Source organism: Gavia stellata, chromosome Z, assembly GCF_030936135.1.
Source record: "Gavia stellata isolate bGavSte3 chromosome Z, bGavSte3.hap2, whole genome shotgun sequence".
Taxonomy (NCBI): Eukaryota; Metazoa; Chordata; class Aves; order Gaviiformes; family Gaviidae; genus Gavia; species Gavia stellata.
The window spans coordinates 15,448,697-15,520,785 of record NC_082637.1 but is presented as its reverse complement, the minus strand read 5'-3'; the positions used below and the strand labels follow the sequence as shown (position 1 = coordinate 15,520,785).

Here is a 72,089-nt window from a genome sequence, read left to right as displayed (position 1 = left end):
GGTTAGCCTTTCCTTGATGCAGTGAAGTTATTCTTATTTTAAAAAATCTCGTTAGCAGCTTAATTTTATTCCTGCACTATATCATTGACATGTTTCTATTCAGCCATGACAGCAAATACCATGACGATTCTTCACGATACATACATATTCAGGTATCTTTCCTCTGGTATGGCATAGTAAAAGCTCTTTTAAAAAAATTAACCTAACTTTGTCTCCTGATATATCAGACATGTTGAGTATTCACTCTTCCAGCAGAAGTCAGATACTTAAGTCTTCTGAAAATCACAGTATATGTTTTGATTCATTCTTTGTTAGAATTATTTTCAATTACAGTTGTATTTGAGACACATAGAAATCATGTTCTTGGTGAGCCATGAAAGTACTATTTCACTTAAATTTTCTTCAATATAGATGTTGTAGGTACTATCTTCTATAACTTCCTTAGTATTTTTTCTCCTTTTTTAGAAAACAATAATGGATTCCAAACCAATTCTACAAATTGCAGTTTCTGCTGGCCAGCTAGCTACCCAAGAGCAATGGAATGCCACGATTTAAAAGCACCTGCAGCTTAAATCATCACTAATCAAAACAAAGTAATACACCAATAAACAACTTACAGAGTTGAGCTGAGGCAGTGGGTGTCGTTCATCTTTTATTTGTCTGTGGCCGTCACTAGAGCATGAATTATCTTTGTTAGTCAATGGCATAATAGTGTCCCTTTGTTAATGTTTTTTTCATAGTTCTTTGTGGTATGTTTTCAAACTGATTTTCAAGAATTGCAATTCAGCACGAGAATCAGAATAATGTATATATCAGCTGATTGATGGTATATGGTTAGTAAAGAACCTGGGAGCGTCATTATCTTCAGCAAAATGCTCTTGCGGATTTATTTCCAACCCCACATCTTACATTGAATTCATGCCCTTAATCACCAGTACATTTATGAAGACATGCAGTTTATTACTAGAGTTACTGCTCTTGCTCCTCCCAACGTTGGCTGAGTAGCCTGACATTGTATCTTGTCTGTGTAAACGTGTTAAAGACTTTTGTATTAAATCAGAGCCACATTACAAAATTATTGAAGAGTTGCTATATAACCATCCACATTTTTAGCAAAACTTCCACAGAAAACAAGGCTGAGGCGATTGTACTGTCATTGCACCTACCTGTCAGTCTTCCTCAGTGACTTTTGAACCTAGCAGACAATTACTGGAAAATTTGTCTGGGGTGGGGAGGAAGGATAGTTCCAAAGAAGTTTCATGAAAAAAGGCAGCTAAGTTGAGAAAACAAAAAGAAATTATTGTCCCTGTTGAGGAAAAGGTATTAATGTTAACTTAGCTATTCTACTAGGCACCAGAAGATCTACATGGAAGCAAGATACAAGAAAACAGATTTCTTTTTAAAAGTTAAGAACGAAGGTATATGAGGGGTGAGTGGATTGAAAACACAGGAATGGTAAGCGCCATCAGATCTATGACATCAGTCCCTTGCATACTTGCAGTCCAGGTCTGGAAGAGTTCCCTGGAACCTTCTTTACCTGCCTTCTGCTCACCACAAGTGACCCTGAAGACTTTCAGTACCAAAGACCAAACAAAAGAAAGCAGGAGAGAGAACTGTTTCCCAAGCCTCTATGGTAGGAGAGCATTCAAAAAGTGATGACCAAAGAAAATTAATCACACCCTGTGCTACACAGGCAAACCAAAAAAGGCCTTTCACTGGTTCCTGCCACCATGAACAGTTCCCTTCACACCACAGAAGTGGAAATAGGCTTCCACTAATTAACATTCCCAAGTGTAAACACAGGATTTTCTCAATGGACAGAGCACACATACACCTAGCGTCCCTGCAGTCTTCCTACAGGGACATTTCAGAAAGCTTCAAACCTAACACTTATGTACTTTGCTGCACTGCGCATCTGGAATAAAGCTGCTCTTGCTGGAAGATATGATGTTACTGCCTCACTGTGGGAACAGCAGGAATCTTCATCAAGAGCAGAGCTATCCAGTATCAGGAAATCCCTAGCAGACAGAGCAATTCCTCAAGAGCTGCACATGCAAACATTCTTGGTTAAAAAAATAAAAAGAGGATAGGCCTGGGGAAACCTGCCATAGTCTGAGATTTAACCCTCAGTGTGACCAGACATGCTGACCAAGCATCTTTCCAGTGCAGTTAGTATTCTCCGTCTGACAAACGTATTTTTTTCCTAATGTCAGAATCCTCCCTATTCTGTCATTAAGCCTCTTTCATAAATTGCTCATGTAGCGTATGGGTGCCTCACTGATCTCCTTCCTCCTCTATCCTCTTTGGAAGATCATTATTGAATATGAATTAATATAAATTAATATAAAATTTTGTCTAATTCCCACTTTAAATGTACACACAACCTATTTATACCCATTTGATTTCAATCCTTTATTTTTTAGTATAAATAATCATTCTTCCTTGATACTTACAGACTGTGTCATAGCTTCTTTCATCTCCACTTTCTTAAGTTAGACAAGGCAAACTCCTTTAGTGTCCTTTCAGAAGCCAGGAAGTCCTTCTACTCATCCTAGAAGACTTCGCCTGTACCTGTGTCAGTTTAAATTCATGGTCACTTAACATAGTTGACTAGAACTGCACACAATACCCTAAACGAGCTCTCATTGGTGCTCTGCACAAATTCTTTTCCTGCATCTCCTAAAAGTCATTTGCCTACTGTGCACTCAAATCACATGTGCTTTTCACATGTGCATGTCATGTTAGTGACTCATACTTACTGTCTCCCTGGGTCAAAGCAAAAGTTTTTGTTCTTAGCCCTAAGTATATGACTTTTTTATTATTAAACTTTGGTTTACTTCTATCACTCCAATACGCAAAGTCTTCTCATTCTTCCTGTGTAACGATCTGATTCTCCCCAGTATTAGTAAAACCATTCAGCTTAGTACATCTTCAGATAAGATCGGTATAGGCCCAGCTCTTGAACCAGACTTCTGACCCAAATAATGAGCAGGATCAGTCCCGTAACCTATGCCTGCAGAACACTGCTAGTAATCCCAGTAAAACTCAGGATTCCCCCTTCCACTTCTAAACTTGTGTTGCTTTAGACAGCTCCTTATCTACTGCGCAGTCTTTCTGACAGGTCACATCCTCTCCCAATTCTCACAATTTAAAATTCAACAATGGACATTATATGAAATACTCCACTTAAATGTAGAGAGATCAAGTTAATTGTATTAACTTTGCCTAAAATGTCAGTTAAACTTTGTAAAACAGATATTAGGTTATTCAGATGTAATCCATCTTTAATGAAACCTACCTTAAATGTAGCTACATATACCTAATATTTTCTCTTTCAAATTGTTTTTTCAAATCTGTTCTTAGAGTTGTATAATGTTATGCTCAAGCAAATAAGCCAGTAGCTGCAGTAGTAATTTTCTGCTTTTTAGAAAATAGGTAGTATGTTTGCTAATTGCCACTATAGGTATCTGTAGTAGTATTTGCTATAATCTGTATAATAGTTAATACTAAAATATTGCATTGAAAGTTTAATTGAAAACCAATAACTTGGGACTTACAGCAATGCAGTAATCCTTTCAGAGCTCTAATACTGCTATTATGGGGAAATCCTGATTTCATCACAGAATGCAGTTTATGTCTTGCTTGTGACACTGATACGGTATTTTCTGTTACTTTGCTATCATTATTTGTCCCCCACTACTTCATACAGAGAAGCTTGCTTAATTGAAAACTCAACTGATTTTTTATTTAGTAGTTGGACATCACCCAAAATATATCAGTGGCCCCCCTCCCCTGCATTTAGCATGTAGTTCACTCCTTTTCTTCCTTCCTTCATCTCTTTTCATTAAGGCCTCTGTTTTAGCTTTCTTTGCTAGATCCAGCTCCATGAGGTTTATGGCCATGTGCCCCTTCTTCCTTCAATTTTTGTGCATAGGAAGTCTGCAGCAGTGCAGAACTTTAATATCCTGTCGGACCAGGACAACCCTATTTTTCTGGTAGTATTGGCTATGAAGTGCTGAATAGTCAAAGGTTAATTGACAGAAATATAGTTTAGCTTATTAGAGGAAGAAAATTACTTCAAATTTTAAACATACATGAAAATCTGAGCTGGAAGGAGACGTGCATGGGGTTGGTAGTGAAGCACGAATACACAAAAGTTCAGGAACCCCAAGTATGAAAGACAAAAGCAAAATATATTTTCCTTTCTAATTCAGTCAAAGATTAGTGGAAACATAACTATATAATTTTCTCATCAGCATAGACATGTTTTTCATTATAATCTTGGAGGTCATAAAATGACTGAATGTTCATTCACTGTTATTTGTCCTTCACAGTGCTGCAGTGTATCCCAAACAAATGCTGTTAAAAATTCTGTTAGGTCTCTGATAATACGCAAAACAAGGATTTTGCTGATATCTTTTCCTGTGAAGGCTGGATAGACCACATACACTTTCAAAAAAGGAAGTGCACAGTGAAGGACAAAGAACATTTTTTACTCTCACTAGTACAGTACATACTCTTTAGCAGACTTGTGGAGACAGACAGCCCGAAACTATGGTAAGTACAGAGCTCCATTCATTTATTTTTTATTACATGGGTGCATAAGATTTAGTACTAAAACTGCAGTGGATGTGACTGTAAAAGTTTAAATGTATTTCTAATAGTTTTCAATTCAGTTCCTGCAGCTGACTTCCTGCTTTTGAGGGCATGAAGAAACTTTTTAGTTTTTTTAGCTCCATCATGTGAACTGGTTTGTATGTGTCTTACTGATCCTGACATTCAAAATTAAGGAAGAGAAAACAGCTTCTTTCAAGGTTAAGTGACCAAATTAATTTGTGTATCTGGAGGAATTCCACAGTCAAGTGTCAATGTGACACCAAGCAAGAAATGGGAATGGGTCAAGCTTTTTAATTAGATTTCCAGAAAGCAATTGCACTATCTTATTTTGATTCAGAAGTACTTTGTGACTAAAGCTGTAGAATTTGTTTCCTTAAAAAAAGTTTCTTTGAAATTCCAAACTCTACATATGCATCTGTTTTTGTAAGCATTCTACTAATAAACCAAATCAATAATTGCAAGAGAAGTAATTTTACAGATAAATGTTGAAGAATGTGACATCTGAATAGCTTTCCAGGCCATCTTTGCTCTGGGAAATAGTTTAGAACTCCTGGAGTAGCTTGTATACTTTTATCATGGTATATATGCCCAAATAAAGCAATCTTTCCCTGAAGGTAGTATTACTGAAGAGGCATTCTTTACTTGAAGCTGTCAATCTTGTTTCAAGAGAAAAAAAAAGGTATCTCATGAAACTTAGTGGGGAACCCAAAGCTATAGAATTCAGTGTCTTCATGGGGAAAAAGGTATAACTTTGCCCATTGCAAGTAGCACTTGAAAAATGGCAATGTGAAATAGGATTGAATGCAGAATACAGTTCACATTTAACAATGCTTCACAAAGTTCAGAGGGTTTTGCTTGAGTTTGTCTCTGTTTTGCATAATGATCGAATTCTTCCTGAATCTGAAGCAATAGCCTCAAAGTGTTTGCATAAGTAGTATTTTTGATATTTAAAATATAAAACAGATATTTCTTATTGTATTTATTTCTGTTGTAATGAATTCCACTGTGTAGAATCAAGTACTAAAGGGCAAAATACTACTTTTGTTTACGCCAATAATTCAAGTCACTTGACTTACTCTGGATTTACATATGGATAAATGGGATCTGAATAGGGCCAACGGTTCTACGAAACTAGCATTTCAATGTGCTGTTGCCTGCTGATTTCTGCTTGCCACAGAGATTCTTTAACTTGAGCTAGTTATTCAGGAGCCCAAATATACATGGAGCCTTTAAATTTGCCAAACCCTACATTAAATTTTGCAAGGCAAATACACAGTTACTCTCCTGGAATAATTCAAATATCTAGCTGCCTTCGTAAAAAGGTTTGTTTAGAAACAGTATGTAAATATGCAAATATGTTGAGCCCAGGACTTCTGCTGTTGCCAAATGCAGTTTGAAAATGAGCAACAATTAACAGTTTCGCTTTTTTGTTTAAATCTTTTCAAAGCTTCAGGTTGTTTTCTCTGAATCCAGATATGAATGACAATTCAAAGTAATGCAAACCATTAATTCATATCCTTACTGTATTTTCTTGACAAAGTTATATAGCACTGTTGGGAAAGGAATGCTTTCATCTTTGGAACACAGGCAACTCAGAAGCCTCACCAAGGAAGCAAATCACATTCTTTGGTCTTTGCTTTGATGCTGCACAAGTGGAAATTAATATTATAGCAATATGAGAAGACAGGAAAAAAATTTAGGAGGGGAGCAAAACAAGTAACTGAAGAAGGTGGAGTAAGGAGTAATATAGGGAAGTTTGTTTTTTGGCAGTTTTACAGAAGACAGAAGTTGCAGTGGTTGGGAAGACAAACTTCTTCCTATAAAAAAGGCAATAATGAACCTTTTGAACATGAGATTGGGCATAATCTGGCTGAGGCTGGCTCTCCTTTTAGTGCATATAGGAAGAGGTGGAAGAAGCAGAGCTAGGTCTGCAGAACACCAAGATCTAAATGAGGACCAAAACACAGAATTGATTATTTCATTTCTGACCATCATAACAGAGCCAAGTTTAAACCAAAACACTTAGACATAATATCAGATGAAAAAAATACAACTACAATAATAGGTGCTGGTAAGTGGGGCTTCATGTAAGATTGAAGCTGATGAACACAAAGAAAAAAGGTTGCATTTTCCTTTGACTTCAAGACAAGACAAGCTGTGTTTCTGACCTAGAGAAATAGCCCTTAAAATGCCTGTCTTCTTGTAGTGACACTGGTAATTCTCAGATTTACTACACGAAGCAAAAGAACTTTTGAGACATAAGAATTCAGATAAATCTTCTGGTGCAGATATGACCCATCAAGGAATTTGGTTGGTATATTTGGAGCTACCATTTGAAGAAAAGAAAGAAAAAAAAGAAAAGAAAAAAAAGGAAAAAAAAAGAAAGGAAAAGAGAAAAGAGGGAAGGGAAGGGAAGGGAAGGGAAGGGAAGGGAAGGGAAGGGAAGGGAAGGGAAGGGAAGGGAAGGGAAGGGAAGGGAAGGGAAGGGAAGGGAAGGGAAGGGAAGGGAAGGGAAGGGAAGGGAAGGGAAGGGAAGGGAAGGGAAGGGAAGGGAAGGGAAGGGAAGGGAAGGGAAGGGAAGGGAGAGAAAAGAGAAGAGAAGAGAAGAGAAGAGAAGAGAAGAGAAGAGAAGAGAAGAGAAGAGAAGAGAAGAGAAGAGAAGAGAAGAGAAGAGAAGAGAAGAGAAGAGAAGAGAACTTAAAGATAATCCAGAAAAGCAGAGTGAACTGCTGGGATGTGTTTAGTCATAACATCCAGATAGAGCTAGAACAGCAGTTAAAAAAGTAAGGTGCGGCACATTTTCAAGATATCTCAGTTTGGAAGGCATTCATGTTGCCTCATCAGTGTTACTAACTTCACATTTAAATTGTGGCAGACAGTCATTCACCTTGTAGGACTATAGACAGAAAGTCTCCACACAAGCAGTTCCTGGAGAACAGCTATTGTACCATAACTTGATCTGAAATAACTCCGTCAGGGCTCAGTGCTGTAGTTCTGTAGCATTCATCTTGGAAAGGGTTTTGTCTTCTTCCAGGATAGTCAAAACACATTAGACCTTTGGGGCCAAATTTTTGTCACACAAAAACTATGGCTATTTAGTGAAGTGGTCTGCTTTAATGGACCACAAGCCTTATGAGGAGCGGTTGAGAGAGCTGGGGTTGTTTAGCCTGGAGAAGAGGAGGCTCAGGGGAGACCTTATTGCTCTCTACAACTACCTGAAAGGGCGTTGCAGAGAGGTGGGTGCTGGTCTCTTCTCCCAAGTGACAAGTGATAGGACAAAGGGAAATGGCCTCAAGTTGTGCCAGGGGAGGTTTAGATTGGGTATTAGGAAAAACTTATTCACTGAAAGGGTTATCAGGCATTGGAACAGGCTGCCCAGGGAGGTGGTTGAGTCACCATCCCTGGAGGTATTTAAAAGACGTGTGGATGAGGCGCTTAGGGATGTGGTTTAGTGGTGGACACAGCAGAGTTAGGTTTACGGTTGGACTTGATGATCTTGAAAGTCTTTTCCAACCTAAATCATTCTGTGATTCTATGATTCTAATGGCTGGTCAGAAAAAGCTTCTTCCTCTTCACAAGTGGTTACATTGTACATTGTACATTGTACAGCAATTCTGGGAGCTGACACTGAAACACATACTCCTAACTGCTAGGAAGGGACTCACACCCCTCTCTATCTGTTCTTTAATGAAGGAAGTGCGCCCTTGGGTTATTCTTTTGAAAGAGAGGGCCTAAGTATGCACAGCCAGAAGTAGAATAAGGTACTTATCCTTAGGATTCAAGCATATGAAGGGACAGAGAGGAGTGAGAAACATATTAAGGGTTATACCAGAGCTAGGGATGTTTGTTTCTTGACATGCTTGCTAAGATTCTCTACTGTGCTATTTCTGTGTACAATTTAACTATTAGCATTTTGCATGTTTCCCTTATCAACCAAGTCTGTGAATCTAATCCTGAAAGGTGCCTCCTTCAGCACCTGTGCCATTTAGGCATCTGGGTCCACCATTTAGGAAGAATTTTCAAAGTTGATATTCATCTGCACCTAACTCTGCATGCCTTAAGGGAATGTCCACACTGCACAATGCAAAGCTATTCAGAGGTACCCAAGGAGTTACACCAGATCAAAATCTCCATAAACTGGAGATACAACATTGACCAGGTCTTGGGCCAACATCTTAATGAAACATGAGGAATGGAGAAATTCCTCTAAAGAGGAGAGGTTTCTACATGTAGCACAGTGTGGAAGAGCATATCAGCCTTCAGCCAGTTGAACTTGCTTTTTCTTACAAACTTTGCCAGTGCTAACTCACTCGCCCAAGTTAGGTGGTCCAGCTGAGATGCTGGTTTCTAAGAATCTCTCCTTGTCTTTCCCCTTGTATTGTAGGGAAGGCCTGACTGAAAAAAAATCCATTATAAGATAGACAGCCAAGGGGCTGGATACCTCCATGAGAAGCAGCGTAAAGCTTTGTGTGTTTAAGAATGCAGTCTACTGCAGCCCATGTGGTGTAACAATCCTAATTAGATTTTTAAATTATAGCCTTCCATCAGTATGCCATCACCCATTTAAGAGGGCTTCTGCTTCATTCCAGCAGGTTCACGAACAAGGTAATCTTTTCCGTCTCATCAGATTTAGCAGGTCCATTTGGAAAGGACTGCTACATCACCTTCATACCAATGGTTCAGTGGTTCAGTGACCAAAGCAGACATGTTGGAAAGAGATACCTCTGGTCATGTCATAAAAAAATCTAAACAGTGTTTAAAGCAGCACATGGAAACTAGGTCTACCCAATTCTAAGCGAGTGCTGTAATTACTAGGCTAGAGAGACACTTTACCCTTCTCTGAATTGAAGAATCCTCACATCTTTCACACAAAGCAAATCACCACCAAAGCAGAGATGGAAAGTTCTACCATCAGCCATTAATAACCTTTGGCCTGGTGTTTAGGGTACTCTCAGGAGAGCTGTGGATTTCACACACCTTGGGCTGTGTTTTCTGAACTCTACGTGCAAGTAAATGAAAGTAAAGAGCAGCTGACCATTTTTAAAAAGAAAGGACTCAATTTTTCCAAGCACGGGGATGCCTCTATTTCTCCTCCAGCATGGGCAAAACTAGGCATATAAGGGATATAAGGCCATCACAATACATCTTAAGATCATTAGTTTCACCAGGCAAAAAAAAATATTCAGTGCAATATTTTACAGCCAACTTTTGTGTCTCAATGGAGTCCTACTGATTCTGCACAGGAACACATGATAGTTGATTATATGATAGGCTGAAGGTCTAACCACACTCAGAAGGACCAGTCTCATAAGGAACCCTCTGTGAAGGGACCTCTACCTTCCTGCAAAGACCACTGAGGCCACTGGACTTCAGATAGCCACAGAAGACCAGCAGGTCCAGGTGTCTTGCATAACTGGGAACACAGCAGATTTTGAAATTGATTTGTGCAAAACAACTTGCAGGGCTAATAATAATAAAATATTGAGGATACTGTTGTCTTTGTGAGCCAGGCACAATTTTCTGTCTGTCAAGCATAAGTGGAGCATAAGAAATAGAGAAACACTGAAAGAGAGAAATTTTTTCCTGATCTAAAGATTTTAGGCTACTTTCAAAAATGTTATAAATGAACATCTGTCCCAATGAAATGATGTCCCAATGAAAAAATGCTTTTCTGCTCACTGTATACGACACCAGAGAAAACACTGTAATGGCAAAGCTAGTCAAGCAGTGGAACAGTAGTGGATTGTCTACAGCACTCAATGACAGCTATGCTCTATGCATACATAATGCCCAGTGATTCCTCTAGATTGGCACAGAGGGCCAAACTGCACTCAGAACATCCCAAACTGGCATCCCAGTTACCGTACAGTGTCTTGCTGCCAACTTGAGAGACCTACTATATTCTTGCAAAGCATTAATGAGAGCCCCATGACATTATTAAGGAAAACTATTGCAAAGCCAGGACTTGCTACATCCAGCCGTATCTGTGCTCAGCTCATTCACGCTGAAATAAGGTAGTATCTAGGCCTATTTAAGAGGAGTGGAATGAACTCCAACCTTCTGCACCCCTGTACTTTGCAACGTGGACAAAACACAGACTTGCAGAGACCCCTAAAATTCAGAACAACAATACCTTTGCTGAACTTTCATACAACCTTTATCCCTTAGGGTTTTTCCTATTCCTGAAGGGGGAAAAAAAAAGGCTGAGATGATAGGAAAATGTGTTAGATATGTAAATTAGACAAAGAAATCAAATTCATGAATAAATGTAAATGTGATGCTGATACATAATATAACATATTTATTCATTTCACTCTAAGATACAAAACTACCCCGATCTTTCCCTTTGCCACCTGAACTATAACATGAAAAATGTTGGATTTTATGTGTCAGCTTCTCCTACTCTAACAAGAAGTAAGTTACACAAGTTAATGCAGGGCTCCCAGCTCCCCTTCTCCAGTACTGCCAAGCTATCTGCTTTTTCAAAAGCATCAAAGGTGTTTGAAGGAATTGAAAACAAAACAAAACAAAAAACACAAACAGTTTGCTTTCAAGAAAAAGCTTCCACAACTTGATTCCTCTCCTTGAAACTGTGTTTGGTCAGCGTTTATTAAAGCTGCTGCCTTCTTCTATAGTCACACTCAAAGGTGGGAATTAGAAATATTTGCCCTAATATCCTTTTTCTTTTGATAACACACTCTCATTTCAATATTTATATTGATATGAGACCTTTGTGTAGTCATTTATTCCAGACCTGTCTCATGTAAATACATTGTGAATGTCTCCTAATATTTAAGATAGATAACACAAGGATATCTAAAGGCACACTTTTTTATTTTTTGTTGTAAGTTGTAAGTGCAAAGTTTTAATATTTATCAATAAGTCATCTATACTTCAATTGATAGTCTGGGATTAAGAACCTGATGGGATTTGTGGGTTCATTTCAATAAAAAGTAATCTTTTTTAGCTATTTTTTCTTACTACGAGAACATTCATACTGTTTTGTATTCTAATTAAGCATATCCAACAAACTAAAAAAGAGTAAAAATAATTCTCCATCAGAGTTCAGGACTCTTAACAGGAAAAATCTGAAATTAACAAAAATAACAGCTGCCTTCAGCAGCATCCCTCAGTGCAAAAGTTGGAGTACATAGAAAATTAAGACTAGAAAAATTACACAGAAATGTACAAAAAGAAAGCCTCACTCCTGTTCTTGCACTGAAGTTGTGAACAACGGGCCCCAACTTGTAATGTCATCGCTGAAAGGTGTGGAAAAATCATGAGAACAATTTATTAAACATGCTTAAAAATGGGGCATGTAAGGAATTTGCCAAATTCAATCCATAAATATTGGCAAAATATTTTTTTAACCATTTTGGGGGTCTTACATTTTCACAGAATGAAATGGGGATTACAGGATCTTGTGGAACTTGGATTTGCAGCTATGGCTGGGTGTTCCTTTCACTTCTGCTGACACATCTCTAACAGCTTTTCTTCCCATTAGTCACTTGTGTAACAAAATGTTGGGGAAGTTCCACAACCTTTACAATACCGTGACCCTTCTCTAAACCTCTGAGGACATCTGCATTTTGATTCTGAAGATGAGTCACAGGGAGACTGGTTTTCATATTCTCCCTGGAGAAGAAAAGCATTTGGAAAACATGTCCCCAGGCTCTCACTTACTTCTCCTGTACAAAGCCTCTCAAAACAATTTAGCCACAACCATTGATCTGCTCCATCTCTTAGTAATTTTTGTAACTATTTTCCAGATCTTTTTTACAATCCCTTTTATCTCTCCAAGTGTTAACAGGCCCTGTAGTTTACCCCGCAATGGCCCTGTCTGTACAACTGGTCCCACCCTATCCCTTTTTGTACCTCAGTCTTTAATTCATTCATTATTCTGTCACGAGGTTTCCATTGGTTTGAATGTTTTCTTTACATGACATGCGCTTTCAAGCAAATCTCTTTTCCTCAGCCTCTAAGAGCAGTTGCTAGGGCTCAAATTTATGCAGTAGCCTACAAGAATGAACAGTCAATATATGGACCTCCCTTAACCCACTGATGCCTTTCTGCTTCCTGGTGCTCTTCTCCCCACCACAGTCAGTAGCCATCCTATCCTCCACAATAAAAGTATCCTGTGCAATTGATGATCCACCCAATGGACCATCCTTTAACGGATGCTCAGCAGACTGGCCTTATCTTTCAGTCTAGCCAGTGCTCAGCAACAAATTTGGCAGTGTGATCCTGCACAGCAAAATGGAAAATTTTATTTTCCCCATACACTTTAGCCCTTGGAGCAGAAAGGCTGGTACATGCTGCCTTCCTATGTGTCATGGCCTGTAGCCTCTGTGAGGAGGCAGCAAATCTGAAAGAGGCCCTGCTGAATTTCCCCTTCTCATTCGCACATACCCTGTAACCAGCAGATTCAAGTGCCTGCAAATAATAGACTTGGTAAGCAACTAAATTTGCACAATTGAAGTTAAGAAGGCAGCCATAACTTCTCTGCCTCTGAGGCAAGGCAGCAGGCAGGCACTGAGCAGATGTTACAGCAACATTGTGCTCACAGTAGGTGATCAGGGAACCAGGACACAACAGACAAGAAGCTGAGAGAACTGGGCCTGTTCAGCCTGGAGATAAGAAGGCAAAGCAGAGACTTTATTGCTGTCTTCAAATATCTAATGGGAGGGTGTCATACCTATCTCAGAGTCACACAGAGACAGAATGAGAGATTAGGGTTTTTTTTTTTCTTTTGGTTTTTTTTTTTAACAGTGAGGGAAATCTAACAGTGGGACAGCCTAGCAGGGCTGCAGATTCTCGATCCTTCTAGGTAGTCAAAACCCAGCTGAAGAATGCTCTGAGCAACCTGGGGACGTTAGACCTACTCTGAGCAGACAGTTGCACAAGATGACTTCCAGAGGTCACTGCCTACCTAAATAAAGCTGTGAGGCTATGATTTGTAACGGGAGTGGCTCCTCCATCAGAGGTCACTATTGTGCAAGCACCCGGGAACGACACCACAAAAAAAATATGCACACAATAATTGTACAGAGAAAGTGCTGCATGAATTAGGGTTCCCTTCCACTCAATAGCTGAAAGGTGAGATCCACCTGGCTGCAGGGCAAGTGTGTGATGGAAGAGAGGACACATGGCCCACTTATCTCTCAAGTATCTCCATTAGCACATTTTAAGTATGGGATAAAAAGGGGGAAAGTGAGGTTAGCAGAAGAGAGGGGAGAAGACAGGAGAGTAGGGCAGGAAGGAAGAAGTATTCCTTTTGAAAGAAGAAACTGTGAATGTACCAGCAAGGCTTCAGAATATGGGGGTTGTGTACACTCTCTGCCTAAGTTGATTTTACCAAAAGGACTCTCAGCAGATGCAGATCCTGTTTTTCAGCTATAATTGTCAAAGGCACAGATGAATGCATTCTTATTTAACCTAACTTTCCATTTCTTTTATTTATGAGTTTATACCACAGGTTAACCAGTCACTTTAAAGCTAGCAGGCTTTGTGAGCAAGCTGCTATCACCTGCTAAGGATCAGGGATCAGAATTCACTGATACTCAAAATAAACTTTTTTAAAAGCCCAAAGGATCAGGATAGAAAGGATGTTAGGCATTACGCAAATCCTGGGCAGAAGGGCTTAGGAAAATTTTTGTTGAAACATTCTTTTTAAAGATGTTTGGATTAAACTGTGTTTTCATTTTTAAGCTTTATTGTCATTGATTAAAATTCCAGTGGGAATATTTCTGAAGTTATTTTGTGTTCTGACATGTTTACATTGTGGGAGCATGCTCTTTGTTGTTGTTATTTAGGCCATATCGTTGTCTTTGTTACTGATGTCAGGAATTGTACTAAACTAAGAAATCATATAAAGGGCTGCATTTATTTTTAATTAAACTTTAATATTCTGGATTGATTTTTCCAGATGCCTGATTTCATGTCTGACAATCCTTGAAAACGTGTTGCTCACATGAGAGAATTCACACTAGAGAATGTGAGATTGCTTACATGAAAGCAGTTCTGAGGTTTGACCAGTTCTGCGACTGGTCAGATGGTCCAGGAACAAAAGTATAAAAAAGAACAAAAGGCTTATATGGGAGACCTTGCAGTACGGCACTGGCTGGGAGATGGGAACAAGAAAGATTCTGACCATGTGTAGCACAGAAATTACTCTGTGTTTGTATTTTGCTTGTTCCTCTCTAACCAACCAAGCTGTCCTGAAGCTATGTTTGAAGGGTGTGTTCCTACCTTCCTTCTCCTCCACTGCAACAGTAGTTTAGGGACTCCTCACCCAATCACTCCTCTCATGCAGTTACTCTAATCCTGTTTTTCTTGGTATGGCTGGTACAAATGCTGTGTCCTGTAACCTCAACTGGTGGAATAATCTGGAAAGAAAAGTACCTCTCCTCCCATGCCCCAGTCCCTTTTCTTTTCTCCCATTTTCTTTCCTTTGCTTGAATATTTTTAATCTGTATTTCTTCAGTGACATGTGATACAGAACAGTCTTCAACTTCTATAGCAGCAAACCTGAGAGGAGATGGGTGAGGCACCTTTACAAACTGCAGTGAAATATAGTAGAAGTCATTACACAGGCTTCTAGCTTTGTGGGGAAACAGTTTAAAACTGTAATTGTTAGGTGTCCCATGCCCCACATCAACACTGAGAACGTGTTACTTTCTCAGAAGGTACAACTAGTCAAGGTGACTGAACACCATCACAGCATAGGTTCTTTTTTTCTATTGTGAATTTTCCACTGATGTGGTTAAACTGTTGATTTACAGGAGGAGTCGCAGAAACGGTGCATAGGATGTGTGGCAAACGGATGAACAATGATTTATAAATAAGTAGAATGGGTCTACAGCAAGAAAGAATGCATGCCAGGCCTACGCAGGGGATCTTAAACTTTGTTTGCATAGTGGCAGTAGCTGGGCATAAAATGTCTTCTTATCTTCCTTCTCCACTCTTCTATCATACATCTTCCCTTCCACAACCCAGACCCTTATTTTACATCTTCATCCTCCTACCTGATACTACACGCAAACTGGGATCCCAGTGTGTTCCCTACCTCTTTACTACGCAGCTTTAGCTCCTGAAAAAAGAACCCTAACTGCATTCTGTCACAGAGTCCTGTTTCACAGCGCCCAGAGTCTGTGCGCTGACTGAACTCATAGAACAGACTGGGAAACAGGGAGCTGGTGGTCCAGCTGCAGAGTCCAGCAAGTTGTAGCTCATCAGCTGATGGGTAGTATCTGCCAGTGTGAAGGCTCTCTTCAGCCACGTGACAAGCACACTACTTACTTGCACGGAGGCACTTTATCCTGCAGTTCAGGTGGGAAGGAGGTAGTGTTTCAACAGAACCAACTGCAAGCAAAACTGAGAGTCACTGCTATTACAGAATCATAGAACAGCCCAGGTTGGAAGGGATCTCGAAAGATCATTTGGTCCAATCCTTAGTGCTACATCTCATTTTGAAGTAGTTCACAAACTGCTAATACTACACATCACTTTTCATCAGCTGCTCTGTATGGGTTTGCACTGCGTATGAACTCGGAGAGGAAAGAATCTATAGATGTCATTAAATGCTGCTGAAGGACAAAATACATGAAAGTGCTTAGCACCTTTCCCTTTCTGGCCTTTGCAAATCAGCTGGATCTACTAGAATCAGCAATATTTTTCAGAAAATTTCTCAATGCAAAGAACAAGAAACTGAAAAAACTTCATAAGGGATAGATAAAAATGGCTGATGCTGGATTAACTGTACTTGAAATTGTGAAGCCTTGCTAAAATCAGTTCCTGTTGTGTGCATTTCTCATATGTTGACAAGTTAAAAGATGAAGGACGTAATAGAGATGTTTGTAAATACTCCCCAGTGCAAAGGTTTCACTGATCAGAGATCAGTATTACATGGTGTCTCACCCAGGTGAACATGGCGTTTGGTGAGCTCTACAGTGTAGCTCCTTTTTGTACACTTCTTGTGTTATTGCTGGCACAAGAGCAGAAGGAGTTCCAGACTGAAAAGAAGAGAGTTTTCCTTCCTTACCCAGCTCTTCAGTGAGTCAACAGGACTTGCACAAGAAAGGAACCATCTATTTTCTGAAACCTGTTGATTATACACAGACAAAAACACACACTCTTTAGCTGGGTGACTGCCTGGGAAAACTGACTTGACAAAATAAGCCAGGAAGGTTTCACTGCAATATAGATAAAATTTCTACTATATAAATCAGGTTAAACTGTAAAGAACTGATTTTTTTTTTTAACTTGGCCTTTCCCTCTTCATGCTTTAGAATATAAAAATACTTGCAATACAGCATATAGGGTAACTAAAAGCTAAAATCTGAGACTGTGAGAAAAGACTCTAAATTTATTAGCTGCAGTTATACTAAATAAAACTAATTGTCACAGAAGCACCATGAAAGGGTGCAAGGGCAGAATCGTGAAAGATTCACAGCAACTGAGAATTTAACTTGAGCCTTTAACATCTCTGTTTCAGATATTTTTAAATTTGGCCCTACTTGTGACAGCTACTTTCTTGAGAGCACATAAAGTAAAGAAAGACATCAACTGTATTTCATTAAGATGTATTTTTCACTTAACTTTATCAGGGATTGCTTGACTTACCAAAATTGACCACGAAAATCTGTTTTGGAATTATTATTTTTTTTAAGCTAATATCTTTTTAAAGCAAAAGCAGCCTGACCACCTCTGGTATGCTTTGGGCAATAGCTACCAAATGTAGGTCTGATCTTTCACTTTTTAAAAGACTGAAGAGCTGTTGATAAGAAATCATATTACTTTAAGAGAGTATAAATTGCTGTCATGTGAAACCTTTTCTTCAGAGGTTTAAGGAGAAGATTTTGAAAGGTAAAGGCCCCTTGCTACCCACTTCCCAGAGAAAGCTCAGGATCACTGAGCTAGGTGATACTGGAAGAGGCACAGGTATCAGCTGTGAGTCTTTTGTGCCCCCATAAGCTACTGCAGAAGGGCGAACAGTGAGAGCAGGACCTTGCCTGGAGCTGGGATGCTTTTTAGGAAACATGGGTTTCTGTTTTGCTTCTCTGCACTAAAAGCAAGAGCTGGTGGGGCTTTAACATACGAAAGGGCAGTAAAGGAGGGTGTTAAGTTTGAGTGCGAAAGCATTTGGTGTCCAGAGAGATCCCTCTCTCCCTCCCACAGGGTTTGCACAATGCCTGGTGAGGTATTTGCATGTTCTTGCACATTTGTTTGCCTCCCAGGAGGAGGTAGGGAAGGACATGTTGAGGAGAAAGGGAAGTCAGCTAAAGCTGTTTGTTCCTCTTGCTTTTCCACTTCCTCTTCCTCATGGTATCAGCAGCTGGGGGGAGTGCCGAGGGGGAAGCCAGGCCACTGGATAATCCCCCACCCAACCATTGACACGATGGTATACAAGAGAGGAAACTGAACCGACTTCTTCCTTGACAAAGTTGTTTCCTCCCTCTCTTCCCACCCAATCTCCCCTTCTCCCAGTGCAGACTCCCTCTCTTCTCCTCTCCCTGGGTGCCAGGATGCTGCTGACAGCAGCTGCTAAGATGGCTGCACCCCACACTCTCAGGCTTTCACTGGCTTCAGCCAGCTCTGAGTCCCTCCATGACAGGCTGAGCCCCAGCAGGGAGGCACAGAGCGATAGTGGGGGAAGGCAGGGCACAGACATGGCCACTGCTGAGGGGCACAAGGGAGAGGGACTGAGGGAGCACAATGTCACGAGAGCAGGCAAAAGGCTGCCCACCCTCCCCAGCTGCCAGGGCTCCTTTCCCCATACAAACTGCTCGTGCCCAGCTCCCGTTAGCCCTGCCACGCTCTTCTATCCTTCCTCTCACCCCAGTCGCTACTGATTTCCCCTCATACACAGCTTCTAGCAACTTCCCAGCCAGCCAGCCAGCCTGCTTGCTTGCCTTACCAAGATGGCCGCCAGGCCAGCCAGCAGGTCCTCTCCACAGCCCCCTTGCCTCTGGTCAGGAGCTGGTTGCTGCAAACTCAGCCATCACAGCTACATGCACATCATCTGCAATTTAGCTCATTAAATCATCTAACCAAGCTACCAGTGGTGACCAGCTATGGCCCTCAATGAGGCACGAGCTGTGGGATGTGAGGGGTGTTGGTCCTGTGGCACAGTCTGTGAGTCCTCCAAGTCCTCCTTCACAGGGCTGTTTCTGTATGCATCAGGGCTCTTGATCACCATGGTGAACTCTGCGCTTTCACAAGTGTTTTCGGGTGTCTGTGGAGGGTTTAGTGAAGGCCTGGTGTTCCCATTTGTTCTGTCTGGAGCGTTTTATGCTGCTGCACTGCTTTCAATTCCCTCTGAACTCCTGCTGCTGAACCCAGGCAGACAGAACACAGAAGCACCATCTGCAAAAACCGCACAGCTTGCAGGGCAAAAAAGCCTAATTCAAAAGCTGCTTAATCTGAGCCCCCTGCATGAGTAAGCATTGCAGCAAAAAGGGCAGGGAAGAGCCTGTGATGTGGCAGGGGACACTGAGGGACAGCCCAGGGGCAGAGCACAGAAGGGGGAGTGCAGGGCAGTGAAGATGAGTAATTTGGTGGAACATGACAGTCAATACCTGCGTACAAGCTTTGTATTCAAAGACAAATTGCTTAAGATTTGAGCCAGCAGAGCTCTTCTAAGGGCAAGTCACAAAAAAGAGAGACTTTTGGCTTTTTGCGTGCAAGATTGTTTTGTACGGCAGGTGCTTTGCATCAGCTGTAGATGTCCATGGGAAGGACTGTGCTCTGGAAGGAATGATTTGTTACAGTGCGTACACCCAAGCAGAAAACCAGGAGCTTAACATGCACCTGACTGTGAGTGCTGGAGTGCTGTGCTCTGGAGTATGGTGGGCTTTCCTTCATGACAGAAATATGTCCTTCACAAAGCACAGTCAGGGTAAGGAGACTCTGCCAGCATCATTTGACTTCTTTCTTGAATTTGCCAATTGTACCTATCTCTAGTATAGAAAAATACAAATAGTGGAAAGAGATTTCTGCACTCCTTGTTTAGACAAATATAAATATAGTAATAATAGTCAACGGTTATAAGATTATAGGAATTGAATTATGACAATTTAAAAGAGCCACAGAATTGACTTGAGGAGCTTTCAGGGAATCCTGTGTGTCAGCTGTCCACAAACAGTATCTGGACAGCCCAATTGTTCCCGTAGGCATGACAGTGCATGTAGACCCGAAAGAATGCTGCTAATTCGCTCATGACCACATCAAACTTCTGTCAGAAATGCTAAAACCACCTTCAAACGGCAACCCGGTGGAAATGCAACAGCACAGTTTTCAGGAAGTCTAGCCCTGTCTGCAGACACAAAGATAATATGGACTGACACTACAAGAAACATTCGTTCTCATAGTGTACTGTGGCAATTGTAGGCAGAAGCTCCTGCCAGTGTTCAGGAATATCAAGCTTTTACCGAAAATCAGGTACTTTCCAAAGTGATGCTGTAACAGGATCATCGCTGCAATGGGGTGTCTCTTTTCCCCAGAACTCCTGACTCCAGGGAGTGGCGCAGCATTGCTAAGCAGCACTGCTAACTGTTTGCCTTGCCCTCTGACGAGGTTCACATACATGAAATTTTATCCCCCAGGAGCAGCACGAAACCAGGGAGACTGCAACTCTCTCAGTACAAGTATGTACAAAGAGATTATCAACAGGGAAAGATGTCATTTCTGCTGCTGCTCCTAGTCTGCCTCTAGGAGGCAAAAGCCCCATGAGAATGAGGAGGAGGCAGGAAGAGAAGTTTCAGTGGAAAAACTGTGCTAACATTGACTTTCTCTTGCTGAACAGTCCATATATTTGCATGTGTTGTATATTACAGAGATACAGAGCAACACTATTCTGACTTACAATGGAGATTGTCAAACTTGCTTTAATGATATTAATGCACCTCTCCAAAGGTGCTCTCCCACGTACTTTTTTCCCCTATATATTCATGGTTTAAGGATTACCTGCCCCAGCCAATCATTTCTGTCTTTTTCTTCTCCCACCCTCACTCACCACTAATTCTGTTATGCTGTCTCGCCTGTTTTGGGATCATGTAATAGACTAAGATCAGTGAAATGAAGCAGGTTAAAAACAACATGGAAAGAAAAAATGGTATTTTTATTTTGCATTGTATCACTGCAGTTTACACTACTTCCAAAAACAGTACTGATACAGCTGGGGAGGTAACAAGATCCTGATTATGATATTCATTGTGATCATTGAATTGGAAAGCCAGAGGTTTTCAGATGGGAGTGCCCAACCTTTCAAACCGTTTCAGAGCACAGGACAACATTAGTAGATGAAAGATACCTTTAAAAGATGGACTAGCACTTAACAGCAGAGAAACTCAGGGAGGCTCTTTTTCGCCCCTTTTTTCTTTCCTCTGTTTTTGACAAATTTGTTTCCTAAGCAGCCACTTTTCCTGAAAGTACATGGGAACAGAAAATTGAATAAATACTCTGGTAAAAAAAAAGTACTTAAGGCTGCAGTCATAAAAGTTGCACATCAGAACAGTAAAACACCATTGCTATGCTGGTATTTAGATGCTGGTTTTGGTCTACACAGAGTCTGGAATGGCATACTTATACGTGAGAAGGCGTTATCATTTTTTATATTCTTGTCTTGCTTGAATATAATCTTGTGATTTCATTGCTGCTGCTATTGATTTTGTGAAAAATAAAATAGGCAAAATATCTATAAGCTGCTTTCAGGCTTGCAAGTCCTGTTCCTTAAAATATTAACTCCTTCAGATTCTTTCTTCACCTAAAAATAGCTAATTCCCCCAAATCACTCACAAACATCCTTCGCAGAAATAAGTGGGAAAAACAGACAGGATCGAGGTAGCTGTTGCAGCTGCAAGTGTAAAATGAAGCATATGGTAAACATTGCAGATGGGCAATTTGACAGCATTTTCACAGCATAAACAGTTATTTTCATTGTGTTGGTTGCAATTTATACTCTCAGCAGTGTTCTATCAGTTAGGGATATATTTATTTGTGTGTATTGGATGAAAGAGAAAACAGGAACTGTCTAGCATTCAGACTCACAAAGATGAGCTCGTTCTTTGATCGTTGCATGATTTGTCTAGTGCTAATACTGTGCGCAAACCCTTGCAGAGGTGTTTACCCATGCAAAATGACTATTTTGCTACAGTTAGCACCTTAAAACAGTCATGAAGACTGCCAGATGGAATAGCAAAAGTCACAATGTCTAATCTGACTTAATATTAATAATAAATCCTTCATCTTCAGTGATGATTGTTTATTTTCACAAATAAATATGATTTTATAAATAAAATACAGTGTTTAGCAGAATAAATAGCATAAAGAACTGCATTTCTCCCACTAAGGAAAAAACATTGCATTATGTAAAAAAAAAATAGTTATCATTGGCAAGTGGCAAATATAAAGCATGAGGCAGTGTTTTTAACTCAAATAAGCTCCATCCAGCACTCTAATAAGCTTCTGAACTAGCTAAGATAGAAGCGTTTGTAAAATTAAGCTGGAAATATCAAGCACTTCCAATGCTTTATTTTGACACCCAGAAATGTTTCAAAAAATACTAAGAAATTTGTGCAGAAGGTGAATTGATAGACTATGAGGAAGACTCAAACAACCTTTTATGAAGCTCAGAGATGCATAATTTTTCTTCTGCAATCTGATCCTTGTGCAGAGCTTCAGCAATTTCACAGAGCTGTATTTAGTAGAGGGCTCCGCCTTCATGGTTTGGATTTACCTTCAGCACAAACACAGGTTTAGAATTTCTTGTGAAGCTTATTTCCTCAATATTGGTTTTCCTATCCTGTATCATCCTTCAAAGTCTTTGATTTGTGTAATGAACTCACAGGCAGAAGGGCAGAAGAAATGTATGATCATAGTTTTTAAAAAAAAGATCTCCTCATAGAAAAAGCTTTAAAAATCTGGCCAGCAGAATCACTTAAGAACCTACTGGCAAAGGTAGGAGCAAGCAAACATGTTAGCTGCCACCTGATGAGTGGGAATGAGTGATTCTCGATGGTAGCAGGGGACTAGACTTGATGACTCAAGAGGTTGGTCCACTCTTGACTTTACGCTTGTAATTACCACACACATTTCATTAGCCATTATTCTGTAAAGACTCAAGCTTGTATGCACCAATACAGCTTCACAGAACTCCGCAATATGGGGTAAATGCAGTACTTTTAGATATCACATGGGGAATACTGCTGATGGCAGCAGCCGAACAGTCTGAACATATTTTAGTTCCCTTTTCCCCACCACTTCTTGCCTAATATCCTGAGTAGAGCAGTTTACTGATCATGATAACGAAACCCACAAGCAGGATTCTTATGCAAACCCTCGCTGAGAAGCAGAACTCCTTTTAGCAAACAGACCAGGCTGTTAAGGTGATACACTCGTGGATTGTCTCATTGAGGGAGCCAGTTTTTCTGCCTGTATCAAAATATTGGAAAGCTTTGGGGAATCCAGGTAAATTGTTGAACATGTTTGTCTTAGAAATAAATGTGCAGATTTCTAGGAGAAATAGAATCAGTAGAAGGCAGTACATATAACCTCATGTAACTGGAAATTGTAGTTGTAGATTTTACTTACAATTAGTTGTGGAGCTGAAAAGATGCCAAGCTGATGAAATGGACTTTTCTCTCTCAAAGTTTTGTGTTTGGTTCCCTGAAATTTTACAAAGAGCAGTCCTAATTTAAGTCACTTTTGCAATTTAAATAATAACAGAAATGGTATCACTTAAAGTCAATTATTTTTTAGTAATTGCTTTTGTGTTATTTGTGGCTGGTTGGTTTGTGAGTGGGGTAGTTTTTAATATACCATACTCTGGATTGAGATATCAGTGTATGTATTTTGTTTGTAGTGGGTCATGGGAAGTATTTTTCTTTCCAGCAGTGAGTCAGAATGGTAGTCAATGTCTTAAAACTGCACAAAATTTCCTTTCAAATCTTATGGGATCTTGAAATTCTAGAAATAAGTGTAGGGACTTCTCAGTGGCAGGGACTCAAGATTTTCTTCCTTGAGACTTGGAGCTGTTACATTAACTTTAGTGGAATAACCAGATCAAATCGAAGACGTTCATAAGGCAGTCACTGTATACACTATATACAGTGTTCTGAGTGAAGAGGGATCTGTCTCCTTCATTTCTGGGCAGACTCGCTAAAAAATTTACATTATTCTGAACCCTGTTGATTAGCATATAAGAAACATAATTTTCAAAGCCCAAATTATTAAGTATCATGAAACTCTGTGCTTTATATAAAACCACATTAAAAAAAAAATGGTAATCCTTTTTCAGAAAGGGATATAAGTTAGTCTGTTTTTATTGGATAGAAGATCTTGGTGAAAAACTGAAGCTGCCAGGCTTCTGTTGTTGAAGACTGCGTTGCCAATGGTTGATAGTTTTGACACAGACAGGTACCAAAAAGAAGCAAGAAAATAAAAGTAAAACTTCATGTTGAACTTTTCAGGACATAGGATGAAGAGATGAGCATGCATGGATGGATGGTTTGTCCTGGTGCATAGGCTATGACAGCAATAGTTTGGGACTAAGCTGAGATGTTATATGGCTGTTCTGGTCAAGCCCTATGCCTTCACTAGTCCTGGTCTCAAACTCACCTGGAGTGGATGAACTATATTGTCCTCTCATATTACTGCAATATGATGTAGTTGGTCTTATGATTAGGTGAAAGATGAGAAAAAGTGACAAAAGAGGGACAACAAAGGTGTAGAGGAATTCACAAGATACAGAATACAGTGTGATCAGGCTGGAACACTGGCTTGTCTAATTTTGACAACTGCATGTCCTCATGAGTGTGCTGGTTTTGTCTTGCTGGTGATAGAAGGATGCTTGAAACTATGCTCTCAGGGTAACATAGAGACTGCCAGCCTCCCACCAGGGAATCCCTTAGATTTCTGTCTATCCTCTCCATCCTAAAGGTCTGCCTTTCAAAAAAATTCCAGAGAGCAGAATAGCCTGCCTCTTCATTATTTAGTATCTGATGAGGGCTCATTTCTCTTGTATACCAACCACTGTATTAGCAAGTCTTTTTGTTTGGGCAGATGCAGTTTTTCTGCCTTCTTTTCATACTTCCGCTACATACATTTCATAGGTACAGAGTACTGCAACATCTTAACTCCACTTTCCAAATGCTGCACTCACTATTAGAGGGAGTCTTCTTTAACTAGTAATTATAACTAAACTCAAGGGGAGGAAAAGAAACTTGGAAATTATTTATCTCTTCTGGAAACTTCAAAGTTGCATAATGATAATTCTGAAGTCTCTCTATCTGGAAAAGGAAATACTCAAGCAAAAATTTATCACGAATTCAGAATGGCAGTAGCATCTTGTGCAAGCAGCTAAACTCCCTCAAATCCATTAACTTCAGTAAAATTTAAATCAGGCCTTTATAAAGGTGCCAAATAATTTTCAGACCTGTATTTTTCTATAAATTTCATATGTCATTTTCCTTGCCTTTCTTGTCCAGTTCCTTATTCCTTATATCCTCTCCATGGGTTAGAGCTCAATTCCCTTAGTGGTTATCAGCTTCTCTGGTTATTTTAGTGTCACAGAATTAATGAGTATACGCACTTTTCTTCTTAAAGGGATAGTTTTATAACTTTTATTTCATTACTTTCTAGCAAACTCATCAAGATATGATTCTGTTAAAAGATTACAAGTTTTTAAAAGGCCTGTTTAGACACTATAACTTGGGAATAGAAAGGAAAAAGTTACAGTTGAGAAGTGAAAAAATGGGGGGGGGTTCCTTTATAAATCAGATCTGCATGTGTTTTGAAGAATTGCACAACTCTTTGTACAGTTAACAGTTACATATATTTCATTTGCTTAATTAAGGATTGTATGCACATATATCTGCTATTCCTTTCATTGATCCTGTGTTACTGTTTGAAGAAAGAGCAACCACAAGGGGAAGTTGAAGTTAAATGATCTTTTGGCCTCACCAAGACAGGAAAGTAAATAATGAGAGCATATTTGTGTCAAAACAAAACAAATGTTTTTTGATCAGGCTGCTAGTTGAGACTGGAATATTCACAGTAAACTCAGGAAGAATACAGCTGGAACATTTATATTTCTTGTGTTCTCATTACACAGTACTTCTGTACAGAAATGTGCAGTTATTTTGTAAATAATGGAGAATTGCATTTGTTTACACTGAGGTGTTATGAAGATCTAGCTGTGGAAGAATTCTGTACAAATGTGTCTTGGTATCTGTGTGAGACTCTGTTGAAGGCAGTGGGAGGCTGGGAAAGCACTGCGTATACCAATCTCCTTGATGAATCTATGGCATGGGAACTAAAACCTGGGTATTGTTCTAGATTTGAGAAAACACATTTGAATAATGCAACCATCTCATATCAAAGCAAATGTTACCGTGCACCTTATGTGCTGCTTCCAGTTCAGATCAGAAGCTGAAAAGCCAAAATATGTCGCACTGAGTTTCCCAATAGCGTGCAAAGAGAAAGTTCAGAAAATAACCCAAGTACTTCTTGCATGAGAGTCCTCTGTCCCACACACACTTTGCACTTTAGAGGGGAATGGTAGGGTGAATTTAATCTCACTTCAGAATCTTTTCAAGTTCCTATTTCATGTTTTACAACCTATTATATATGCTAATGGGATAGGTAACTGCTGTAGCTTATGGGAATGGAAATACAGAAACTGTGGGGATTACTCCATGAGCAGGGCCACAAATAAAAGATTCTCTCTTTTTCCCATTTCCCCATCTGTCCACCTGGCTAGTCAGGCTGTGCATTAGAATCCACAATACGGCTTCTAGTATAACATAGCTTATGAAAGCAGGAACTGGTGACGTACATCAAAGAGAAGCAGAAAGATTTCATGGAGCTTCTTACTCTCTTCTGATTCTTAGTGTTACCACTGTAAGTAAATGAAAAAGGCTACATTGCTGAGTGTAAACCCTTCCACATGCCCAGGAGTCTTTTACTCTTGAAGAGCTTGTATGCATGATTAGGGCAAGGTTTGTTCACAGTATTGGGAAGTACAAAGTCAAAAGAGATCAGAGACAAAAGGCTTTGTTATTCTCTGGGCATTGCAATTAGCTTAACTTTCTGTTTAAGTGGGTAAAATCAGTGCTTTGTGAGGTATTGTGGGAGAAATCTTGAATAATTAGTGATACATATACATAGCTCTGCATTGTAATTGTGTGTGTGTGTGAGTGTATGTATGTGCGTCAGCCAGCAGCAGATGGCTTAAACCTGATAATCTCCATAGTAAATGTGTACTTCCTCCCTTCCCTATATGTGCAAAAGAGATAACAATATGGTGCTCTGGGGATAAGTTTCATATATGTCTATCGTGTTTTGGCTGCATTTATTGTAAGTAACTTTGTAGTACAATACAAACAGTTTGGAAAGACTGAATTTCTTGGTGATACTGAAAGACCGGGAAAGTTAACTTTAAGTTGCAGAAGTCACAGGTAAAACTATTCCAATGTAAGGAGCAATTTGTGTAATGTGATACAATCAAATGGAAGGCAAAAGGAGTAAAATCTCAATTTAGAAGCTGTTGTTAATGACGTAAAAAAATTACTGAACACCCAGTGAACTGTACTGAGTGAAGACATAGTTCATTCTTCAACCTCCTTTCTAAAATTTTTTTCAGACCCCTATTTATTGTGCTTTGTAGTGATATCCCTTTGTTTCCAAACAAATGATTCAGAGCCCTTCCTAGTTATAACATCCCTGCTTTATATCATTAGTCTTACATTTTAACTTCCACACACAAAACAGATACCTCTTAAACAAGTTGTGAATCAGATATGCCAGCGTATCTGCCATAGCTGCACCCCTGCTCCCACTGTTGGCTGGGAAAGGACTCCCTGCCACAGAGGGCTCCTGGAACTCAAAGGTGGCCCCAGCCCAGCGTAGTGGGACCAGCTCACTCTCCTTTGCCCCCATCCTTCACTGTGTTGTGTTTTGGTTGTACTGAATTAAAATGTATTGAGTTTTCGCTCTCAGCTCGTATTAAAGACCAGTCCTGAAAGTTAATAATAAGGCTGACCAGTCAAAACATTTGAATGAAGCTGGGTTTTATCCACTTGGAATTGTTCAACTTTTTTTTTTTCCAAAGAAATTAAGTATCGTTGATAGTATCTGGGTGTCTTGATTGTCATTTCTTCCTATTTTACTCCACATAGTTTCATTTTCCATCCACACATGCACAGTCTTTTTCAGATACAAAATGGAGAAGAGAAACAAGGACAAAGCAAGGGCAGGGAGAGCATCAGGGAAGAAAATTGCTGAGAAGGGAAAGAAAAACTGACACACATCCCCCAAACCAGAAGAATTTCTGTCTTCACAAAGGAACCTGAAGTTCTCCAAAGTGTTGGCAGGAATAGCACTAGTCTGATACATAATCCAGGTTCTAGTACAGTCTGTGCTTCTCACTGCAGGATACTCATATTTTTAGGGATACATTAATTTTAAGCAGTATGTATTTTCTTATATTTGTTAGGTGTTCAGTTGCCAGTTCCAGAAATAAAGAGTAATTATAGTATGTCCAAAAGGAGCTGCATGACCACTCTCCAAAGGCAGTACCTGCACTGAAAATTTTAAAAGATTGTATAACCACAGCAAAGATATAACAAAATGCTCAGCTTCTCTAACCCTACAGGAAGATGTGCTACAATATCTCCACAGCCAATCAGCAGTACTACAAGCCTCAGACCAGGAAACTCTTTAAAGTACAGTATGTGTGAACATTGCAACAGGGACTTTCTCATTGCTGGTCTTTCTTTTTCTTTTTTTTATGCTTGTAGGATGGCAAGACAGATGTGAAGTCACTCATGGCGAAATTTAATACGGGTAACAGTCCCACAGAGGATGTTTCTGGTAACAGTCGACCCTTCAAAGTCCCAGGACAACTTATCCATACAGGATTGCAGACGAGGAAAGCAGCACTTGAGAAATTTGGAAGTCAAGGAAATGCAACTCTTCCTTCGGGACCCAGTACCTTTCATAAACCTGTTCATCCTAAGCCTCCTCTGGTTGTCAAGCCTTCAACCGATGATAAAACAGAGAAGGATCCAAAGCCCCCATATTTGAAACCAGTGGCACAAAGATTTGGGGTTCAGCTTCAGGCAACTAACAGAGAAAATGATGGAAAAGCTGCATGCACTAAACCCCCCACCAAAACCAGTGACGTGGCAAAAGAAGAGCCAAAGCCTCTGTATCCAAAACTTGCTGGGAACAAGTTCCTTAACTCTGCTCCCCATGAGAAAGAAAAAAATCCTCTGGGAACAAAACCAAAATCAAATTTTGCACCACAGGAGTGTGAGGCAAAACCAGCATTTTCAAAAGTAACTGGAGTTAAGGAAAAGTACATGTCTGCAACACGAGAAAATGAGCCCAAACCTCCTTTCTCTAAACCACCTCTTGCACAGAAACCTTCTCTAAACCATGAGATCTCCCACAACGAAGACACTTCTAATAAAAATGTTTTTCTGCAAAAAGGACTATCAGGCCCTAGACCAAATATGCACTCATTTAAAGCAGCAAAGGAAATGGATGAAAATAGTAACTGTGGTGCAGAAGCTGCAGGCAGTCATTTTTCTAACATGGTTCTGAAGCCTACTGGCCACTGGTCCAGCTCATCTCAAGGCACCCTCAAAAATGTGGAGGAGAAGACTGAAGAAAAGGGAATGAGTGCTGCCAAGAACATCTTTGTCAACAAAATCACTCAGGAAGAATCAGGTTCTTCTTCTAAACTCCATAAGACAAACACAGCGCTTGCTTCAGGAAGGCCAACAGGTGGATCACAAGAAAAAGAGGATGAGGACAGGAGCTCAGGAACCCCAAGGCGGAAAGCCTTGCCCCCGCTGTTCAAGCTGGGCCAGCCCCCGCAGAAGCCCAGCCGACCCCCCATCGTGGACTTGGAAAGGTTCCAGAAAAGCAGCCCAAAAGACAGTGAGTCCCCTCTGTTCTTGCTTTCACGGGTATTGGCTTTTTCATGCGTTTACTACCCGATTCATTTCAGGTGGAAATCCCTCTTCTGTTCAGAAATAACATGAGATTTGTGCATCAGACAATCCCTTAAAGCTTTAACCTGTGCTTGCGTGTCTTTCATACAGGACAGAAATTAAAATTATATTCTCCCTCCCGCAGCGATAAAGTGTAGGATGAATGCTTTCTGTATTGGGTTTATTTGTTTTTCAAAACTACTTAGATGTAGCTATAACTTGTGTCAGTGAGTTTAAGTATTTTTCTCAACAGACATTTAAGTCCTGCCTTCCTATAAATGAGATGTTGATGTTGTGTGTCCTGTTCTCAACAGTAACTTCCTGGGCACAGCTTGAGGGCCACCAAAATTATGTACTACAACCTGTAGTAACCACACTTTTTTTTTTTTCTTTTTTGCCTTTCACAATGACTAATCACACCATGACCCTATAAGTTGCTGTATTTTAAAGATTTTTTAGAAAGTTGAACACTTCGAACACTATGCAAAATTACAGAATTACAAAATTAAGTTCCTACATGGAGCTGCATCAATTTTATACCCAGATCTGAATGCAGGCTCCAAAAACATCTCCTGGAATTAGTGTTTTCTGTTAGGTTTGCATGACTTCAGTAGTGTGGCAGTTAGTAGGACCTGAGGCTCTGCCTCGCTCTTTTTGTAAAGAACCAAGCCTCTGAAGTTTCTGATGGTGGTAATCCAGGCATGAATATTAAGGTTTGTCACTAGGTTTCTGTAAAATCTGAGATGGTCTTGTGTGTGATGAGAGCTTCTGTAAATACATTTGAAATATCTGGGAGGACACAAATCCCTGTGAAAAAAGGAAATTGCTGTGACTCCACTCCTGCAAAGAGTTCTGCCTCAACAGTTTCCTTTCACAGCATGAAACAAGTTCCAGCAACACTATAAGCTGTTTCTGAGGGACTCAGAATATGCCCTTGAAAATCTCATGTAAAAATGTAGTTTCATGAAGTTAGACCCACATATCCACTGTCACCTCCTTGAAAGAGAGATCAGTTTTGCAGAGATTCTGAATGTCTCCCTTAAATCACCTGTATTTCAAACTTTTGGGTTAAAGTTTTCCCCCAAAGCCTTTAGCCAGTATTTCACAATTCTGAAAAGTTAAAATTAACCACTCCAGTTGGAATGGGTGATGCCAATTGACACATTTCTATCAGAAGTTTTACAGTAGCTGAAGGAGGCTTTCTCTTTTTTCTTATAGCACCAGGTGCTAGGAACTATGACTGCATAAGAAATTCTGATCATATTTTAAAATCAAAGTTTTAAGTTGTATGGGTCCAGAGGAAAGCTGTTCTTGATCTCAGTGCATGAGAGAAACAAGGACAAAAATAAAAATTTATTATTGTGTTAAATTTTTTTTTCCTTTTTTTTTTTCTTAATGTACTGCTGTCTGCATTGACTTCAGGAAGCAAAGAATGTATTCAATCCTTACATACATTTTTTTATCTCAAGTAATTTTAACCAGTTATGTCCTGCAACTAACTGCGTCAGGTGATACACACAGCTAAGTAATTTCTGATAATGAGGGGCATTTCACCTACGTTAGTGGGCCTTAACCATCTCTCTTAGATTTAATTAAACAGATCAAATTTAAACCTTTACATTTTCAGTGTAGTCAGTGAGAAGGGGAGATGCCCAGCGGTGAGATTCAGAGTGTTAAAGTTAGATGCCTAATGTAGCTGACGATAAATGCCCTGAATAACTCCACACTGTGCATGTGCAGTACATCAGGTACATTCATGTAATTTAATTCATACAAAATTTGTCCTTGTGCCTTCTATATTTAGAATACAATATGGCTTGCACTTCAGCAATTTTGAATGCACATGAGACTGACCTTCCTGAGACAGAAGACATTCATAGGGGTTATGACCGTTGAAGGGGAAAAGCTCAGAGCTGACTTTCTCTAAAGAAAGCCACACTGAAAACACAGAGTGTACATGCAACTACATATTCTGTTATTACTAATTCCACTCAAAAATTAGGAGTGTATCAGTAACATAATATGTACTTTCTTGACAGCTGCTACATTCTGATTTTCCTGTGTCAACCTACAGTTGTGGAAATGTTCTCACAAATCCATGATCAGGGCCAGATCCTCAACTGGTGTAAATTTGTGTATCTCTTTAAAACAAATATGCCAATATCCAACACTCTGAGCAGCTGCCCCTTCTTCATAAAGCACTGTTCAGCATGACTGGCTTTACTCAAGTGACCAGATCAGTCTCAAAATGGAAAGGCAGCATTTTCAGCAAATGACACCAGCAAATGTTTTGATTAAACAAAAGCAATAAGAGCTTTGCTAACGAGAACTTTGAGAAGTCCTGACAAAGGCTGGAAACACTCAAAACTGCAATTAATTTTTTAAAACTACATTTTTTAGTTTATTTTTAAGTAATTAATGGAGGAATTATTTTACTATTTTTTTGTTTTTTATTCAATTTTTTTTTTCCTGGCTCCCATGCATTTAGAGACACAAAGTATTTTTTCATCCTTTTTTTAAAACTGAGGATTTGAAATATTTGTCCTATACATTTAAAATGAATACTGTGAACAGGGCCATAAGGATAATACCAGAACTTTTGCTAGAAGGAGAATCTCCAGTTGTCACTAATCAGCACTAGTGCAGCCACCAGCCTGGATGAGTTGCATTGGGAACATGAGCTAAGGATGGAGCTGCTGTGCTGGTACAGGCTGTTCTCCAAACATGTTGCAAAATACACACCCAGCTAAGTAGAAATGAAGGGTCAGACATGGTCTTCTCTACTTCACAGTCTTTGGGTCAGGGCAAGACTGAAAGATTTAAAAACCACATCAATACGAAGCTGTTCATAGTGGCCGTGAACATCAGCCTTCCCCTGTAGAGCTGGCATGTAGACCTTGATGTTCTCCTTGGCTTTAATTAATGCAGCTCATTTCTTTGTGGCCAAAACTGTCCATAGAACAGTTCTGGTGGAATGACCAAGTGTTCTAGAGTGAACCCTGAACAAACTCGTTTTCAGCTCGACAAAGTTAATTCATCGCTGCTGGGTCTCTTGGTACATTAAACTCGAATGACAAAACCTACCTGCTTTGGAAAGGCAGTTTAACTGAATTGTTTTCTTTTTTTTTTTTAAACTGTCATTTCAAGAATCAAAGTCATGTCAGGAAGATGCCACCCCCACAGCACAAATTCTTCCTGCTCATTACTTTGTCCTGATAAACAGCATCTTGCCATAGTTGCTTAATTTGCTGCTGTGATTCAGGTGCTGAGTAAAAAGAAGACTAAGCAAATGGAAATGGTTTTCCCATCCAACAAAGCTTTCCGAGATCTAACCTTTGGGGGTTTTGATCTGTATTAGGGCAAGAGTTAGGATTTGTGTTGTCCTTTGAGAAGAGAAAACTCCACACATGGCGGTTGTTATACTTGTGTTAGGGGCATGTGCCTGATTTACAGATTACAAGAAAATTCTGATTTACAGAATAAAAGAAAACCTTGTATTGCCTGATTTAAAGCAGGAGTTTGAACTTCGCTTTCTCAGAAGTATCAGTTCGACCCTTTTTCTTTGGTTGTTATCCTTTCCCATGAAAGCTGCTTTACGGTTTTTTCATGATCAAGTATTCACTGGCCATGAAATAACTTTAAACGTTAGAGGCTGAAGGGCTTACCTTAGTTGCAACAGTCTTAGTCACCTGTGGAAGAAGGATTTAAACTGTCCACCATGCCTGTATGAATACTAAGGGATGCTGATTTGGTGTTGGCCTTGCTTTAGATTGGAAATTTTCACCTGGTCCTGAAAAACTTTTCTTGATAAAACTTCTGTAGATACAAGTGTCTTGCTGAGGGAGGTTTGACTATTGATGCATTACTGTTTTCCAGTGAAGGCAGGCTTTAAGAAATTCCTGTCTGGGCCTGTGAATACATGGCAGTCTGGTAAATTCCTGTGTTATGTCCTATTACAGCAATTTTCCCTGAGAGTAGATCGTATTTACGTCAGCTCAGAATCAATGAGATGCATGTGCTTTCTAGATTCAGAAAGTAATACTAATGATACTGTTTTATAATAAATACCCAAAGTGCAAACAGGACTTTGTTAGAAAAAAGAAGAGAGGCAAAGTAATTTTGCTGACAGCTTTCCATGTGAGGCCACAACTGTACTGCTGCTTTCAGAGGAGAGCTGCACCTGGGCTGACCTCAGTGGGATTGTGCATGTACAGATGGCCACCCACATAAAGTCAGTTGAAGGCTCAAAGTCCCTAGGGCTCTAAACACCTCTGAACACCTTATGAATGATCAACACTGGGGCTTCAGCTAGGGAGAGTATTTTGAACAGTATTGGGGGAAACAAAAGGAAACTGTACAGAATCTAGGAGAAAAGAAGACATGTAAGAAAATTCTCATGATTTATAATTTGGGTTATCATTATGTCTACAGCCCTTGTTGAGGTTCTGTTCTGTGATGGTTTGTGTACCCGCACAGTGCCACAGCTATTTGAGTTGGGTAAGTCAACCAGAGGAACAGGAGGAATTAAAATTTGACGTGCATTGTCAAAGTTATCACAACACCCTTTCAGCAAAGTAGCTAAAAATCAAGCACCACTCCCGAGAACAGTAAGTGTCTTAACTGTCTTTGCAAAGACCCTTAGAACCAGAAAGTTGTTGCTCTTACTTGATGGCAAGATGAAACAGCACCTTCCAAAGTTATAAAGAATAGGGGATTTTTTTGTCACAGGATGTCACAGCTGTTTACTGCAGAATCTGGACTTAAAAGGTCAATGTAGGTTTTCTTTTCTTACCTCAGTGCTAGACTGGATAAAGTTATGCAACAGCTCAGTATTAAGGTGTAAGGGGATAAAAAGAATTGTAACTGGAGCCAAATCATCTGTTTCTAAGACAGATGAAACTAAAAGTAGGTGATGTTATCAAACAATACTGTTCAGGGTGGGGTGGGGTAGCTGTGTGTAATTATGTGACGCCTCTGTTTGCACAAGTGAACTATAGCACACCATAAAACCCTGTACAGCTCAAGAAAACGTCAAAATTATCATTTCAGAAGAGCACAATAATTATGTGCAAAATAATGCCTGAACTTTGCTATACATAGCTAAAATGTTGACTTTCAAGTGATATAAAAATGTGCTGAAGTGAGACTATTTGTGGGAATTTGAAGAACCTTCAAGACTTTTTACTAGTCTTTTATTAGATTTCATAATGTTGATATCTATTATTACTGGTCCCCCATACATTTAACTGAAAACTATGGAAGTGAAGTTGAAATTATGATTACACAGTTCTGTCAAGAACTTAACTTTGCAGGATCTGCTTGAAAGCAACTACAAAATCTGGATGAGTAGTTGTATGTAGTTTTTAGTGGAAATGAATGTAAAAGCTTTTCAGCTTTCCTCTAGGGTCATTCCTCTCTCTCCGTCTCTGAAAGTGAGAGAACCTAAATGATTCTTCTTTCAGCAGCATTATACTGAAATATTTTACACCTCTGAGAAACAGGAGAATGAATTTTTGAAGTCCTTGAGGAAGAATAAGGTCAGTTTCAAAAAAGAGGTTTGAATTCCTTTCTAATTTCAATTTTTTTTTTTTTTTTGCCATCTTTCAATAGTTCAACCTGTAAGTTCCAAAAGACGAGTTGAATTAAATTTCCCTTAGTCTTTTTGCTTACATCTTCATTCTCCAGCTATAATTACATGCACCTTAGTTACAGGATATGCATGTAACACTAAATTTTTCAATAAGCAAAGAGTGGACACATGCTTTCAGTCTGCTTCAGTCAGAGAGAAAATTTTTCAGATTTTTTAAGAGCCTCCACAGCAAAGAATATTAATGCTATGGAGGAAACTCTGCCACACTGAAGGTTTTGGAGCATTACCTTTAATTGGTCAAAGATTCACCATATAATTCTGCTAAAATGTGTGGATAAGACTACAAATTAAACTGCTAGTATGGCTAACAGCACTGAAAAAGATAAATCACTGCAATTTAAAAATGAATGCAACCATACTGATAGAAATATGAATGAGACAAGTTATTTATCTGCCTAAGGAAATAGATAAATCTAATCCAAGCTATAGATAAAATAAGTCTTGAGAGAAACCAACATTTTGTATTTCCCTGCAAAAGATTGTTCTGGGTACAACTTGCTGTTGCTGTGCATTAGGAAGCAAAAGTACACAAAAAGTATTGCAAATTAGTATTTAAACTCATTGCCCTTGATTATTTCCTGAGCCACAATAGTCTGCAATATCTTCCAAATAACTTAATGTATGTTACTAGTTAAAAAGGAATAAAATTTATCCATCAACAAACCACCAGAGGACAGTTCTCAGTTGTGAATTGTCATAGCTTCCGCAATTGGCACATTCATAGATCTTCCCCTAAATATCTCCATTTTTGTTTGCTAGGCCTTACGTGGCACACTTATTCCCTTCCAGATGATCTGATTCTAGTAAAATTAACAGTAAGATATAGGTTGTTTATATCATAGCATGGAGGCACAGAAATATGTTTTTCTCATGTATACACTTCTTATAGTCTACATATGAATTCTAGAGTCATTCCTGCAGTTGACTATGCTAAATCCTACTGAGTCAGCTATAATCATTCCTGAGCGGAGACTTCCAAATCTAAGATGCAGAATTTAGGACTCAAGATAAACCATGCAAATACACCTGTTAATCCTGTTGAGTAAGCCTAAACAAACACTTACTACCAATTCCAAATACACATTGACGTGCAGTTTGAATTGTTTTGAGGTGACTTCTGTTTTGAATGAAAGTGTATGCCTAACATATTCTCTCAGTAACATCCTCTCAATAGGTCTGGACTTCTGCAAAGGGCTGAATGAAACACATGATGTGTTATGCTATGTTAGAAACCAGTGTCCACCCTCCAGTAGGGTCAGTGCTGGATGGGTTTAACACAATGATTTGGGATTACACCACATACAAAAGGAGTCTTTGTGAAGGAGTATTGAGAACACCAGTTAGAAAGGAGAATTTATAAGGAGGAAAAAACCAGACAGTTACTGCTTTATCATGGAAGGGGACAGAAAGGAAATTGCTAGAGAAAAAAATGGTAAAACTGATGGAACTGAGTAATTCTCTCTGCTTAATTATGTTTCCTTGTTTTAGACTTTGAAATCTTGTTATTTCCTACACCTATTTTGATTCACATGAAGAAACACTTTTGATGAACCTTCATCATCTGGTTGCATCACATGAGTCACAGTACACAAGTAGCTCTGCTGTACCAAAGCTGCGAGTATTCTGAAACCTGTCCATATCCCAGAAAATAATGTGAATACAAATTCAGAAATAGTGTGGCCAGCAGGAGTAGGGAAGTGATCGTGCCCCTGTACTCAGCACTGGTGAGGCCGCACCTCGAATCCTGTGTTCAGTTTTGGGCCCCTCAGTACAAGAAGGACATTAGCCAACCCCAAAAAAATGCTTTGTAGTCTGTTTACTCATAATTGCAAGAACATTTGGCATATACTTCTCATATATTTGAAGTTTGATATGTACTGAAATTTCTCTGTGAGCTGGGAAGTCTTAATTTCTCTGTACTGTTTCAATAATACGTCCTTAGTGGCCCACAGATGTAAAACCTATGCAGCATGCATAAGGTTCGAATTTGAGACAATAAATACAATACTGGAGCAAGTATTTCCATCTTTTTATTTCCTAGACCTACTTTGGTTCAGAGGAAGAAACACTTTTAATGAAATCTTTGACATTTGGTTGCATTACATGGGTAACAACGCACAAGTTAATAAGTTGACTAATTAAGTTAGTCATCCAAACAGTTCATTATAGGAAACAGCCAGTCATTCCTGAAAGCTTTGATCTTAATTATTAAATACTAAAGTAAATATTCAATACTAATAGAAACAAACAAAATACTAAGCATTTCATAATAAAGATGTTAGAATGCTTTTGAAACAGTATACTACCAATTAATTTTATCCTAAAATGTTCATTTTATTAATGAACATTTCTGAGGTCATTGGTTTCCACTTGAAACTGAACCCTCTTAAAATGTGTGTATTTGGAACAATGATGTTTGTTTTTCACAGATCGTGAAGAGAAAATGTGCAAAACCCCACTATTTAAATGCAAGACTGTTGCATGGCAATTTTTTAGGCAACTGTTGTTTTACATATCAGTGTTTATACTCCTATGATTAATTTTTAACTAGAATTGCATATACATTGCATGTATAATGTAATTATTTTTCAGATTGAATAATAGGATTTTGATATTATCAACCCCTTCATGAATTTGATGGTTTGGGAAATAAATAGTTGCATTTTAAATAAATTTCTTCCAGTACGTTTTCTTTTGCTTGCCTTTGCATCATTGTACACATTTTCTTTTGCCTTTTCTTTCAAATACAAATGATTTACCAAAGATTTATTTTAAACTATTGCTATCTTACATGTCCTCCATCTCTGAATGCTTCCAATTACCGTTCTTTTTTCTTGCCTATGAAATGATACCATACAATATAAAATTAATTGGCTCAGGTTTATAATTTTTTCTTATTAAAAAAGAAGTAATAATTAAGGGGTTTTATCAGACAATGGAAAAGTTCACCTATAGTTCAACTGGGGATTAATTTTTTGTTCCCCTTTAGATAAGGATAGGCTTCTGTGTATGATCACGCATCTGTAGTTTGAAATCACTTTCCTTATGCCAGTCAGCACTGCCCAGATGAAGCCTTCTGAATATCTAACCTCATATTTAGTCACGATAAGGCTCAGTCCTGCAAGCTTTTACATACCAAAGTACTTCGGATCAAATCTGTGGGTTTTCTTTTGGGAGTAAGATTACGTGCATGCTTAACATATTTCAGCTGTCAGCCTTAAATGTACATTTAGATGCTCACTTTTGGGTGTTGTTTATCTGTTTCTCTCTACATTCTCACATAGAATGGGAAAAACTCTCTGCCAGATATGTGATCTGGGATTTAATACATCACCTCTATGTCATTTTGAGAATATAAGGCATTAAATAGGTGTTAAGTGTTATGTGAAATACCCTTGAGGTAGTCTGTGCATCTTCTCTGGAAACAGTATTTCCCAGCTGAGATCAGTGAGAAGTTCTGCTTAAAAAAGGACAAATTCTCCATCTGCTCTGATCATGTTTTTCATGATGTATGAGCAACTACCAGCAAAGTAGTCTTAAAATGGATGGAGACCTGTACTAGGTCTCTATTTTCCCCTTTTCCCTTCCTCCAAAGTTCCCCCTTTTTTTGGAGGTGATTTCCTTTGTACAAAGCTGAAAAAGCAGCTTTACCATCTAACTGGGAGTAGAATCAGGATTGATGAGGAGAATAAAAGTAAAGAAAATGAAGAAAGATTGTACCCGGGCATTTCTTATAGTGGGGTCTGGACTTAAGGAGGGCAATAACCAAAAACTTTCTGTGGTCTTTGTGAGCAGTGTCTCAAATAATCTTTGTGTCTCTGTTGTTACAGTATGTCTGACAACAGCGTAATGAAAAGCACTGAGGTTCAGTAATGCTGCAAGTGTACCTGCTTGCTTTGTGCAGCTCCAGAGCAGCATAATTGTGAAACCTGAAACCATGGCTTGTATCTGTATGAATATGCAGGTTAGGGAAGCAGAGCAGAGAACAGATCTCTGCACATCGTGAATAAAGTAGGAAGTGGGTGATCAGCTGCTGCAGAGGTTGTTGCAGGTTCTTAGCAAACCCTCTGTAAAACCCAGAAAGCTTCAAAGATCTTGCATGTAGAAATGGTGAAATGTTTTGCAGTAAAACTGAAAACCGATGTTGCATTTGCAGAGTAGCTCAAAAGCATTTTGTTTTATATAAAAGGATGCTTCTTTCAAAATACAAAACTTTTGACAGTGTAAGTGCTTGAAAAATCCTGGAGCCTTTTTTTATAAAAACTAAATAAATTCATTAAGAAATTTAAAATTCCAGGCATTTTTGTCCTGTGGAATGTTTGGAGTCACCTTGCAGTAACTGTTCTTTGTCAGGTTTTCTTTACATTAATAAAAGCAGAATGGGTCAACACCTCATCAGTAGCTCACTTCATCAGGGGTCAAAGGGAATAAGGTCTTGCCAAAGGCCATACTCTAGGCCAAAGAAAGAGGGGGATGGTCTGCTTTTTAGGATACAAAGTGAAGAAACAGTTTTTCCACTCTATGTGCAAGAGACTGCCTTGTTACAGAAGGGTTTTTCTTATATATGTCTTTTGCTATATATTTATGGTGAAGTAGATGTGATCAGAGTGAACTTGAAATGGAAGGTAGTGTGATATGCATTGATGTTCAGTTCCAGTCTTGTTTAGTATGCAATCTTGGACTAGAAATTTCTGAATCTAGGCAATGGAAGGCTTAGATGCTACAGCCTGATAACTTAAACATAATTAAGAGTTAAGTCTTTGCAGTTAAGTCTGGACTGTGTAAAGACTGGAGGCCAGGCTAATGCATTTGCAAAAGAGTGTGTTGCTAATAACATGCAATACAGCTGTTCTGAGCTAACTGGAATTTTTTAAGCGCTATTGACTTTGAGAGCATGTATACATTATTACTGCAGTCCAGCCAAAGTGTGAGAAAAATATGAGTAGCTGAAGCCAGACCACCCTCTGCCAGGACGGGGTAGTTTCCTACTTCAAGGGAGATTATCAAAATTATTATTATTTGTTGTTGCCAGTTAAAAGCTTTTTGCCAAGTAATCGCATTCTATTGCAATACAGGTTGAACTGATCGTCAAGGTTTGTATCTTCAGCCAATGGATGTTAAGCTGCAGGTGTGAGGGCTAAAAATGTTTTTTTTCTTTGACTGATTCTGTTCTGCTCAGGCTGATAATTAGATACTGTTCTTCACCTCTGTGCCAACCTCTTATCCAAGCAGTGAGATACCATGGTATTTAGGGAGGGGATAAATAGGGACATGTCACTTCAGCTTTGTGAGTACTGGAGCCCATATCACCCTTGCACATGGGTCCAATTTATTTTGCAATTTTGAAAATGACTGGGGAGAACTGGCCCTGGCCAAAGTACTGGTTCCCATAAGATTCCTATCCCACCAAATACTGCTTGTTGCATGTGTTACTCCAGTAAGGACTCCAGGCACTGCTGGGATTTCCCTTCAGTTTGCCACATATTTCTGGTATTAGCATCTCAGGACAGCACTGAAGATTTTAGCAAGGTGAGAATGGGTATCTTTTTCTTGTCCTTCCCTGAAACTTGCTTTTGACTACATAGAGTACATGGGTTCCATATAGCTGGACTTATTTTGGGTTTTTTACTAGTTTCCCTTTGAGTTCATACAGGAGGGGCACGGAAATTATAGAGTACTGTTATACACAGGTTGTTTTCTCCTGAGATTGTTGAACACAGAATATCTGGACATGAAGGGAAGATGGGATCTTTCTCTAGATGTTATATTAGCTACCAAAGACGTATCAGTATTTCCCTTTCATAAGTCACAAATGGCAAGGGTCAAAGCCACAAGTTTTACATCAAGACAACTTCAGTGTCCTGAACTTCCTGATAAATAAACATTCTCCAAGAATGTAGGTGACCTTTTGTTCACTGCACGTATGGAAGTTGTTTGAGAAGGCTCCCCAAGAATACAAGAGAAGTGTTTGCAGTATTCTGTGTGCAGTTCTGCTGTAAGTGCTGAAGCTCTGGGCATGAATAAAGAAGTTTAATACCACAAGCAGCAGTGTAATGGGATATTTGGTACTTTCTATGGACAGTTCCTATGGCAAGTTTCTGTTAGCCGCTATACAGCTGCACAGGTTTTGAGGAACTCATTTCTTTTCATCTGTTCTTTCATTTCTTTGTGAAGAGCTTCAGTTTCTGCATATGTTTCTTCAGTACGGCACAGCATGTGAAAAAGCTGAGAGTCCCAAGAAGTGAGAAGAGGCTATTTGGAAACTGAGGTGTTAGTGGTCAAAGCTACCACGCAGTGATTGTCCTTAACACTGTTTCCTGTGATGAGAGTGCTTTGGGTGCATGTGAAGCCAGGATGTAGTTTCAATTTGATTTCTTGTTCTGAGTGTCCAGACCTGACCTCAGTTCCACTACCAACACAGAGCCTTTCTATGTCCTCAGAATACTAAGTGTCTCAGAGACACAAAAAGATGGAACCAGAGTCAAAATGAAATGCTCCATTAAAATAGGAACCAAAACACTACTGAAACATTGTGATAGCTTTGGCTCTGCGGGCCTGATTATAACAGCTTTTTCATACTGAATGTCACCTTCCTACCTAACTCATCCTATTATTTTCAGTATTAGAATTAAAGCAGTTTACACCCACATCATTCTCAATCAGTGTAAGTGTAGGTAATTACAACTCTAAAGGCAGGGAAGAGTCAGTTCTAATAGTTAGAAAATAAAGAAGCAGTGTTTCCATTAATATGATGATCATTTAGTTATTGTTAGATTCCAGCAATGTACATAAATTAAAAGGGACAGGTTGTTCAGACCTTATACTTAAAAATAAGCACTTAATCTAAAATGCATGTGGTGTCCTTTCCTGGCTCAGTTTCCTATTGCCTGGATTTGGCTCTCAAGAGACATCAGATGAAAGAAATATTATGCACAGAGACTTGAGCAAAATTTTTACCTTAGTCCTACAAACTAATCGCAATGAAGTAATGCTGTATGATGACATAATGCATGTATGCATGTTGTGCATATGCATGACACTGTAGTAGGACAACATAAATACAACCATGGAAAAACTGATATAGGATTACCTGTTAAAACACAAAAGTTTGAGGGTATAATTAATACCAATTAACATGGCTTTTATCAAAAAAACCTTTCTGGCTTCTTTATTTAGTTAGAATCTGCTTAAAAGAATTCATTTGCAGATACATGCTTAGATTGTCAGTGTTATTTACCAGGGATTTTAGAACAATCAGAGATTATAGCTGACAAAGTCTATGGATGAATAAAGAGTGTGAAGAGTTAAATGCGAACGCACAGTCTTCAGAGACTCAGATACAACAAGAGCACAATCATGTGTAATCTTTGCTCATTTAAACAAAGTTTGTCTTTACTCAAGTGCAAATATATGTGTAGAATAAAGAAATGTGAACCGTAGCATAGAATTAGCTTAATGCCTTGGGAAAAAATCCTGACATCATAAACATGTCTACAGTTGAGTAAGGACAACGATGTGATGGAAAAGTCCAAAGCATAATGGTTGTCAGCCTGTAACATTAAATTCTTGGAGTTTTACCCTTAAGGAATCTTCATATAGTTACAAAGTTTTTGAATAAAAGCTTTTTGCTAATGGGCCTTAGTTTGATAGTGAGGTATCTGCACTTCCAAAACAGAAGGAGGGATGACAATCGGAGAAAATACTGAAACCCCTTGGATGCAACCAGTAGAGATATGGCCAGATGAGGAACGACTTACAATTTTTGTCACTGAATGTGGCAGACAAGTGCATGCTGTGTAGAATTCCAGTGCCAGATTTTTTTCAGTGCTAGAAAGGTTGGAGAGGTTACAGCAATAGCTACAAAAGCTAGATGGAAAAAAAAATGCCTTGAGATGAGATTAAAAAGGTTGTATCTTTAAAGTTAACAATAAGAAAACTCAGATATTGGTTGAGTTCAGTGGTATCAGTACCTTATGGGTAGAAAACAGTGGTTATAAAAAGGTTTTTGATCTAGTAAGCAAAGGTAGAAATAAAAATAATACAGTCTGAAGCCTGATAAACTTAGAAAACAATGAGATGCAGATTTTAACAGTTAGTGAATTTAACCAAACAAACTTTGTAGTGGTACATTCTTTCTCTCATCTTCAAATAAGCGGGACATCCTTCTGGAAGACAAGTTTTAGTCAAAATTATATTTTAGTAGATCTCCAGCTGTTGGGCTCAATATAGGGACAAGTAATTTAAATGTGATGTCTTCTAAAATATAGGACAACAAACAGGATGTCATCATTGAATTGGAAGGGACGTAAAGAAGTTTTTTGGTCCATCCCTATGTATAGGGTAAGAACAACTGTACTAGAACTTATTCATGCCGTAAGTTTATCCTACCTCTTCAATGGACCTCAGGCCATGGAAATTCCACCTTCACTATTAAAAAGTGCCTCCTAAGAAATGTTACTGGCCTTTAAACACATTACTTCTTGCCTTCTCCACCGTGGACATGAAGAAAAAAAAAAAATTAGCCCTTTCTTCTTTGCCAGAGACTTAAGTATTCATTTTGTTCTCCCTCAGTCTTATCATATTTCCCTGAACAACCACTATTTGTTCAATATCTCCAGGAATTCATGTTTTCTCGACCTCTAATAATTCTCACTCCTCTCCTTTGGGCTCTCTCCAGCTGACACACATTAACCCTGCCGTAGCCTCCTCAGTACTAAGTGAAAGGATTCTTTCACTCGACTTTTGGGCTATACTTTTGAATAAAATGATAAAAAGATATGTGAATAAGAATATATGTGATACCATACAACATTAGTGTTGGCATATCTTAAATTGTAAGGGTCTGCTTTTGCAAGATGAATGTTCCTTAACAAAAACACCAAACAATTCACCTGTGTAATCACCAGTGTTAGGACTTCTAGTACTTGCTGTTTAAGTAATTGAGGAACTTAACAGGTTTCAAATGCACTGCTGTTGACAAGTTGCTCCACGCAGCCATGAAGCCAAATTTATCCAGAAATTTTCGAGTTCTTTGTTAGTAAGAACAACTTTCAAGGCTTGGTAATTTCACTTTGATTTCCATGTGATGCATGACAGGTTCTTCAAATAGTTATTGATTCCCCTTCTCCTGTCTATCCCAAGCACTTGCAATAGCTTTTGTAACTTTCAGTCTTCATGTTAAGCACTACTAAATATTTGTCGTGTTCTGTGTTTAAGCCACTTTTTTCCAACCTGGTTGAAAGTTTCTTTTTCTTGACAAGATTTTAATCTCCACTATACAGGTGTGAACTTGAAGAAAATCTCCAGAAGACAAGGGGGTTCTTTTCGATTGTAATTGGTATTAACTGAACTGTGAATTTGCTTTTTCCTTCTGCTCTCCTCTTCCTTAGATTTTATTGGACTTCCCTCCATACAGCTGGGGAAAATTCTTTCTGGGTAACTCTTAATCCACTCATGATACTTAAAATAAAATTCTAGGTTTAACACCATGGCATCCAAATAGTGATTTCATTTGTTTATGTTCACTAACTTTTCTCAATATGAACTCTCAAAGCAATGGTTACTATGGTTTGGCTGTGGCTTGTACATGGAGCATGAATTCAGTGCAGCACACATGCACACCAGCCCACTCATGTAATTATGGCTTCTGTGCCTGGTGCACTCTATCATCTTGTTTTTAAGGCTGCACCTGTTTGTTGAGGGTGTAGCTTCCGTGCAGCTTCTCAAACTGCCTCTTTTCTAGTATGGGCTTGCTAGAAAATTAAGTCTAGCCTTTTACAACTTACATTACAAATGTATTTGAAGATGTACAGAGATCTGCACACCTCTTAAGCAATGCCAAAATATTTTTTCATCACTTATCCCTTCCCTTGAAACTCCTTCTCTGGGCAAGGAAAACTCCAGCAAGACTGCATCAGTGTGAATGTGAAACTCTGCAGCTGGTCTTTTCAAGCAAACTGTAGAATTAAATCATAGTTTAGTTTTAAAGCACAAGAGCTTATATACTGGATGAACTGATGTTTTTGTGTCTTGTTCATGTCTTGCCAAAGACATTTTCAAGGCCTTCTACAGGCAGTACATTCTTCTAGGAAGAGCCTCTCTTCTCTGGTAAGATAAGGCACCAAACATCTAAGAAGCAGGTTCAGCAAAATATATTTGCTCTGGGGTGTGTGCAGTACTGATATTTTATCCTAACACTTCACGTAAACAGTACGGCTACTTCCTCAGCTGTTTGCTTGATAAATTCAGTCTGTTCTGCTTTTTTTCAGACCCTAAAAATGAAGGTTTGAAACAGATAGCACCTGCATCAGCAGCAGTCTCCCCACCTGTACCTCCACCACACTCTGCTACGCAGTTGCCACCTCCTCCACCAGCCTCTCACCCATCCCTGCAGTCTGCAGCAGCTCCCAGCCTGCCTCCCAGAAACATCAAGCCCACCTCTGAAACAATGTAAGTGAACATAAACCCCAAGTTCTTTATTCTCTCACCTTTTTCTGCCTATTACTTGGCTCATGTAGCAGCAGATTAAGGCTGGAGGTGTCCCAGGTTTCTGGGGGAATGAGGTCCCACACCACTTCCCTTGTCCTACCCTGTCCCTGGCTTGTTTGGAATTAGTTTTTATTAGCTTGGACCCTCCATCTATTCAGTTGTTTCCCTAAATTGTCTTACCTATAACAACACTTTTTTCTGCCGTATTGCTAAGGGGAGGGGGGAGGGAACAGACATCCCACTGGGTTTTTTAATCCAGAAGGGTTCAAAGATGTCATACACTGATAGAAAAACAGTTGTATCAATAACTGAAGCTTTCCCCTGCATTTTACTGGGTGAAGAGGGCCAGGAAGGTAAGGTCTGTTGATACCCCGGGAAGCAGCTTTGCAAGCCAGAGGTACTGAGCTTAGCGCTGGTTGTGAAACTGCATCAGAAGTTGCGTCGTGACCTGTTGTGATAACACTGAGAAGACTCTGTCGCACATGGGGCTCCTTTCTTTACCTTTCTTCAAAGAGCTGTGTACAAAACAGGAACCTCCCAGTGACAAAGTGTTAAAAGCACTTTGGTCTAGTTTCAAAACTGACCAGAAACAAGCTGAGCCTAAATAATGAGCTGCTGTCTGGCCAGCAGTTACTGCAGACGGCAGCAAACGGCAGGCAGGGAGAATAAATTGGGCATTAGAGAGCACGTCTGTCAGCACGCATACTGTATTTTGGTACGGATGGTGTGACAACATCCGTCCAGCGGTGCTGCTGCTGTGCTCGGGGCTGCGGGAAACGTCCCCCCCCGCCCGGCCGGGTGACGGCCCCGGGAAACTGCCATCACCGCGCCATCTAGTGGCCGGATCGCCGGGCGCCGGCAGCCGCTCCGCGGCCCCTGCAGAAGCCCTTCTGGATACCCTCTTTGTCAAACCCTTGGGAGCCTAGGGTGTCCTCTTTGCTTTCAAGGACCTGCAAAATTTACCTCCAGATTGCCCTCCTGCTCTCCCGTTCCTGCGTGCCCTCTGGACTCTCCCCTCTGCTGAAAATGCATGCCTGGGTGCTGACACGTTTTCTTTCACCTTGTCTCGCTGCTTTCTCTATCCAGTCAATTTTAATAGGTCACTTTCTGCTTTCAAGTCCTTTCTTTAATTACACCTCTTTGATGATGACTGTCAGCCCTAGTTTTCTTTCAACTATCGTAAGGTATTATAAAGCTGAAAGTCCCTGATGTTATTATTAGTTACATTCTCCATTTCTTGCTTCTCTCAGTTTGACAGCACTTTTAAATCTAACAACATCAGAGACCTTTTACCTGGCCTAACCTTATACCTCTGTTTCTCTTGTCCCTTGTTTAGACTTTAAGATCTACAAGTCAAGGAGCAAGCCTTAGAGCTATATTTAACATTGTGAAAAAGTCTGGCGTTCTGCTTGTGCATTGTGTAAGAAGCCTGCACCTGCGAAGATGGTTAAAAAGCCCAACAGATTCTTTCCATTCAGTCAGCCCATCTGCCTATTATATTTTTCATACCACACTCATCTCCATGGTATCTGAGGGCCTTTGGCTCATTTTCTCCTTTTATACTCAGGATCAAGGTACGCCCATGAGAAAAACTGAGTCGCAGTCAGGAAGAACAATTTAGGGAATCTCGTGGGTACTTAAGTAGCATATAGGGCTCAACAGACTGTCCAGACATTGTATAAAAAAGCTGAAAAAAGCACCAGAACAATGGTGAATGAAACTACAATCATAAAACCATCTTCATAGGTTTCACATGTCCACTTTTTCATATTTACAGAAGTCCAGACAATGAAGAAAATTATGATGATGTTGAATTTGTGTCACAGGGTAAGATGCATACATTTTAATTGACTGCAGCTATATGAAGCTGCAAGAATATTGTATTTATAAGATAAGCAAAAGCATATTGTATTAATGAGTGACTTGTGTAACTAATTATGCTGGTTCTGCAGTTTTATGGGTGAAGATGGTTGTCTCATAACATTAACTGTTCTATAATTAATATGATAGACTCTCAGGAACTGCTTTAAATATCTCCTCTCTCTTCCCCCCCACCCCCCTCCCCACCCCCCCACCCCCCCGATTTGTTTGGTTAGAAATACGCTGGGACACTAAATTACCAGATTTTGAACTCTGAAACAAAATGAACGCTGCTCTTTCAGAGTTGAAGTTGTGTGCTCTGGTGAAGCAGGCATTGTTTAATCTTGATTAAAAAAAAAAATTGTTGACTTGTGCTTTTAATGTTGCTTTGTGGTCTGCCTTCAGTAAGAGGCAGTGAGTTGCTACGTTGTACCAGGAGCAGCCAGAGAAGCAGATTGTGACACAAAGAATTTCAATCTGCCTTCTGATCTCTCCTCAAGAGGACTTGGTCTGTGCCAGGCACGCTATGCATCATACAGTGTGCTAGCCATCCCTGCCATACAGCAATGATGTGGGCTGTGGAGCTAAAATTAAGCCCAAGCTCTTTGCTTATCTACCCACCTGCAAAGTAAGGAGGAAGCAGGAGATTCACAGACTTTCTTCTCCTGCAGCTCAGGGTAGAGACTGGCTTAGCAAAAGAGCCTTTGGCCTCTTTATTCAGCTGTGGGGCTGGTGCAAACAAGTTCTTTGAGGTCTGTTTAGATTTATTAGGTTTTTAACAATGACTTTCTCATATAAATCGGCATTTTTGCAAACAAATAGCATAGCTAAGTTAATTAATGTCACAAAAGAATCTTTAAAACAAATTTTCCACTTTTAAAAATACATGGTGAAATATGCTATTTCGTAGATATTTTTAGTTTACGGTATACTACAAAAACAACCTGGAAAAACTCTGATTTTTGCATTCATACCCTCATTAAAAGCCAGAAGCCTGCACATATTTCTAGTTAATATCACTGGTATATTAGCAGTTTATAAATAGTTAATGCTAGAATGAATTGTTTTCTGTACAGCAAAAAATAAATATTGTGCTTTTATTTTTTGTCATATAGGTCATGGAAATACAGAGGGGGTAAGTGTTATCCTCCATGATTAATCTATCCTTCTTAGCACAAACTTACAAATTTAGTAAAATCCCTTCAATGCATTCGAAAATTAATTGCAGAATGAAGTCAGTATATTGACAGTAAATTATAGAAGCACTTACTTATTGTGAAGGACAGAAATAAAACCGGGTAAGCAGAGCAAACTGGAACTAATTATTAAAGCTGGCTAGACACCAAAAATGGATTTAAAAAAAAGCAAAACCACCCCTTCTATTTCCACTGACATTTCATTTCACTTCACTGAAATTTTCCAGAAACAAGGGCCCTGTTCTATTCTAGTAATAAACCACTTGTTTCAGTTAAGCACAGGTTTATATCATGTCTTTAAATACCTGGCTGTATTAGGGCTAAAACAGTCTCTGGGACCCTAATCTGAGTCCCATTTAGATCCCTCGCCTTCCAGTTTAACTACTGCTAACACTGGCACCTTCATCATACCAGCGCAATCATCAACATAGATAAAGACTTTCCAGGGCTAACAGTGCAATTAAAACATCTACTTCAGATTAAGCAACGTGCTAGTGTGATTGTAACAAGCCAGGACTTCATAGTTGTGGTATCATAAAAACAAAGTCAGAAAAAAAGAATAGCGGGTTTGAATAATGTAGTAACTTGGTTTGGGAAGATTAAATTAATTTGTATTTACATTTTGCTGTCAATGGTTTTATATAGTTTCTATGAATCTTACATAACAGGTCCTTTTTCTTCATGTCTTTCCAAATGTATATAGGCCATTGAAAACTGAATTTTTCTTACAGGGCCAAGAGACTGATGGAGAGATGTATGAAGACATAAATGACATCAGGTAGTAATTTTAAACTCTAACCTATTGTATCTTTATTACTAAAAGCTTGGTAACAAAGATACTTCATATGGCACAAAAGTGGGATTCCACTGCAGTCCCTGACAGGCATTACTGTGTTCAATCATTTCACCTAGAGAAAGTCAGGTTGTTCACAGGTTCTTTCCTGCTTACATCTGCTATGCTCTGGGCTGGAAAAACTCCGGCAATAAAACCATGTGGTTACTGTGATCTAGATAACAGAAGTCTGATTTCTGGTCTAAGGAACATGTCTGAATTACTGTTTGAAATTACAGCCTAGGAGGAAAAATAAGCTCAGCTCCTAGGTACTATGGTAGATCTTCTGTTGTGGTTGTTTTTCTTGCTTTCTAGAATGTACTTAGAACTCCTATGAGAGGCTGGATTTACAGTTTTCATGGCCTGAGTCCCCTAACATAGCTACAGAGCCAGAATATGAGCTCTGGTCATTCTTCTGCCAGTTAGTCCTTTACTTTGAGGAGTCTCTTGCCCTGCTAATATCTAAAAGTATGGGATTCACTGAATGATAATATCCAAAGAAAAGGTCTAATTCCCTTGGAATAAGCAACAGCCTAAAGTTCCTACACAAAAATACCTTGTTTCAGATGTAGAATGACTTTCAGCAAAAATTTATTCCTGAATTCCCTTTGAAAATAGATAATTTTAAAACTATATAACCAAAACAAGTGTTCCTCATTCGGTCTTTTTTTAAATATAATTTGAACATACCAGTTTAGCAAAAGTACCAAAAAAGGAAGAGGAGGGAGCCTCAGTCAATCAGTTCCATAGCATTTGTAAAGCACAGCTCTTCCAGCCAAACTGTTGGCAGCAAACGGCAGAGCTATAGCTATAGACCTAATTACATCCCAGGGCCCAGATCTCAGTACCATCCAGTTCATGAGACACAGCAGGCAATGTACCCTGGCGTGATAGGCACATTTAAGATGCAGTGCAGAAGACTGACTGTCATTTGTGTAGACTGCTGGAATAGGGTGCAATTAGGTTTAAAACCGCAGTCCAGTGGTAGCTCAAGCTTCAGTTCAGGCTGCATCAACCACTGATGGCCTGGGTAAATATTTAACAGCTGCAGCCAGTGACACAACACCTAGACCGCTACTAGTTTCCAAGCTTGCTTGCCAAAATTAGCTCAGAGATGTCTGGACATGCACATGTAGAGCCAGTCTCTTACCTCCAGATAACCTTTTCTAGCATACTGTCCTCTTGAGGACAGCCACTTTAAATTATATATGCAATATAAGAGAAAGGGCTGCTTACTCTATCTGTTGCAGCCACAGTAGGATTTAGAATCCGTAGTTTTGATTTCACTGGGAGAAGTCTTTTTCCATCACATGTCATTCTTTGTTAACCTTGGCTAAGAAAGCTCTAGTGAGATTTGCTTCACTGCTACATTCAGTCCTGGCAATGCACTTTCAGATCAAGGGGAAAAGAGAAGAAGCGGGACAAGGAAGAAAAGAGAAGAGTGGACCAAGAGAAGAAAGAACAAAAGGAAAAAGAAAAGAAAGAGCAGGAGATAAGGAAGAAGTTCAAAGTAAGCTTTTTGTTTTGTAATCTGGCCATGTAAAAAATATTATTTAGCATTGTTGAGTTCAAAATAAACTTTTCAGCTGGCTACAAACCTATTTGTTATGGTAGGTAGTTCAAGCACCTGGATAAATTCTGAATAAAGGTTTAAGCTACCCTTTTATGTTTGGCATATGCTTCACTTCAGCCTCTGTACTGAGGGCAAAGACATTTTTTCAGTGCTTATACAGTTTTTGTTAAAATCCCTTCTCACGTTCTTTTTATGTAAAAAAGCCTTAAAAACATTTCCTTTCACTCCTCTGTTTAAAAAGGATTTACGTCACTAGTATAGCATCAAAAGTCTTTAATAAAAGTGGGAATTGGATCCCACATACTCAGTGTTTTTTGCTTCACTGAAGTCAGGTATAACAGTATCTAGCCCTTAAGAGATTTCAGCATTATATTGCAACACATTGCCCTTGCCCTAGTCTAAAGGGACCTAAAGAGACTTCGAGCCTAAATGGGGAGGAAGGGAATAAGGCACGTGTAGGGGAGCTACAGTCACTGTCAAAGCCTAGGGGCTAAACGATGAGACAGCTCTTTCTGGTTTATATCATTTTTATACAGCTGATGGTCAGCATGCTACCACAGTTTACAAATCTGCCAGCCATTTTCTGTTAACTAATGCCTGTTCACAATGCTCCACTGTGCTTCTTTCAGTGTCATTGTACATAGTGGGCAGCTTTCTTTTTCTTCCTATTATGCTCTGTACACAGTAAAGCCACAGTGATTCTCTCACGTCATGGCCTTGGTCTGCTGTTTAGAGACTGACATGACTTAAGGAGCAAATATTAAAGGAAAATACTAATAGTTAATAATAGTGGGTTAGCTGGCATTTCTCAGGCCCCAAGTCTATTTTTTAGAACACTCCTGTGAAGTGTAGGCATTAGTGCACTGACTGCCTCAGACTGCTGTCTTGCAGCCATTGAAGTATGCTATTATCCTTAAATGCAAACAAATATCTTTTAGTGCATATTTTCTTTCCCATTTCTTCATCACCTATACAGGATACATATTCCTGAACTAGTCTGTAATTGCCAGCAGACACATGCCTCTGCAAGATCACATATATCTTAAAGGCACAGATACTAAAATCCAAAGTGGTTTCTCCATAACATACGCTAAAGATCTCACAAAGAGAATCCTGAATTCCAGTTAACAGTGTGATCATCTTTTGTGAGTACTTGTAGGATCATTTATAGAGTAGAATTGTAAACACATAACATTATGTGGTAGACTTCTTTATGTTAATGAACTCATATAAGTAGTTCTGCTGGAACTACATGGGGCTGCCCACTGGAATTAAATACGTGTTTTGTGAACCTGTGAAAGGCTCCATAGTTAGCCTGTTGGTTTTAGTCTTTGCATTTCTCTGATTTTGCCAGTCACTTCTACTGCTATGCCGTTGCCCTCTCTTTTTGTTCCTGTTTATTAATTTAAACTGGGTGGTTGGGGACAGGAGTGATGCCTTTCTGTTTATTTACCTAGACTATTTTAAATGACAATGAAATGACTAATCATCATTACAGTTACTTTCTCTTTTATCTGAATATTTGGGAAAGAACTCCATTTTTCCACATCTGTGATTTCTTTTGTTTCTTCTTCTCTGCAGTTAACGGGACCCATCCAAGTCCTTCATCAGGCACGAGCTTGTGTTGACCACAAGGGAGGGAAGAATGAGCTGACTGTCAAACAGGGGGATGAGATTGAAATCATTCGCCTCACAGACAACCCAGAAGGAAAGTGGCTGGGCAGGATAAAAGGATGTTGTGAGTTCTGTTTCTTCACTGTACTCCTGAATGTTTTCACTGTATGACAGCAAACATGTAAGCCATTACACCAAGGAGTAGCCTTACCAAAGCTGAGTCACTGGCCACCAAAGTAATTAATTACCACAGCTCACCCTCCTGTCCTTAGCTGGCATGTGAGGCTTAGTTCGTGGTAGGAAGTTATTGTGCAACATAATGTAACACCTACAGGCACTAGAATAAGTTAGGAACAACATGGTGGGATCTTCATGGACCTATTGAGAGGTAATTCCATGTCAGCCTTCAAATAGCATCAGAACTTAGATCCGCGCAAGTAACAAGGATCGCGTTTTTTCATGTCTTTGTATTAAAAATAACATGGGTGTTCCTAAAATAGAAGCAGAGAATACAAGGTCCTGTTTTAAGTGTTTGTCTTGTTCCTATTCCTGTGGGAAGTTTCTAATGGATTTCTAATGGATTATTTTGTCTGAAATAAGAACTTCTCTAATGGAAATTTCTAATGGATTATTTTGTCTGAAATCGAAGCTGTTTCTTTAATTGTATAAATACCATCAGTGGATCTATGAGCACGATAATGGGTTGATGATCTGGCTCCTGCATTATAGCAAAGACATTAGAAGACTGATCCATAAAATCAATGAAAATTATTAAAAGCACTTGCTTGATTTTTGAGGAGACTAAAATGACAGTAAGTTCAGTAAGACAGTTCACACGTGTAGAACTGCACAATACCAGCTGAGCACTTTGTAGTACTGCATGTGAAAGGACATTAAGGAACTAGAGCGTGTCTCATACGAAGAGAGACTGAGAGAGCTGTGACTGTTCAGCCTGGTGAAGGAAAGTCTCAGGGGGGATCTTATAATTGTTCATAAATATCTGATGAGAGGGTGTAAAGAAGATGGAGCCAGGCTCTTTCCAGTGGTGCCCAGCGACAGTGCAAGAGGCAACGGGCACAGACTGAAACACATGAAATTCTGTCTGAACCTCAGGAAACGCTTTTTTACTGTGAGGGTGACCAAGCAAGGGAACAGGTTGTCCAAAGAGGTGGTGGAGCCTCCATCCATGGAGATCTTCAAAACCTGATGGGACGTGGTCCTGGGCAACCTGCTTTAGTGGGTCCTGCTTGGGTAGGGAGATTGGCCAGGATGATCTCAAGAGGTAAGTTCTACTATCAGCTTTTCTGTGATACTTTTAACTTTTGTAAATAGGTCTTTTGCATGGATCATTTTGTATATAGGAAAACAGATCTTGGAGAGGACTGGGAGAAGGGTATTTTCTTGAGCATGTGTGGTCAACTAATTAATTTACCTTTAATTAATTTACTTTTCATAAACTGATTCCTCCCTCAGCAAAACTGCAAGCTGTACAAGGCTTCTCACTGACAAGTATTAACGGTACAGCCCGATTTGCTTCACCAGTGCTTCAGCCTTCAATGTTCACAGGCCAGCAATGGTCTGTGAAGAAGACCAAACAACAGAGGAAAATCCATCCTGATCATTTAAATAAAAGAAAAAAAATCAATGTGTTACAGATTTGGGGGGAAGCACACTAATAACTGGGTTCATTCACAAGCAGCGGAATGGGGGATTTTCCATTTTCAAGAAATGCATGAGCATCTTTCACCTTCGAGAAAATCCATTCATGCTCTCTTCTGAACAAGCAGTATGCCTGTCTAAAATTCCCATCAGCAGAGACAGAGTTCCCAATCTCAGGCCAACTGCTCTACTGTAAATTTCTCATGAGCCATTGCACCCAGGGGTATAACCAGATCTTTTTAGCGAAGACCTATGGACAAGAGGATAGTAATGCAGCTGTAGCGTGTCTACCAACCTGAAGCAAAATCAATGCAAATGAAGTGTCTCTCCCTCCTAATGACCTGTTGGAACCTTTATGTCATGGACTGCCCTAAAATATGCCATGAGACTGCAGTGGTCCCAAGGTTATCTGAGAAAGGGAGCTGGCCCATGGTTCCTGGGGTCTGCACAGAAAATTCTTCTGCTGTAGCTGAGAAGCAAATAAAGGTGATGTTAACTTGACACCAGCTGAGGAGAGTTTGGGGGGAGATCTGAGATAGATCTGAGATTTGTGTTAGTGTAGACGGACACTCAAGCTGAGGCTGCTTGGAATGAGCCCTTTCTTTGAAAGTTTTCAAAGATGGTACAAAACAATTCAATCACTGATTCTGAACCTTCTGTTAAACTCATCCCTTTACCATGAGCTTTAAAACTGTCTCTGCCTGATTACATGATTTCATTCATTTAGATGGATACATTAAAACAACCATGGTGGAGATTGATTACGATTCTTTAAGAAGAAAGCAACAGCCATCTACCAGAACTGCTGTGAAACATCCAGAGAGCGACCAAGAGGTGTATGATGATGTTGGAGAGCAGGACAGTATTAGCAGGTATGTATAAGGAATGCATGAAAAGGAACCAATGATTCACCCCAGTCAGACTAGACAGGGGAAGTTTTACAACAGCAAAGCAGACTCTTGTCACAGAAGAACAGCCATTCATATCAGAAACATGTAACTGAGCTATTCAAACTGAAGTAGTCAGCGGAACAAGAATGGATTCTGTAATCCAGCATCTGTAAGTACTTATAGTCAGGAGGCATCCATACTATTGGAAGAAGACCTACAGCACTGCAGTCTAAAAGAGAACAAAATGCAAAACATGCAGGATTACACATCACCTGCAGGAAGTCCAATTCTCTTCCATCCCTCTGTTTTCTTGTCCTGTCTTTTGAAGTCACATACTGCCTTTTCTAAAAGCAATGGAAACACTCACTCCACTGGGGAACTCCTGATCACCCTCATTGCTCTCAAACTATGCATCTTAGTACCTCTCTCCTTTTGGAGAAGGGATGTCTGGAAGGATGGCCCTTCAGAAGAGGGTGTGGCTAATGTGTTTGTTTAGTCCTGAAAATAAGGCCTATAAAATCCCATGAGATGTGTATGAGCTATACTTTTTTGACTTCATCAGAAGCTTTTCCTCTATGGCACAGTCTCACATGTATTTGCAATGCCGTGCTACATTGCAGACTCTCTACTTCAATGTGTCATATTTTTCACGTCAAATAGATCTGCAGCTAGAGAAGTGCCATCTCCAGCAGCATATCAAATTCACTGGCAGGGAAATATCCTAGTGATCTTGCGACAAAAGTCAAGGTTATCACATGACCCAACATGAGGGTGGTACCTCTGTTACCTGACCTCACATAAAAGTCTGCTTCTGTAATGTGATGCAACCAGCCAGTGCTCATTCTCCATTGCATGTCTTGGTGCGCAGAAACACATACCCCAGGATTCAGATAAGAGATCTGCATATGGGTGTAGAGGATTTCAATGTGTAGGACAATCATCTTGAAACACTCAGCCGTTACACCTGCTTTTACTGCTTCCCACCACCTTAACTTAGAGGCCTGGCTGGAATAAAGGAAACACAGCTGGGGGGCTGCTGGGTGCAGCTGATCTTCAGCTGCTAGAACATCCCCATGAGCTCTAGACACAGCACTTGGCAAGATCTGTCTTCAGGCTGACATTCCTGAAGCAACCAATATAGTTTTGCATCTGATATTTTTCCAGTTTGCTCAATATCAGTTTTCCTCCCTGCACATTGCTCTCATATCAACATAACCTAGCCAGAAGAGTTGCTTCAGTTGTTCTAGGTTTTAGGTAATCTGAGCATTAGGTAGTTCGTTGCAGAACTATCTTTGGCCAATCCTTTTCACTGTGGCAAGCATTACAATTAACCACCTCAATGCAAGGAATTTAGAAAATTTATTGAATTCAAAAGCAAACAAGAATACTTACACTGTTGCACATTAAAACAACAGTGTAAGGAACTTGGAAGGATGAATGAATGGCTCAGATTTGTTAAATCCTTTAAGCTGTATTTTGACATTTTTATCTTCTCTAGTGATTAATAGCATTCTGTTCAGCTCATGAGCATGAATTGTTGGAAGGTCTGACATACATCAACATGTTTTGAAACCACTGTAAGAATGCCATACTAAAAAAAGCCTCTTGACCAAATAGTAGTATCTCATTATCAGTACTATTGTTAATATTCCAAAATTAATAAGTGACTAGGGCTGTTGTATTTCAGTATTTCTTTCAGCTACTGTGAACCTATCAGGTTTTTTTTAATTACTGTTAGAACACTGAGCTAATATGGAATCCTTGAAATGTTAGAAACATGCAGTTGGAGGTTGAAAGCATCATCCAATGAAAGCTAGTTGAGCAATGAATTAATTTGGACACCATTTCATCTCAAGAATATCCCCTCATAAGGGATGAATCTAAAGGGTGTGGATGCACTCTCTAGTGTTCAGTCAGATTATATTTTTATTCCCATCAAGTTTGACTACATGACCTCCTGAGATCCCTTCCAAAACAAATTATCCTATGATCCTAAGTCATATTTTTTACATTAGTTAAGATATCAACAGGAATATAAAGTTTATTCTAAATATAGTAAATCATTATGGCTGTAGACATCAGTTTGCATTTCCTTGAAAATGACACTTTATTGGAAGCTGCTAACAGTTGCTAACAATTACTAACAATTAGGACCGAATGTTCTGCTTGTATGAAAATGTGCATCTTCGTTGGCTTGAAATATCTGGATTGATTTATGCAAACAGAGAATTTACTTCACAGCGTTAGTTACAAAACACTGTCCTTTATGTTTACGTTAACTAAAGATGGTATTGATAACTCTCTCTCCTATAATCCTTTAAATCACTGTGAATGATATTTGTAAATACTCCTTTCTGATTTGTAATGAATTATTTCCAAGGAAAAAAAAGTGGAGTATTTTTTCCTGCTTTACCTGAATCTACTAAAAGTTAATCTCTCCTCATCTAAAAGCTAGTTCACTTACGAATTAGATGACATGTTTTCTTTAGCATTAGTGGGAACACAACTACTATTTGACTGTAAGAAATCGGTGCGAGTGTGGTGAAAACAGAGAAAAAAAGAACTGGCGCATTTAGTTTTTGTCCATATAGAACACACAAACATGTGCCTGAGCTTCTAGTGTAAAATTCATAGCGCTCAGCTGGCAACGTAGATGAGCGCCAAAGCCAAAAGGTTTAGAACTAATAACTACAAAAGTGATGGGTGATCACAGTGTTTTCTTTTTCCAAAGGATGACTGTTTTTCTCTAAAACGCCTCTTGTTTGCTTTTCCAGTCAGAGTGGTGGTCAAAGTGGAGCCGGAAGTAAGTTCTACATATACTTTTCGGGGAGTGTTGTTTCTGTGTAATGCTTACCTTCAAATTCAGACCGCTGAAACTTCCAAATAATGCAGTAATTATCAGAAGCATGCTAAATGTTAGCTAACAGGCAACAAACAAGTAGGTACGGTGGCCAAATTAACTTTCTTTCCACCTACGGGAACTTGGGCGAGAAAGAAATTTTGTCTTCAAATACTGTGAATCAGAAGCATGCCAGAAGATGACAAAACTTATTTTTTTGTGCGAAGGCAAATCATCCCACAAAACAGCACAGATATAATAGGCAAAATATTAACATGACCAAGAGGTTTTGTGCAGGAGAAATCCAGTTCTGAAATAGCCAGTAATAGTACCAATTAAAGCTGCGTTTTGCTGACAGAGTTAAGGGGAACTTCAGTTTCAGCAGTACTCTGGCATCTTAACCAGTGTGACTGCAGCAGTTTCACACTGTCAAGAACACACATTCAATCCCAGTTTCTCCTTTGGTAGCACATATATTTACGTAGCATTCTCTGTTGATCACAAGAGCATAGCTCATCTTCTCAGCTTAGAGTTTAGATACTAGTCATGGCAGAAGCATCCCTTGGCAGTGCTGAATGAAGCTGCTGCCAACTAAGTACAGATTTCAGTGATTACTCTGACCAGTGGCTAGAATTGGACATGGAAACTTAGCTAACGCTGCTCTGAAGGAGGTGGGGCTCAAAGGTCAGAACCGAGACCAAAATGGGGAGCTTATGTTGCACTTGCCTCTGGCTTCTGCGGATGAAAACAAGATGTCATTTGCTGAAAGCGTCAGTCTGACATCTTCAATCATCACTCAAATCACACACAAAAATTTAAAAGTCATCAGTCTTCATAATGACTGGGGCAAAATCAGCCGTTTAGAATTTCATCGAATACAGTGTAAATGCATTTGTTTTCAGTATTCATGCTCTTGTGATTGGCAGTGACACATTTAAATGCTGTGGATGGCGTTCCCAACTGGCATAATTTGAAATCACTGTTTTAATAAATAGGCTGTGCTGGTTTACAGAAAGATTCCATTTGCAAGGAAATTGCACAAACTGCACACAAATCTGACATACTTAAGAGGCCAGTAATGAATGCCCTATTCAGCAGCCTTAAATATAAATGCATTAATTCACTGTCTGATCTGTTAAAGAGATGTTCCCACCTCCTCCTGCTGATCAAGAAATTTATGATGGGATTGATGATGAAGATGCTGTAACTAGGTAAGTTTTTATATTATTTAAATAATTTGCTTTTTTAACAGAGTGTTTTCATTTCAGTTTTTAGTACTTTTGACTTAGGCATAATAATTAGCAAGTATTAGGATGATCAGCAAGTGGATATACATCAGGATGGATTCATGAAGCTAAAAAAAAAAGGCACTTTGGTCTTTTGGAGAAGTTTTGTTCTGTAATTAATTTTGCTATGTCAGCAAAAGCAGCTGCAGTCATGAAAATCCCCAAATCCCCAACTAGACAGAATAGCTCTGAAATGAAATTAACAAACTAAAATGTTAGCTTGCTGAGTAACAATGTGAAAACAGTAAACCACCAGATTAATATCTATACCTACAAATATATCTCAATATCTACAAATGACCTAATCTACTTATTTCTAGTTTAGCATTTTAGTGTTTAGCATTTGGGTAAGTAAGTGTCCTCACCTTGCAGTACATACATTGTTGGCATTAATGAGAATTATGTGCATCAATGGAGAACTTAAACTGGACCTTTTAAAAAGAATGTTACATTTTACACTGTGATAATTGCATACGTACTCCAAAGGTCTGTATCACAGGATGAAGATAAGAATGGTATCTGGTCCTGGGGAATCTTGAAGAGGCTAAAGGTCAAAGATGACAAAAAGAAAAGTATACGAGAAAAAACAACCAAAGTCAATGGGGCAGAAGATAATGGAGCTACGTTGTAAGAGTCTGCCAGGAAATCACAGTGCACGTTAACTAATTCTACTAAAGCATTGATCACATGCCACTAACATGTTCTCACCGCAGCCTAATGAATCATATACCAAATTGCAGCTCAGGATGATACTTTTCTGCAAAAATACTGACCTCCTTTCTTTTCACCTGCATAATATAATTACTCTCTTAAGAAGCTGTATTTGTTGCATAAGTCTGGTAATTAAAATACACCAAAAAATTTTTTTGGTGAAGAGCACCAAAATAATCCATCATCTTTGTGCCACTTTGGTGATGTAAGTTTGCTGTATCCTCAGTTAAAATGTACTTTGCTCATCAGTACAATGTAGCTGAGATAAACTGGTAAATCTAGTCCCATTAATCCAAATTTTAGGAATAAGATGCGAAACAGAAAAATGCACAGCTTGTCTTCTACCCATCTTGCCTAGAGGTTGGATCAGCAACTGCTGTTTTCACCATCATCTTCTCTCATTCAGTTCTGAACTGGTTTACTTTGATTCAGTGTTAAAAATACATTTAGACCATGAGTATTGCTGGTGTCAGCAGAGCTTAAAAATGTCTGGAGATTACTTGGAGCCCTTGTGTTCCAAGTTTTTTAAATGATTTAAATGATGCGAAAGCCTATTAATGTGATATAAATACTTAATGAGCATCTTTTCTTTCCAGCATGTCTCCTTCAACAAAGCAGTTTGGAAAAGGTAATTAATAGCCTATTGTTCAGTCTCCATATTGATTCCTGATCCTTTTTTCTGCATACATTACTCTGTATCATGCTAGTCACAAAAATACATCCAAGGAAGGAAACAGGATTTCCCATTGCTTACCCAGTTCCAGCAAACACATTTCAAATACTGTAACTGATTTGGCTACAATGAGATACAAATACATTGCAAACTCTCTAGAACACAATTTAATGTATTTTTTTAAGAAGTCATGATTTTTCTATGTGAGATTTCCACTAGTTCATTTTATTTGACATTAAGTATATTCTTGGGGTATGAATTCTTTTCACTGCTTTGGCATTGCAAGATGGCCTAAAAACTAACATACAGGTGATTCATATCCACTTCTAAGCAACGTTGCATTGACCAGAGTCCTATAGAAGTGCCTGAGTGTAAGTTAACATCAAACCCCAAAAATACACTTTAATGCAACACAGTAGGAAATGGACTAATTAAAATGAAGACTAAAGGCTACTGCATTAGCCAACATGTGCTAAAACTTGCTTCAGCTTAAGAAGATTAAAATATCAGTGAATACCTATTATTATTAATAAAGAGTCTCATTCTGAAAAGGTTGGCTGGTGTTTGTTTTGCACAGTACATTGTGTAAAACAGAGAACCCACAGCTACTATAGACGATAAACAGCTACAGTAGTTGCCACAATTTCGTGTCAACTTAGCTACACTGCTGTGGATTGTAACACAATGTATTCACTACTCAAGGGTCGCATAATAATTTTCCATTCTTTTAAACACTATTGTTTCAGATTGTGGAGACAATGATGTTTATGATGACGTAGATTCTTCAGACTTCCCTCCTCCACCGCCTGAACTCAAGTATGTGAAAATGGGAATTATTCCCCTGATTAGAAATCTGTAATACACTGTGAAACATTTTCAAAGTATTTACTAGATGCAGATTGCTACTAATGTATGCTTTATTTGGTGGTGTCAGGTTTTGTAGTTCTCCTAACCCTACTGTTGACAATGGCAGTTGAATGCTCCCTGCCTCCACTTCAGGTTGAAATAATAATTAGACTATAGAATAAATAAGCATGTTTTGAATTCCAATAAATTCAGTCCCTGATGGACAAGAGGTAGAAATAAATGCATGGCCTAAAGGTACTTCATTCACATCTGTGAAGATGACTATAACATGTCACATTCTGTTGTCACTAACGCCACTCAGGTGGAGCTACAGAATGCACTACAATAATCTAGTCTGGAGGCATTAAAAAAGAGAGAGCTCTTTGAACTATATATCCAAAGGAAAAGACGTGGTCCTCCTAACCAAATCTAGGTTAGTTCACACACACACATACATTCATCACCAGTGAAACTGTCATCTACAACTCCTACAGAGATCAGGAAGGATCAAAAAGTAGAGTCAGACTTTAAATTCCCAGGTACAGCATCAAGAAGGGCAGTTATGGCATGAAACCTTTCCGCACTCATTGGCACAAGCCAACAGTATCAGGGATGTGGAAAAAACAACAGAACTTGAAATGGGTCATGTAATGCAGATTCCCTGGTGTAGCAAGGTCTTCTATGTGAATAGCACTAACACAGCTGCTGTACGAAAGACTAACATGTTCCAGTTGCCTCCACAGTGGGACGTGTGTTACTCAGTCTATTGCTCAAACATACACAGACTTCACAAAAATTGCTCCTTGCCTAGAGATTCTAAAATAATGGGTATCATTTACCTAAACGATTTTTGGTAGATGTGTTCTCATTACTGTAGCAGCTAGATACTTTGAGTAATTTTCCACATTCACTTATGTGATAGATATATTAACATCAGAACTCATTAAAAGAAAAAAGTAGGAAAGACAACTCCAGCTTTTTATTTCTTTTGAAAACAAATCTGTATTGTATTATCCATATTAGTTTTGTAGAGCAGCAAAAACATACTAACGACACATGAAGGCAAATGCATTTTCACTAAAGCTATCAGAAAGGTTGTCAATACCTTGGATGTGTTCCTAATTTTGTTTTTATCTGTAACCTCTTGGTTTAGTTCATCAAAATCAGCAAGCCTTGGAAAACATAAATCAGATGAAAAAGATGCACAAAAGCTTAAAAAGATGGAAAGAGAAGAGAAAGAGTTCAGAAAAAAGTTCAAAGTAAGTTCTGTTCAAACTAAGTTTTGTTCACATAAAATATAAAGATTAAAATATCTGTATGTTGTCCTCTAATTTGTATCCCCTAGTTTGTAAATGATCCATTATTTTGCCTTTGAAAGGTAAAGTATTACTACTTGTAGAAATACTGATTTGAGCATTTGTAAATCCAAATGGCAAGCATGGGCACGTAGTACATTGCATAAACTTGCCTAATTTTCAAAAATTTATAATAAATGTGAATATATTGGTCTAAAAAATGCATGATCATAAGCTTTACATTGATGGTTTTTAACCAGGATCTCTTTATTTTATTTTTGCAGTTTGAAGGTGAAATTAAAGTTCTATACTCTACGACCACAGTCCAGGATTTGCCCCAGAGGAGATGGGGACCTAAAGACTTACAAGTTAAACCAGGGGAGTCTCTGGAAATTATAGAAAGTACAGATGACACCAAGGTCCTGTGCAGGAATGAAGAAGGAAAATGTAAGTTTTATTAAAAAGCTGTAGTACAAATCAAATTGTCAGAGAATGATTGAGTCAGGACATGTAAAAAACCCTCTTCCCTGTCATATTAAAGCAGAGACTAATACTTCTCTTTTTCGTTGCTTGGTGGTTTGCAAGAGGTAGATTGTTGTTATTTTATTATTGTGTTTTAAGAGCAGCTTGCCTTAAAAAAATTAAAGCTCCAATAGTGAAGACATACCAAATGTGAGAAAAAGGACAATTTAGTTATTTAAATCTTGCTTTGCATCAACTAAGATTAGCAGATGTTTTGTTGCTTCTGTCTCCCTCTATTTGCCAAAAAGAGTATAGCTATGATACGGCACAGAATCTAGTAAAAGTAAAATCCTTGCTGCACCTCTGGGAAGCACTTGCCCATTGATTGCAGCCAAGGGAAAATCAATAACAATATTCCCGCTTTGGATTGCCAGAGATGGTATTTAATCTTTTCAATAGGCTGGCAGGGGAAACTGCTTAGGAGTCTTCCCCCCAGCCCCCTGCTGATCCAAGGCATATGTCCTCCTTGGCATGCCTGCTTTTTCTGGGAGCTGCACAAGACCTTTCAGTGTTTCTTTGAAACCCTTGGCCAGGGTGTTCATTGGCAGAAGTTTTTGCATTTTTGGAGAAGTCTGGACCATCTACTGTTGGTTTTGATTTCTTAATGTGCTTCTCTTAAAATATTTTTCAAAAATCTCCTAATGAAAATTCACTTTGTGTAGGAACAGACTACGTTCAAAGTAGCAGCATCCTTCTGCTCCCCTTTACTTTTTACCTCTGACCTATGTAGAAGACAGTCCATTGCTATAAACCTCTGAAGGGGATTCAGTCACTTTCCTTCTATTTTTTTCCCTTCTGTACTCAACTGTTAACAGTCTGGAGTATAGCCTTCTTCCTGGCAGGCCTGCAGGGTGAGAAAGAATTTCTTGCATAACAACAGATATGTTTTTCAAAATATGTATTGCACTAGTGTAGCTACTTCCCAAAGAACAGCTTTCAATGCTGCATTTTTTGAATCAAGCTAAGAACAAAGTAGAAAGTAGTTCATGTTGGGCTGTTTTCCTCACACAGTCTTCAAAACCTCTCAAATAGTGACAGGAGCTACTGCTTTGCTATGCATAAAAGAGCAAAACAAATAAAAATATCCTCCCTGAAAACCTCTGAATAGGTCTCTGTCAATTTTCACATTAATTAGTGAAGTGTGAATCCTACTTTAGTTAAGTGCCTGACAGTTTGGGTTATTTGCTCTAGTTGCTCTAGTTCGTCATACCTTGAAGCTGTAATTTTACCTTTTGAAGGCCAGCTAGACTGAAAATCAATAATTAAAGATGGTTTTGTTACTTTCTTGCACATGAATTCTTCCATTTGATCATTAACTTATGAAGTACTTCCATAGCTTCATGCCTCTACCAGCAGTTACTAAAATTACAAATTATATTATAATGTCTTCCCACCTTTTTAAGCAAGGGCTGATGATCTTAGGAAGGTATTCTACTATCACTTATTTTAATTGTTATGAAATTATTTGAAATTTCAAAAGTGAAACAAGGAACCTGATTCTCATTTACCTTCTCAAACTCCTTCTTACTGTTGCCTTGGTATGACCCACATACCTTTTGAAATACACAAAAACCTTCACTTCCATAGATTTTGCTTAAACGTTAGGATATAAATGGACTTCAGTGCCTGAAAATGTAAACTGTGTCCTCTCCAAGCTTCCTTGACACTGTCAGAGGGCAGCTGGCCTGACGTGTCATAGCTTTCAGTGGTGCTAAGTAATCAAGATGGAGAGTGCTGAGCTACTGCCTTGTTCCCTATTATGGAAGCCACATGAATATGAATAAACTAGTTAGAAACTGAAACTTTGGATGTGTAATTTTGGATTAGTAAGTTTGAAAGAGTGTGAGATCAGCAGGGGCTGTATGTCCCACATATTTAGGGGCTAGGAACTGTTAGAAGAACCTAGATTATGCTTTGCAGCAGTAGAAGGATTGGCACACGCAGGTCTGGCTTGCAAGCACACTGTGTTTTTACGCCGTGACTGTAAGCAAAGAAATTTTGCTTTCATGTATTTCACGTAGAAAAATTAAAAGAAGAAACAGAGAAGATTAGATTAGCGAAATGATATTAAATGATTCCCAGTGAGATTTCAGGAGTCCTGGAAATTATTGGATGGGCTCTGCTTAAAGAGAATTCTAAAAGATCCCATCTTTAAAAAAAAATTGATTTCCATGCCTTTATCCCAGGCAACAAAACCTGTGGAAAGACAACCAGGCTAAGAATATCCTGAATAGACAGAGCTTTCCCTATGTGTACCGACTTGGAATCAGTCTGAGAGAATATGCAGGTGACTGAAAATCCTCAGCACTGGGTTCTTTGACTAATGAAAATTACCTGCAGTTTAACATTTTTAGTAGGCAAAAGTTATAATAGAATTTATGTAAGTATCAAATCTACATGACCCTGAAGATATAAATACAGACAAATGAAGCAAATCTTACCTTACATAGCTGCAATCAAATACTAAATGCGGAGAACTATTTTTTCATTCATGTAACTGTTAAGTCTTAAACAGAAGGTAAAGCAGATTAGTGTCAAATAAAATATTATCACATGAAATTAATGCCTTTTTAGGCAACCTTCAGCTGTAGTACAAGATAGATGTTTTCTTTAAAAATGCAGTGTTTTTAACGTATTATGGCCTTCACAGAGCAAATCACTAATCTACTTTATATATAGCAATTAATATGGCATATTCTGGGAAAAAAATTATTTACATTTGAGATTTACAGCAATATCTCATATCTACCTTTTTTAAGATGGAAATACGTCAAGTTAAAATGAATTATGCAAAAGTTTATTTATTAAGACAATCTGTATATAAGAATTAGTTACTTATTACTATTTGCAGGACTATTTGGGGTATTAGTCTTGCCAGATAACTCTTCCAATATTCCATGTAGGAATCATAGGGCATTTTTAAATATCAAAACATTGGCCAGTTGAAGACTGAACATTCAGCAGCTTTTGGGAACAGTGCTAGCTCATTGTGACTGATGCCAATTTACAAGAAAAGGTTTCACCTACTAGTAAACTTACAGATCTTGAAAAGGGCAATTTCAGTTAGAATAAAATTAGAGCTTGGATATAAAAAAGGCTTAACACAAAATATGAGATTCTTTAGCTGGACATTATTGTGCATTTAAAAAAAAGAAAAGATACTTTCATGTCTTGTGTATCAGAAAAGAAAAATTCATGTGAAGGAGGAAATAATTCCTTTAGGTAAAACAGTAAGATCTGGGGATTCAGCTAGAATGACCTGAAGGATCGCCACCAGAAATACTAGCAGAAAACTGCTACTTTCTGTACTATATAATGGTTCCTCTAAGTGCATGGAGCAGTAGCAGCTCCAAGAATTTGAGGAACTTTACAAGTCAAGCTAATAAATTTATTCTAAAATCTATGACTTGTGTATGAATTACTAAAAAACTGTCATTTTAGTGTGACCATTTAAGCCTTCTAATGAGTAAAAGAAGGAAACTTCTATAGTAATTTCAGATACAACACAAGATCACATTTCTCCTTTAGAACTGTCCTAATTTTTTACCAACATGCTAATGTTTATCTACAAATATGTAATTATTGTTAAGGCTTTCTCTTTGCTTGTATATGTTATACCAAATGACAAGTATTTCAGTAGGTATCTTTTACCGAAGACAGCAAGCAATTTTTTTCAAGAGATTAAATATATTGAAGGAGAATATGTGTAGTTTTATCTGATTTCATTAGTAATGCAACAAAGTAATAGAATAATCCACTAGTGCATAGCCTTTCTAAGGTATTTCCATTATCTGTAGAAACAGTTCTTATTAATATGATACAGTTAAAAATTTTTAAACAATTACAGTTAATGATAATTAATTGGTGTATACATCTTGAAAGACATTTTTGGCCCCATAGGAAACTATACCTATTTCTGTTATTTATTATTATAAATATTAATATGTGGTCATTAGTATACCATATTTTTGTGCTATAGTTTGTAAACTGTACTATATTTTGTGTTAATACCTGTTGTTTCAAACCTCTCTCATGCAACCAGGAAACTAAAATATAAGATGAAAACCTAATCTTGCATAACCTTTCAGCACTGCTTTTGTACACAACAGAAACTATTGCAACAAAAAAAGAGAAATTACATTTTATGAATATGTAAAGTACCTGGCACAGCAGACATCTAACTGGTCTTGGAGCTACTATAGTATTCTGATTTCCTAGCTAAGGCACCGTGTTACACTATACGAGCAGATAACAATAATTAAAACTAAACCTGGACATATCCATTGTATATTGTTATACATCTATTATGTCTTTCCATCTGAAATATTTAAAAGACAAAAACTGCATTTCATTAGTGCTAGCAACAGAAGAAATAACATGAATATTTAAATATAACTTAAATACATATATATTTCAATTTTGCAGATGGCTATGTTCTGAGAAGCAATTTAGTTGAGAAGTAAGTACAAAGTGGTCTTTTTGAAAAATTTGTTATAACACTCAATTTTGTTCTAAACTGTTTGTTAAATAAAAGTGAAATGTAATTATTTTAGTATGTCATTCCAGCCATGCAAATTGAATTATTTTTATGGAGTTTAGAATTCTCATGAATTAGTCACATACATCCATGCTGGAAATTTTCCAGGGCCCCATTCCTCATTGCTTAGCCAAAAATTCTGGTTTAAAACCATGAAAAATTACATAAATTAAGCATTATTGGCACTAGAATCTATTACTGAACTGCACATTAATTTGATTAAGTCTATTGATGCCAATTTCAAATGTTTAACTAAAATGGACCAATTTTTCTTTAGGTTTATTTTTATTTCAGTCTTACTGGGATTGAGCAGATTTGGCTTAGTGCTGCTCCAAATAATTGCGTGGAGTTTAGCATTTAGGTTCTAATCTAAAACTCCCGTCAGACAAAGCCTTTCCATTTCCTTCAATGGGCTTTATGTTAGACCCTTAAATATCAAATCAGATGTCACTTTTAGAATTGAAGCCAGCAATCACTTATACACACTTTTAACTTATGTATATAAATAGCTTTATTGGCTTCCATGGGCCTGTTTAGGTATCTAAGCGACTTATTTTGAAAATTCCTATGCACGGAGCACATATCATTTATAGACATTACCTAAATCCATTATCTAAAAAGCTGCTCCTCCAAAACCATTATGGCATTGCCAAGTACAGAAACAAATAAGAATTTCAAGGGCATACTGATTTTTTTTTTTACTCATCTTTTTTGGTTTTCATTTAAAAAAATCAGTAAATATTTCATTTTTTATGGGACTATATCTATGAGTTTGTTAAACAGCTACTCACAAACTTAATTAAAAACCCCAACCTTTTAATAAAGCAAGCCTTTCACGATAGAAAGAAATGTATCCAGCTTTACCCTTCACTGAAAATCCTTTGACCTGACCATCTTGCTCAACACTGTTCTGTTACCACAAAGGTTGCACTTTCCTAATTAGCAAATGAATTACTTCACAGCATGTCTGCACCATACTGCTACACTATTTTGTATCTTCATGCAAATAGTAATATATGTTTGATGTGTCAATTTTCAATACATTATTTTTCTTTTTTTAACTTACAGTGATGGAGAGATTTACGATGATATTGGTGACGGTATGTTGAACATTTCAAACAATACAATAATTATATTCCATTACCCCAAATAACTTCGTCCTTGAGTCAAAGTACTACACAACACTAATATTTTTGCATTTTATTTCCATTTCAGATTGCATCTATGATAATGACTGATGCAGAATTCTATGCAAGTAAGAGCTTCATTGAAGACCAAAATCTATTCCGGACTTCCTAATTGTGAAATCAAGAGAAGTCACTAAAGCTGATTACAAGTTTATTGGTTACCCTCTTCTACAACTAACCATTTTTAGGATTTCAAGGTTTTGTCGTCCCTTGCTTCATATGACATTCATATTGCCATTTATCTGAGCAATTAAAATTCAGGGAATATGAGCTAAAGTTAAGGTTATGATTTTCCACTTCCTTTCCACATTTGTAACAGTCCGTGTAAAAACAGTTCTTCAATTAGCTGTACCCAAAGAGGCCAGTTCAGGTCTATGAAGGATACAGAGGACAACGAACCCTGGGAACAGGTTTTACTCTGGCTCTGGTCTATTAAACACCAGAGACTGCCACTCTGGGGAGGACAGTATCCTGAAAAGAAAAGCTTCCTTTGGTGATAACATCCTGTTGTGAAAACAGGAAATCAAAAGTGGGCATCAGAGCAGACAATACATTGCTGACCAGCCATTCCAACTGCAATAGTGTTAGCTACACTGACATGTACAGTCATGTACCATTATTGCTGAAATTTCTTTTTCTACATTGTACTAATGATAGAATACCATTTCCTAAAATTTATTTGACCATTTTGTAAGTACTTTTTGGCTAATATTAATAGCAAAATAGTAACAATGTTATATATGTTACATATAGCACTCTGAGATACAAACCATAGAAGAGTCTACTTTATAGTATAGTGTTGCTCAAAATATATTCAGAACATTTAGGTTAAGATTTAATTTCTGTTTAGTTTGAAGATATGTTGTCATCACTGTAGTAATTTAGGCATTAAAATGGACCTATAAACTTAGGATAAACTGGTTGGAAATAACTTCTAGATTAAATATATACTTATCACACCATTTTGATAGTATCTTTTTCTTCTAAGTACTATATTTTACACTAGACTTGACTAAATGAGAGTATAGAAATCAAACATTTCCATGTTTATCCATGTAGAAGCAACATTTAGTTCTAAAGATCATTAGTGATGCTGTCATCTGAATAAGCAAGTAGCAAATCAAAGTAAAATGAACAGATGAATCATAATAATAAAAATCACTTTGCACTTATATATCAGAACTCACTGGAAATCAAAAGACGTTTACAGTGAACTCCCAATAAAAAGAGTAAGCAAGTGCAGAAAATGGAGCATGTTTTTGTAATGTGTGATGCTTTCGCTGTAGTACAAGATAATAAAAAACCTGTACAACCGAAGTGGCTGGATCAGTGCTAGCAACTCCTCTTGATAATCAAGTCTCCTGTAGAGGGAAGCGAAGTACACTGTGCAAACAAGTGCAATGTAGCAAGCTAGCAAGTTTAGCTTACAAACATAAAAAAATTTTGGTTCTGTTGAAGTCAGTGAGTTTTGGTCTCACCTTCAGTGGAGCTGAGATTTCATCTTACACAAGTGCCTTTTATTGATGGTTCACAATACAGTAAATCTCTAAGGAGGTATAATGCTATGGGGATATGAAACATAAAATTAACTGTAGAGATAATAGCCTATAAGCTATATTATACTATATTTAAAATCACTGATAATACACTGAAAAGCTATATGCAAACTTGAGTTTCCTGTTCTATATTTGCTATTCAGCTAGCATCCAGGCATACAAATATGAATTTTATGTGTAAACATGAGCACCAGCATCCAAATTTAAAACATGATCTTTTATATTAAGTATAGTGAATGTGTCTGGCTATTTGGCTATGTCGCTGCTGGTGGTTTATTTGTTTTTCAGGGGCATTCAAGAGGGTATTTGCATCAAATTAGTGGTATGTCAAAGAACTGAGAGGGAACGCAGACATTCAGAAATACACAACCACTTGTCAGTTAACAATAGGCTAAATAGTTTCATGCTTTACACAGTTAATTATCTCAAAAAGAGTTTGTGTTAAATTCTAACATATATGCCCAGTCTTGTTTTAGTTTTAACTGGCAGTAGAACTTCATGTGTTGCAGCAAGACCAACAAAGGAACTTTCCTTTTGAATACAGTTTATCTTGTATTAAAGGATTTCAGTAGAACACAAACCTGAAAAAAGAAGTGAATTTTATTCTTTGTGAGATTTTTCAGTCATAAATTTTGAATAGCTTTTCCATGTTCTTAGCCTTGATGTGTTGTAGGTACTGTGTTTCTTTACTGATTATACTGACTGAATTGATCTTATGATACAATAAATCATCAAAAGAAATAATCATAAGATAATTTAAGCTAAAAATGTGTGCACTGTTTGCACAGATCAAATATAATGTGATTGTTACAGGGTTTTGAAATGTATTTATACGGTACTACTCACTGAAAAATTATTGGTATTGTGTATTTTTCCTCTTTGTTATTTTACCAATGTTGTTCACTGGATGCATTTTTTTTCCTTTCTTCTGAATAAAATCTACTTTCTGACAAGAAATGTGGGTACATTATCTTCTGCCAAAGTAGAACAAGAGTAGCTGAAAAATAACTTCTGAAAATTATCACTGAGCAGCAGACAGAGTGAAAATCAAATTTATTATTGCTGCAAAGGCAGCACAACTACAATGTGGCATTTGTTTGTCAGTAATTACTACCCAGAAAGTGAAATGTAAGCAGAAAATCTTCTAGACAGGAAAATCTATACTTAAGCAGTTTAATAAAGACTGTATTTTAAGGGTTTCTCACCTGTAATTTATTCTATTGTCTTTTAAAAGTCATAAAGAAAGAAAAGAAAAGCTGTTCT

The 72,089-nt window shown here is 38.5% G+C and overlaps 1 protein-coding gene across 1 annotated transcript; it reads left to right on the top strand.

Moving 5' to 3' along the window:
- Nucleotides 1-28,439: 28,439 nt before the first annotated feature.
- FYB1 (FYN binding protein 1) lies at nucleotides 28,440-71,802 on the top strand. Its single transcript, XM_059833678.1, is given in 18 exon segments — nucleotides 28,440-29,559; nucleotides 45,531-45,711; nucleotides 47,528-47,577; nucleotides 48,726-48,745; nucleotides 49,538-49,587; nucleotides 51,034-51,148; nucleotides 52,793-52,949; nucleotides 55,212-55,356; nucleotides 58,149-58,177; nucleotides 59,355-59,424; nucleotides 59,986-60,126; nucleotides 60,807-60,838; nucleotides 61,630-61,694; nucleotides 62,872-62,988; nucleotides 63,309-63,471; nucleotides 67,972-68,005; nucleotides 69,152-69,183; nucleotides 69,299-71,802. Coding segments are annotated over 18 exon segments (2,544 nt in total). The 3' UTR covers nucleotides 69,322-71,802.
- The last annotated feature ends 287 nt before the right edge of the window (nucleotides 71,803-72,089 follow it).